At 46.7% G+C, this 71650-nt stretch overlaps 1 protein-coding gene across 3 annotated transcripts; it reads left to right on the top strand.

Moving 5' to 3' along the window:
* Positions 1–16858: 16858 nt before the first annotated feature.
* Positions 16859–70495, top strand: TTC12 (tetratricopeptide repeat domain 12). 3 transcript variants are annotated; one of them, XM_049613053.1, is made up of 22 exons: positions 16859–16926; positions 19121–19193; positions 27340–27503; positions 28043–28064; positions 28684–28761; positions 29781–29902; positions 41414–41473; positions 46470–46541; positions 50824–50884; positions 51322–51510; positions 52550–52619; positions 53449–53537; positions 55585–55753; positions 61172–61264; positions 62266–62326; positions 63120–63257; positions 63727–63825; positions 64278–64346; positions 66703–66804; positions 68053–68152; positions 69089–69314; positions 70327–70495. In XM_049613053.1, exons 2-22 carry the CDS (start codon positions 19136–19138, stop codon positions 70400–70402), a joined length of 2118 nt encoding a protein of 705 aa, XP_049469010.1. In that variant the 5' UTR covers positions 16859–16926; positions 19121–19135; the 3' UTR covers positions 70403–70495. The 3 variants fall into 3 exon arrangements, with proteins under 3 accessions (XP_049469010.1, XP_049469020.1, XP_049469028.1); XM_049613063.1 differs by having other exon boundaries at positions 70250–70333; XM_049613071.1 differs by lacking the exon at positions 63120–63257.
* Positions 70496–71650: the final 1155 nt, after the last annotated feature.

Below are 71650 nucleotides of genomic sequence, written 5' to 3'. Positions count from 1 at the left end.
AGGAGGATTAAATTAACATGCACAGATTCAGTCTGAGAGGGAAGTAGGTCTAACCAAGAACATGTAGCCTGGGTGATCTACGCCTCTACCATTAGCTTTCTTCCCTTCAACCAGGAAAGCCACAGTAATTCCAATGAGAGGGCACCTAGTGCTCAGATAGTTGTGTCTAAGTACTATTCCCCACTGAAATGAACTAGAGTCCTTAATGAAATGCTTGATTATAGATCTTTGGCAGGGAAACAGGAGAGTGAGCTGGAATATCTTGCTGTTCTAGAAAATAAGAAAATGTTCAAAGACTGATAGGGCTATGTTAAAAACAAATGTTTATTAAAGAATAAAATAATATCTGAATAAATGCAGACATTTGCCATGTTTCTGGAGTAAAGACTCAAAAAAAAAAAAAGAAGATGTGGTATATATATGCAGTGGAGTATTACTCAGCAATCAAAAAGAATGAGATCCTGCCGTTTGCAACTACGTGGATGGAACTAGAGGGTATTATGCGAAGCGAAATTTGTCAGAGAAAGACAATTATCATATGACTTCACTCATATGAGGACTTTAAGACAGAACAGATGAACACAAGGGAAGGGAAGCAAAAATAATATAAAACAGGGAGGGAGACAAAGCATAAGAGACTCTTAACTATGGAGAACAGAGGGTTACTGGAAGGGTTGTAGGAGGGGGGATGGGCTAAATGAGTAAGGGGCGTTAAGGAATCTACTCCTGGAATCATTGTTGTACTATATGCTAACTAACTTGGATGTAAATTTTAAAAATAAAATAAAATAAAACTACTTTTTTCTACTTAAAAAATACTTCTGATGTTGACATTAATAGTTGTATTTATTTTTAAAACAAGTTTATAGCACTATGACAGACACCATTCTAAGCACTTAACAAATACTTCCTCTGTTATCCTTATAATCTATGAGGTAGATTTTCATCTATTTTACACATGAAAAGACTAAAGCACAGAGAGGTTTCATAACTTGCCCAAAGTCACTCAGCCATTAAAAAACAGAGCCAGAATTTGAACCTGGTCATAAGGGATCCACAGCGAGGGACATGTGAGCTGACACTCGGCCCTGCCCTGGCTAGTTTAGGTTTCAGACCCCTGGTCACACACAAGAAGAAACACTGGCCGGTGGGGCGTGTCCAGGGCTGGAGGGGGAAGGAACTGGCAGCCACTTCTGCAGAGAAGCATGGGGGGGGGGGGGAATGTGCTTCACTTGGGAACAAAACCCTGGGAACAGAGTGGGAGGGCACCGTGGGGCAGAATGCAGGAGACTTCCAGCGGCTGCCTTCACATGTCTGAGGGGTTGTCAACTAAGGACGGGAGTGGGCTTACCAAGTATTGCTCCGGAGGTCCTGACTAGACCCAGTGTTACAGAGAAACTGGCTGGACACACACATGAGGAAGACTATTGTCTCATTAGGGCCACTAAAAGTGGACAGTGGAGTCTTTAAGTAGAGGTGGACAGCCACCCCTCCAGCATGGGGACAGGGACACTGATGCATCAATGCATGGGTGATTTTGTTCAGATTCTAGATGCTTTGATAGCAACGACTCTGAGCACCCACCGGGGGCTGGAGCACTGACCACAGAGGGAGCAAATTGTGAATGTGACCATCGTCATCTTTGGAATTCACCTTCTGGGGACAGACAAGCATTTAACTATGTTCCAGATGGAACCAAGAAGCTGGAGCAGGGGCAGCAAACAGGGACGTGGGGCACAAGGAGGGGAAGGGCTCTAAAGGGAGAGGTGAGACTTCATAAGATGAATTTCACCTGCCATTTTACCTGAGCCTGCCCCCCACACCCCAGGAGACAATCCAAGCTCAAGCACCATCCAAGAACAAAAGATTGTGGCATTTTCATTTACTCACTTGTTTGGTATTTATTAAGGCTGAATCTTTATTGGGCACCGAATAAGCTTCTGTCACTGAGTTAGGTTGGGGGCGGGTACAGATAATGTCCCTATTGGGGCACACTGGAAAGATCACGAACTCCAGAGAGCAACATATCTTTCACTGGACTCGAGGCACTGGTACATACAAGCTGTGTGACCATGGGCAAAGTACTTAACCTCTCTAAGTATGCTCGCCTCATCTATAAAATGAGAATTCCTACCTCATGGAATTGTTTGAAATTTAAAAGAGGTCTCATACTCGGCATGGGATAAACACAGGGTTAGTCCTTACGTTTGTCAAGGTTCTTTGCTGCAGGCAACAGATTACGATTCTGATGGATTTAACCAGAACAAGATTTTACTAAAAAGATATTGGGTGGTTTAACACAGTCTTAGGACGTCTGGAGAACAAGGATTTAGACCAGGCTTCCAAAAGCAAAGCCTGTAACAGTCCTGTGAACGGGTTTGAGGAGAAAGCCAGCACTGCCCACTTTCCCCCAGCAGTGCCCACGTATGGGTCAGACACTTGACCTTCTCACTGCTACCACCTACCCACCTCACCCTCACCTCCAAAAGAAAGCCAATACCTCTGTCATTATCTTTGCCAGAAAGAAAAAGGGAGGGAGGGGCTTCTGGGCAGAACCTCTCTCCTCAGGTTGCTCTCATCTCCAGAGTGAAGTCTCACCTCTGTGAGTCTAGTCGGAGGGGCCTGGGTCTCACCTGTGTCCCGTAGGTAGCTGCAAAGAAACCTGGGGAATACCGTTCTCAGGCTTCCACATGACTCAGAAGGCTGGAACTTCCTCCAATAAAGCAAAGATGGTCCACAGATGATGGGCATCCAGAACGTGACACACGTCTCCTGGAGCCCCGCACCCAGGCTGTTCACCCAATACACACCCAGCCTCTTGCCAGTTTTGCAGACTTCTGGTGGACACGCTCCTGACTCACCCAAGCCTCCCTGCCCCCATCCCACAGCCCTGAAACCCCACTGAAATCCTCTGTATGCATCTATCCACATGTGACTCGCCCCCCACCATCATCTCCAGCACAAGGAAGCATCTCAGGCAGAAGGTGTGAGGAGGAGTGTGGACCCTGAGGCTCCCGGGGAAGCCCACGTGTGCAAGCTAGCCCAGTGAGGACCTGGCTGAGAAGAGCACAAAATGGGCTAAAGCTGCCACCAAGTGGCCATCCTGAGAACCACAGGAGGACCACACCTTCCCTCCGACCCAGCTGCCCCCAGACAGAAAGCTGAGGTCTCCGTGGGGTCTGAGAAAGGAAAGCTCCTCCTCCCCTCCGCTCCTGAATTGGGTTGTCTGAACTGCCCGGCTCCAAGAGAGATAATGATATCTAACGTTCGTTTGGTACCCTGCAGTGTAGAAAATGCTTTCATGCAGTAATGATAATTATACGACAATATTAATTATCGTTGTAGCAACTGTCATTAATCGAGGGCTTACTATGTGCCAGAAACTTCAAAACATCCACTCTTAATCCTCACAACAATGCTGCAGTGAACAAACAAATCTTCCTCTCTGCTCTCAATGGCACCTCAATATTTTGGGAGGGGGATTCCCCTTCTACTCCCAGGACAGGACTGTTATTGAAACTACCAGTAAAAAAGCAGTTCTACTCTCACTGAACCATGACAAGGGAAATCTTCAGGTGCCACCCTGAGGGGAAAGACTGCCTGAGCCCGAAACCAGCACACAAGAAGCAGAACAAATCTCAGCAGTATTGGAGCCTCCTGGATTCAGCTGTGCCTGAAAGAGTCTTTGGACTTGTCCATTCCATGACCCGATACATTTCCCTTTACTGAAGTCTATTTGTTGGGGGTGGGGGTGGGGGGAGGGTTTTTTTTTTTTCTTTACTCAAACTCAAAAGAATGTTATTAATTCTTATTTAATAAAATAAATTAGCACGTGGAAGCAGGGTATTATAAATAATGGATCCAAAAATAGGAATTGTCAAAGTCAAGGTGATGGGGGAGGGGACATTTATTCCACACCATGTGCCACTCCCTGTTCTATGTGCTGAGGACAGACAAGATCCAAGCTGTGCTGAGATAACTCTGTGGCAGGGAAGGCCCCAGGAAACAGATGAGACTGATAGCTAAAGCAGAGAATTAAAACAGCTCTGTGATGTGATAGAGTACGACAGTGGCCACTTCAGACTGAGCAGTACGGGAATTGCATGGTGGAAATGTGCACTGTCAACTTGGTTACACTGGGGACTGCGTTTCCCAGAACTCCCTTCTTTGTATGGTTCCAACTAGACTTGGCCCAAAGAAGAGGCTCTTGTGACGTTTGAAGGCAGAAGTGATGCCATTACTCTCTGAAGGACGTCGTGCTGTCACGGGCACTGATGGCCAGATGCCAAGGGCCTCGCTGAGTTCCAGTACATCTTCTCTCTTCTCCACTCAAGTTCAGCTGCCCATTAGCATCCTTCCAACCCCAGCCTCAGACCCACCACCACCTGGCTGGGGAATACGCAGAGGCGATGGGCTCCCACAGACCTCCCCATGAACATCTCCTTCACGGCTGCCCAGAAGTGGTGGCTCAGTGAGGGGGGGCAGGACCAGCAATGGAAAATGAACAGATTCAAGACCCGCTTTGGAGCTGGACTTGGTAAGACGTCCTGGTGGATGAGATACAGGGTTTGAAATAAAGAGAGCTTTTGCCTTCTCTTGCAAGAAGGTGGGTGTTTGGGATCATTTTCGGAGAGAGGAAGAAGTATATTTAGGGTTGGAAAACAAGAGTTCTATTCTGGACATTGTGGTAGACTAAAAAAAAAAAAAAAATACAGCCATAATACTCTATTGGATTGAAAAAAAAAATGGCCACAAAAATGTAGCCTCAACTCCTCCCGGTCATGATCATGAACTTACATAAAAGTTGTGAGTACAGGTGCAAAGAACTTTGTTTTTACTGAAATATTGGTTTCTGACCTGATGTCCCAATATCTGCAAGTATTTTACCATCTTGTACCATCAAGGTCATATCCTCCCCTACCTAAGCACAATCGCAGGCAAAACCAAGAAATTAACATTGATACAACACTATTACTTATTTTTTTTAATTTTTTTTTAACGTTTATTTATTTTTGAGACAGAGAGAGAGAGACAGAGCATGAATGGGGGAGGGTCAGAGAGAGGGAGACACAGAATCTGTAACAGGCTCCAGGCTCTGAGCTGTCAGCACAGAGCCCGTTGTGGGGCTTGAACCCACGGACCACGAGATCGTGACCTGAGCCGAAGTTGGACGCTCAACCCACTGAGCCACCCAGGCGCCCCTACAACACTATTATTTAATCTGAGGCCCTCATTCAAATTTCCCCAGTGGTTTCACTGATTATCTTTAAGGAAAAGAAAAACCATGTTTGTGTGTACACATCTCATTTAGTTTTGTGACCCTGATCTTTTTCAATCCGGAAGACCTATCCTTTATTGTCTATCACGACCCTCATATTTTCAAAGGGCACAGGCCATTTCTTTTGTAAGATGTCCCCTGATTTTGGTTTGTTTGAAATTTTCTCACAATTAACGTCAGACAATGCCTCTTTGATAGGGATATCACAGAGGTGGTAATGGGTTTTTCTCACTGCATCCTGGAAGGTAGCACTTCATTTCCAACCCCCTCCTCTCCCCACTCCCCGCATCTGACAATGTCCACTCTGATCCTTTAATTAAGGTGATGTCTGCCAAGCCTCTCCACTGTAAAGTTCCTCTTTTCCCCTTTGTAGTTAATCAGCATTTGTCCATTGTTGTAGTAAATATCATTAATTGAGGGCTTAGTATGTGGGGAGGTATTTAAATTTGTAAACATCCCACGTGAAGCGAACTTTCAATTGTGTCATTCTTTATTTATATCAATGTAAACTAACGGTTTGCTATTTTTTTTCCAGTGGATTGTTACTCTCATTATTTATCTTCACGCTCAAATTGTCCCTTGTCCCCATACTCAGTGAAAACCCATCCAAGCTGGGTTCTGTATCTTTTGTACATGACCCCAAGGTTTCTGAGGACCTCATTGCTTGTTGGCATGAGACATTCCAGAAACATCTTGTACCTTCTCCACCTCAGCAGTGGAAGCAGCTGAGAAGGGCGTGTTGCATTTAGTCTGTCTCCTTACACTTTTTAGTATGTGGCTGTTCTTCAGTCTTTCATTGTTCCCATGACCTTGACACTTGAAGAGGACTGATCAGATATTTTGGAGAATGTCCCTGAACCTGGGTTGTCTGATGTTTGCTTGTGGCTAGATCTGGGGTATGGATTTGACGGGGAAGAATGGCACAGAGGTGGAGAGCCCTTCTTATCACAGATTCACGACATCAACATGACTTCTCACTGGTCAGGTTGACCTTGGTCACTGGGTTAAGGAGGTGTCTGCAGATTTCTCAACCGTGGAGGCTCTTAGAAGTGAATCACTAAGTCCAATGAACACTCAAGGGGAGAGAAATTGACTTCTCCCTGGAGTGGTACCATGAATTTATTTGGAATTATTCTATAATGAAGATTTGTAGGACAGGAGTTTTAAACTTTATTTTTGCTATGACCCCACCAGAAAGTAGTCAAGTGAAGCCTATGGATCTCTTCTCAGAATAGCACTTTAAAATTTAATTTACTTATTTGGGGCACCTGGGTGGCTCATTCAGTTGAGCATCCCACTCTCGGTTTCTGCTCAGGTCATGATCTTGAGGTTCATGAGTTTTGAGTCCTACATCAGGCTATGGGCTGGCAGCCTGGATGGGATTCTCTCTCTCTCCCTCTCTCTCTCTCCCTGCCTCTCCCCTACTTGTACTGTCTCTGTCTTTCTCAAAATAAATACATAAACTTAAAAATTAAAATATGGGTGCCTGGGTGGCTCAGTTGGTGAAGCATCCAACTTTGTGAGTTCAAGTCCCCAAAGCTGGCTCTGTGCTGTCAGCTTTGGATCCTCTGTCTCCCTCTCCCTCTGCCCCTCTACAGCTTGCATGCTCTCTCTCTCTCTCTAAAAAATGGATAAACATTAAAAAACATTTATTTAAAAACACACTGAAAAAACATGATCATTTCAAAAATAAAATAAAATAAAATTTAATGTATTTATTTAAAGAAAACCTAGGATTACAAAGGAAAACGATATTAAAATACAATTAGCGAAAAACTTTATAAACAAATATGTGATGTGGTAATAAATGTGTTTGTTTATTAACACATCCAAACACAAGTTCTAGCAGCATGACTAGTAACTACCGTAATTTCCAAGTGTTGCTGAGCATAAATGCTATCACAGCTCCTGGTAACTCTACTGTGGTTTGTTGCCTGCACTCATGATGGGATAGAAGGGGTGCTTCTTCAGTGACAGTTTTATAAAAACAAAGGTATTTTTTTTTCCTAAACAAGTTCCAAAACCCCCTGAATTCTATCTACAGACCCCCTGGGAGAGTCCCTGGACCCTAGGATGACAAGGAACCATGACAGTAGAGATGTTCTGGGGAGGCCAAGGAGGCAGAAAGTGCCAGCACAGTGGTGAGAAGTAAAAAACATTTCACCCTCTCTAATGATGAGAGACCCACAAAACAACCCACTTATCACAGATTTTCTTATCAGGCCATTTATCATGTTCTATTTTTTTTTAAAGTAAGCTCTACACCCAACATGGGGCTCAAACTTATGACCCTGAGATCAAGAGTCTCATGCTCTACCCACTGAGCCGGCCAGGTGCCCCTATCATCATTTAGACTGAAAAAGAAATCAACCCTCAGTGCTGGTGAGGATGCTGTGAAACTGGCATTGCCATGCATCTCTGGTTGCAGGGCTAATGTGTACAAATTTGTGCAACCCACTGAGAAGCAATTCAAAAATACTAACAGCCATAAAAAGTCCAAACTCTTGACTGGGAAACCCACTTCTGAAAAGCCACCTTAAGAAATTAATCCTGGATTTGTAAAAAGTTACATTTAGAGAGGCTTCTGGCAGCAATATTTACATCAGCTAAATGAGATTAGCAGCAACTAAAGGTCTAAAATAGGGCAAGCAGGCGAGTGCAGCACAGGGCAGGGACCCGTGGGAAGCAATGGAGATATTAAATGAGCGTTACTGAAACAGTGCAGCGACATGGCTCAGACTTATGAGAGGCAAGAGATGTGTGGATGTTTGGATCCTCTCTGAGCCTCAGTTTTCTTGTTTATTAAAAGAGGAATAATTGGAGAACCTGAGTGCTCAGTCGGTTAAGCATACAACTCTTGATTTCAGATCAGGTCATGATCTCATGGTTTGTGGGCTCAAGTCCCACGTTGGGCTGTGCTGATAGTGCAGAGCCTGCTTGGGATCTTCTCTCTCGCTTTCTCTTTCTCTTCCTCTCTCTCTCTCTCTCAAAAAAAAAAAAAAAAAAAAAAGAGGGATAATAATACCATCTCCTAAGAGTGTTCTTTGGCTTCATGGCATGACATTTAAAGCCTCTAGCAAAGGGCCTGAGACATCATGGCTGCTCAGAATGTATTATCTATTATCATTATGATGACAATGTGCTACACAATAAAGTAAAATGTAAAATCATATATAAGCACAGTTACTTTATTGCAAAAAAAAAATGCAGGAAAAAAAAGCAGAGAGGAAATACATCAAAATGTTAACAGTGATATGGCACAAAAACAGACACTCAGATCAATGGAACAAAATAGGAAACCTAGAAATGGACCCACAAATGTATGTCCAACTCATCTTTGACAAAGCAAGAAAGAATATCCAATGGAATAAAGATAGTCTCTTCAACAAGTGGTGCTGGGAAAACGGGACAGTGACATGCAGAAGAATGAACTTGGACCACTTTCTTACACCATACACAAAAATAAACTCAAAATGGATGAAAGACCTAAATGTAAGACAGGAAGCCATCAAAATCCTAGAGGAGAAAGCAGGCAACAACCTCTTTGACCTTGGCCACAGCAACTTCTTACTCAACATGTCTCCAGAGGCAAGGGAAACAAAAGCAAAAATGAACTATTGGGATCTCATCAAAATAAAAAGCTTCTGTACAGTGAAGGAAACAATCAGCAAAACTAAAAGGCAACTGATGGAATAGGAGAAGATATTTGCAAACAACATATCAGATAAAGGGTTGGTATCCAAAATCTATAAAGAACTTATCCAACTCAACACCCAAAAACCAAATAATCCAGTGAAGAAATGGGCAAAAGACATGAATAGACACTTCTTCAAGGAAGCCATCCAGATGGCCAAGTGACACATGAAAACATGCTCAACATCACTCATCATCAGAGAAATATAAATCAAAACCACAAGGAGATACCCCCTCACACCTGTCAGAATGGCTAACATTAACATCTCAGGCAACAACAGATGTTGGCGAGGATGTGGAGAAAGAGGATCTCTTTGGCACTGCTGGTGGGAATGCAAACTGGTGCAGCCACTCTGGAGAATGGTATGGAGGTTCCTCAAAATATTAAAAATAGGGGTGCCTGGGTGGCTCAGTCAGTCGAGCGTCTGACTTCGGCTCAGGTCATGATCTCGCGGCTTGTGAGTTCGAGCCCCGTGTAGGTCTCTGTGCTAACAGCTCAGAGCCTGGAGCCTGCTTCGGATTCTGTGTCTCCCTCTCTCTCTGCCCCACCCCACTCATACTCTGTCTCTATCTCCTTCAAAAATAAATAAAATTAACATTTAAAAAAATGTAAAAAATTGAAAATAGAACTACCCTACGACCCAGCAATTGCACTACTAAGTATTTATCCAAGGGATATAGATGTTCTGTTTCAAAGGGGCACATGCACCCCAATGTTTATAGCAGCAGTACCAACAATAGCCAAAGTATGGAAAGAGCCCAAATGTCCATCGATGGATGAATGGATAAAGAAGATGTGGTGTATATATACAATGGAGTATTACTCGGCAATCAAAAAGAATGAAATCTTGCCATTTGCAAATATGTGGATGGAACGAGAGGGTATTCTGCTAAGCGAAATTAGTCAGAGAAAGACAATTATCATGACTTCACTCATATGAGGACTTTAATACAGAACAGATGAACACAAGGGAAGGGAAGCAAAAATAATATAAAAACAGGGAGGGGGACAAAACATAAGAGACTCTTAAATATGGAGAACAAACAGAGGGTTACCAGAAGGGTTGTAGGAGGGGGGATGGGCTAAATGGGTAAGGGGCACTAAGGAATCTACTCCTGAAATCATTGTTGCACTATATGCTAACTAATTTGGATGTAAATTGAAAAAATAAAATTAGAAAAAATAAATTACAAAAAATGTTAACAGTGATAGTGTCAGGGTAAAGAGGTCAGGTATAATTTTCTGTTTTTCTCTACTTTCTAAGTTTCTAGGATAAGCTTTTAATGTACTATTTACCTGTTTTTTTATGTTTATTTATTTTGAGAGAGAGAGGGAGAGAGAGAGAGAGAGAAAGAGAATGAATGAATGAATGAATATCTCAAGCAGGCTCTGCACTGTCAGCACAGAGCCCAATGCAGGGCTCAGTCTCACTAACCATGAGATCATGATCTAAGCTGAAACCAAAAGTCAGACGCTTAACTGACTGAACCACTCAGGCACCTCAGTATTTCCCAGTTAATACAAAAAGAAGCAAAGGCATGTACTAGAAATACATAATCCTGCCCCTTCATAACCATCGAGATGGAGCCCGTATCAGGACGGTAAGTAACTCTGGAGTCCTGTATTTCTCTGTTGTCCGCTTGTCCCCAAAACCTTGGAGGCAAAGGAAACCCTGGTGCACAAAGCTGATGTATCTTTATAATTTCTGGGTGTTGCAAATCAGCCCTAAACGAAAGTGCCCCCAAGTAAATGATGAAGAAATGCTGGACATTCACTAGAGCCCAGATCGTTGCCATAATTTAATTCACTACCTAGGCAGCAGCCGCATCAATAGAAGGAGCCTAGCCAAGCCCATGACACGTAGTAGGTGCTGCACAAACTTTAAATAAATGAACGAATGCGGGCTTCTGTGGCTGCTTTCCTGACTTTTCCTGGGCTCCATGGTTGTCCCCGCACAGCCAGTTTGCCCACATGGTGGCAGTGCTGCTCCACACCAGGCAGAGACAAGAGGATCCGGTTTCCACCTGCTGCTCAATGCCTGAGTCTCCTTCCACGTTCAAGCAGAGGCATCTGAGACCCACAGAAAGGCTTTAAGGGAGGACACTGTTGGAGTCACCCTGTCCTTAATGGAGGAGGCGACATGGTCCTCTGGCTGTAGGAGAGATGCACCCCTCACCTTCAGAGGGTTGGACCAGCCTGTAAAGCAGACAGAGCACCCTGTAGGGAGGTGGATATGCCCAGGAGGCAGACTTAGGGCTCTGGGCTCCCAGGAGGAAGCTGAAGACATTGCTCTCCGGGAAGGGCGCCACTTTGGAGGCAGGGTGGCGACATGGGTAGGATGAGCTGGAGGAACACTCAGACCAGGGTACCCATCCTGGCTTCTGCTCTGGCAAGTCCTGTAACCTCCCTGACTGCATTTTACCTGTGGAATAGGAATAAGGCTGCTGAGCTCATAAGGCTGCTGAGAGTTTTAAGTCCGCTAATGCCTGTAAAGGATTGAGTGCGACTCCTGGCCCCAAGTGAGTCAGCGAGGCCAGTTACTGTCATCACCGTGGTTTTTGTTGTTACTGCTGTCAGTAACTGTGGTGTCATTATTTACACGTGGACATCCCAAGGAAGACTCTTTTCCTCTGTAGACATCCAGACTAAATCTGTGACTAGATCTTGAAATCATTTCTTCATCTATAACCAGGCGGGAACTGAAAGAGAAAAGGGTGCATCCAAGACGCCAATGGTTTAGCTTCTCTGTTCTTTTTAATGAAAGGACATATGTTTGGGGGGAAATAGCAAATGTGACTCATGAATTTCCCTTAAGGAGGGAAGACACAGGGCTGAATTCTTTTAGCTCCCTTCCCTGAGAAATTCTAAAGCCAAAGTTTCCAAAAGAATTGTGGGCCTGGCATCTACATGAAGGGTTTTGACCAATGGGACATCTTCACAGTGTGGCTCCTGGCTCATGTTGTCAGCACTCTTCACTTTCAGCAGGAAAAGGCAGGATCCCTGTATTCTGCATGCGGCTGTCCTCGGGTGAAAACCAATTTTTTAAATCTCTCCTAAGTGTATAAAGTATGATTGGTGAGAAAAAGCAAAGAGCTGGAATCATTTACACAAAAGGGAAAGCAGAGAGAAGAGACAGCTTATAATAATCTCCAAGTCTCCAATATACTGCACAGTGGAAGGTGGCCAAATGTTCTCCAACTTTTATGAGGACATAAAGAAAAAGTGAAATTTGTATATACCACACAGGGGGGTTAGGTTGAGTGGAAGTGGCAGTTGTATGATTCATAAAGTATCCCTAAGAGGAATAAATTTGAGATACCAGGCACACACGTTTTAAACGTCTGTTTTCCTCTGTGTATTTGAACATGTACGAACATGCAAACATTGATACTTAAAACGTAAGTCACAATGATCATAATCTATGTGCACTCATGGGCACGGTCCCTAGATTTTGTCACTGTAGCAAATGACCGACAGCAGTCTGAGTTGTCATATTAGACATGAAAGGCTGTGTTATGTTGCCTAACAAACAAGTCCAAAATCCTTGTGAATTAAAGCAAGGAAGGTCTATTGCTACGTGTCCATCAAAGGTAGAAGGGCATCTCTGGTCCATGTCCCCTCACTCAGGGACTCAAGCAGATACAGCCTTCACTACCTGGTTGCTGGGGCAGAGGACAGGCTGGCTCTGTATGGTGAGTCACACACAGGCTCTTAAAGGCTTCTGCCCTCTTCACTTCTTCCCACATGGCACTGAACAAGCAAATCACCTGGTCGCAGAGAAGTGAGATTCTACTATATGCCTGGGAGAAGGAATATTGGAATCTTTGCAGACAGTCCAGTGACTACCCAAGGCTTACTAGGACCTTTGACATTTTATTTTTTTTTTTTTTATTTTATTTTAGGGGGGAAGGGAGAGCATGAGCAGGGGAGAAGGGGCAGAGGGAGAGACAGAGGCAGAGAGAGAGGGAATCTTTTTAAATTTTTTTTAATTTTTTAATGTTTATTCATTTTTTGAGAGGCAGAGAGAGACGGAGCATGAGCAGGGGACGGGTGGAGAGAGAAGGAGACACAGAATCAGAAGCAGGCTCCAGGCTCTGAACCGACAGCACAGAGCCCAATGTGGGGCTCGAACTCACAAACTGTGAGATCATGACCTGATGGAAGTCGGACATTTAACCGACTGAGCCACCCAGGCGCCCCAGAGAGAGAGGGAATCTTAAGAAGGTGCCAAGCTCAAGGCGAAGCCTGATGTGGGGCTGGATCCCACAACCCTGGGATCATGACCTGAGCCGAAATCAAGATTGGATGCTCAACCGCCCCCGAGGACCTCTAACATTTTAAAGTGATCAATCTGTCAAGTAGATTTACCCTAAAACATATTTTGTGACTATAACAACGTTTGTCCTCCAGGATGGACCTTCCTGAGAAGCCTGACGCAGAGAAACTGTAAACATCCATATTCCTTTCCCATGTAGAATGACTTAGACTGGAGCCTTCCTCCATGAAGAGCAAGAAATCAACTCACTCAGCAGATCTAAATTTAGCTCCATCTAAGGACCAGGCACTGGGAATACTAAGACAAACTAAAACAAAATTCCTACCCCCAAGAGATTCACAGTCTAGTCACTCTGTTGAATCAGAGGGCCAGGGCATGGAGCGAGGTCTCGGCTGGAGAGAGACCCAGGTAGGAGCCATCAAGATGGAAATGACTTCTAAAGATGCCACAAGTGTGCGTGGCTGCTGAGTATCCTTACACCTATCCTGACCTAGGAGCAAACACATCTGCCCTCTCCTTGGCGTCCCTCCTGCCCAGGTATCTTGTCCCACTCTTGTCTGCTCTCTTGCTTTCCTCCCATTCTTCCTACGGCTTCCCTCCTTGACACTCTGTGCCATAACGCATTCCTCTGGCTCATTTCTCACCACTCTTGCCTTAAACTTTTCGGTTTTCTCACCCGTGGAGCAATGCTTCCTGCCTCTGAATGTTTGTTCGTCCTGTCGGCTCTGCCTGGAGCACTGTACACATGCTCAGCTTCCACATAACTCTGTAAACCCCTATTCCTGTGGGGCCCTGCCTCCATTTCCTCTCCTTCCTCCTTCCTCCTTCCGTAAGCACTAGTCCTTCACCACCTCTACCACACTGCCTGGTAATAATCTGTTTGTGTATCTATCTTCCTCACTGGACTGTGAATTCATTGAGGGCAGGGGCTGTGTCCCTGACTTACAGTATGGTGTCTGGTTAAAGCAAACATCCCAGCAATGTTTGTTGATATTTCTGTGGCAGAGAATTAGGATGGGATGATCAGTAAAAGACATTCAAGCATAAAAGTATCCTGTATTAGCAATAGAATACTACTTGGCAATGAGAAAGAATGAAATCCTGCCATCTGCAACAACATGGATGGAACTGGAGGGTATTGTGCTAAGTGAAATAAGTCAGAGAAAGACAGACACCATATGTTTTCACTCATGTGGATCTTGAGAAACTTAACAGAAGACTGGGGGGAAGGGAAGGGGAAAAACAGTTACAAACAGAGAGGGAGGGAGGCAAACCTTAAGAGACTGTTGAATGCAGAGAACAAACTGAGGGTTGATTGCGGCGGGGGGGGGGGCAGGGGGGAGGGGAAAATGGTTGATGAGCATTGAGGGGGGCATTTGCTGGGATGAGCACTGGGTGTTGCATGTAAGCGGTGAATCACGGGAATCTAACCCTGAAGCCAAGAGCACACTGTATACGCTGTATTTTAGCTAACTTGACAATAAATTATATTTTTTAAAAACGTACACTGTATTAGAATAGTATTCTGAGTGAGTATGCGTGTATGGAGGGGTGTAAAATGGAAATATGACTTCAAGGGGAAAAAAATAACTTGTAACTATAAAAACTATAAATAACTTCGAGCATAAAGAAAACATCATTCATGCACTACTCAGTGTGGCCTACACTTCACAAAGAGGCATCACTGAAGAATCTCACGCCCCAGTCCTGCCGAATCTGAATCTGCAACTTGGCAAAATCCCCAGGTAATTCTTAGGCATAGTCCAGGTTCTGAAGCACTGGTCTAATGCATACTAATCACAAGAGTAGTAATAAGAATTAATAGCATTTACTGAGTCTTGATAATCCTCCATGTTTTGTCTAGACGCTCTACCTGTATTAACTCGTGTACCTCTCACAGCAATCCTGTAAGATCAATACTATTTAACATCCTCGTTTTTACAGAGGAGGAAACTAAGAGATGAAGTAACTTGTCAAGGTCACACAACTAGTAACGGTAAGAAGAGAAAAAGATTTCCAGTACCTAGCTCACTAAAGGTGCACAGGAAGGGCTTAATATTTTAATAAATGCTGCAAAGTGGAGAGCTGAGATCTGGACCCGGGCTGACGGGTTCTAGAGCCCCTGAGCACACAGCGCATGATAAATAGCTATGAAGTGCACCAGGGGGGCTCTCTCTCCCCAGCACCTGGCACACTGCAGACCACCCACAATCGACACAGGAATGTGTGAACGAATGGTAGTGTGGTACACTGGGTTGTGGGAAGGCCCCTCTTGGAGTCCAGGACAGGAGTTTGGTGAACAGTAGTAGAATGAGAAGTAAGCGATTTGGAGTTAAAACTGTCAGCCTCAAAGCGACAAGAAGGAGCCTGAGGTTGGAGACTATGCCTGTGTGTACTCAAGAACTCACAAGCCTGAGGGGAAAATGGGACAACGCTAACAGTGATGACCTGTCACGGGTTCCTGTCTCCACAAATTCGCACACGCTCCAAGGTCACTGTAAAGTAACCCAGGTCTTTCTGAGAATGTCCAGGGTGTGGCCTCACAGCAGCCCCACTCTCCCAGACACCTCTGCTGTGCTACCTCTCATGAGGCAGCTCAGTCCCTGGGAACAGCTGCTGTGACTATACTGCTGGGTCCCCCAGGTCCCATGGCCTCCTGCTGCAGCTGATGTACTAAGGACTCTGCTAAAGCGGCCCCCAGGCTGCAGCGAAGAGGTCAATGCCCCAGCCCCTGTGTGCTCTACTCCATTACAAGGGATTCTCAAGCAGGACTGATGTGTACCAACACCTTGTGCAGATTTCAGTCAAACAGCCCCATGGAGAACACAGGACTCAGCAGACTGTGCTCAGCCAATGTTGGATCTAACTGGCCATGACTGGACCCCCTCCCCTTCTGGTAAATTCTATCCCCAGGGGCTCCTCAGCCAGCAAACAGGTTTCTGAAATGCACCCACAAATTTGCCAAGGCATCCCAAGGGTTTCTGAGCTTAAACTCAAGATGGAACTTTCCCCAAAACTGGCTTTTCTCCCCTTGCCCCTTTAACCCAGCACCATAATACTGAAGTTTTGTTTCAAAAAACAGATTGGAATCTCTTTAAAACTGTGTGCATTTATTCAAAGTGTGAATGTGTCTCATTCAGCTCCAAATCCTAGGATTCCCTGGATAATAACTAACACGTATTCCTACTGACTAGATGCCTGGCACTTTAACCATAAACCTTGGGAGAACGTGCCATTTCTCCAGTTTATAGACGAGAAAAGATCAGAAGATTACAGAGCTCTCTGAAGGTCTCACATCTAGCAATAAGCCCAGATTTCACCCAAGTTTGCCTCTCCCAAGTACATTGGAGATTGTCCCCTTTTTGGGCCAGGGATAGTAAGATGATCAGAGAGATGCCCCTTCCTTAGAAGAAAAAGGGACGAACACCTGGCCCTGATTCAGAGACCTGCTTCCAGCCCCTGACCGGGTACGCATCCTGGACCCAGGGCCCCCAGCCCGGCCACGAACTGGCAGCGCGCTGGCTCCGGAACCAGAGCGCTGAGGCCTCGCCCGCACCAAGAGTCTAGGCACGCCCCCGGCCGCTGGGCACGCCCCCGACACTGGCCACGCCCCCCGTCCCTGGTCAGTCACAGCCCGCCAACAGCCGCCATTTCCTGTCCGGCCCCTGGGCGTGTCAGGTCAGTGCCGTGGGGTGTCTCGGGGTCTTTCTTGGGATGTGGTCCTGATCTGGCCGTCAGCGCCGAGCAGAGGACACTGGTGTGGGCCTCAGCAGATGGGACGGTGACCCCCCGCGGGCTGGGACTTCGGCTTTGGGAACTGGGGCCGGTGGACGCTGTGGAGCGGTTGCCCGGCAACGGTGCCGTCGGCCCCGCCCCTCCGGCCCCGCCCCGGCTCGTCGCTGGGGTCCCGCGTGCGTGCCCTCCCCCGGCCACGGGCCCCCCGAGAGTTCGCGTCCGACCCTGGTTGCGCCTGCCCGGAGAAGTGCTGAGCCTTCCTTCTAACCCGGCAACCTTCGGCAAGTTAACTCGCTTCACTAGGCCTCAGTTCTGGAAGGAACTGGAAGGAACCCTAGCGCTCGTCTAGTTAAGCCACATGTCCCACCTCCCCCGTTTTATAGATAAGGGCGCCTCGCATTTACCAGCATTTACCACTCATCGTGTGCCTGGCTCTTTCAGTGAACCCCCAGGGTAGCCCTCTCGGTTCCTATTACCGTTTCCATAGAATGAGTTAGGCTCAGAGAGGTTGGTGAATTTAGCTGAGGTCACACAGCTTATAACCGGTGGGGTCTCAAGAGGTCAAATCACTCCCAGCTTGTTTGTGTATCAGAGTTCAAATTTGCAGTAACTGGAGCGTTACAGGTCTGCACTACTGCTAAACCTAATCGTAAGTCAGAATCTCTCGGCGAGTGTTTAAAAGTATCCATTCCCCGGCGCCCAGGCAAGGTTACTGACTCTGGCGCCAAGGCTGAGGACTGTGTATACTTAACACATTTTTTGGACGACTTTTATGGCCTTTGGGTGAGCTTTGGGAACCACTGGCTACAACGTGAGGCCTTTTTACTCACAAACGACTGAGAGAGAAGTAATAAACCCAAAGTACCTGGACAGGAACAGAGATGCTGGTGCATGCACAGTGCCATCGAGTTCTCATCCCTTCAGCCAATTTTTAGCTTCTCTTCACACCTAGGAAACAAGACAGAGGCTTATATTTTGTTTTAATTTCTTTTCTTTTTTAATTTTTTTTTTTTACATTTATTCATTTTTGAGAGAGAAAGATAGAGCACAAGCGGGGGAGGGGCAGAGAGAGAGGGAGGCGCAGAAACCGAGGCAGGCTCCAGACTCCCAGCTGTCAGCACAGAGCCCTATGCGGGGCTCGAACTCACAAACCATGAGATCATGACCTGAGCCGAAGTCGGAAGCTTAACCCACTGAACCACCCAGGCACCCCTGTTTTAATTTCTTTTTAATGTTTATTTATTTATTTTTTTTAGAGAGAGACAGAGTGTGAGTTGGGGAGGGGCAGAGAGAGAGGGAGACACGGAATCCGAATCAGGCTCCAGGCTCTGAGCTGTCAGCACAGAGCCCCACACCAGGCTGGAGCTCAGGAACCCTGAGATCATGACCTGAGCCGAAGTTAGCCGCTTAACCGAGCTTAACCGACTGAGCCACCCCAGCGCCCCTGTTTTAATTTCTTTTTAATGTTTTGTTTTTGAAGAGAGAGACAGAGTATGAGTGGGGGAGGGGTGGAGAGAGAGGGAGACAAAGAATCCCAAGCAGGCTCCAGGCTCTGAACTATCAGCACAGAGTCCCATGCCAGGCTCGAACTCAGGAACCGTGAGTTGAGCTGAGCCGAAGTCAGCCGCTTAACCCACTGAGCCACCCAGGCTCCCCCTAGAGGCTTATATTTTAAGCAAGTTTGGACATTTAAATGCACATTCTCCCGTTCCTGGTTACCAGTCACACAGCTAGGTCCAAGCTTCTGGCTGGGCGGGCCTGTCACGACCAAAGTCCAGTGTTACTTTCCTCCATTCCTGGCAGCCCCTCCCCTCCTGGTCTCCTTTATACCCAGTCCCTGAATCACAGCAGTGGATGTCGGGCTTGGAGGAACATTTTGCAGAGCAGTTTTCCCAGAGGAGGGAGGGCTGACAGCTTTCCAGAAGCATCACCACAAATAATGAGTATCACTTGCTTGGCCTTCCCAGCAATCAGAGTGAAATAGATCACCTGCCGTTATTCATGACGTTATTTATGAACACAAACCCATCTTAAAAATAACCACTTGGCTCTTAGTTTTAGAAGGCTAATAAGCCTGAAAAATCCTGTTTAGCGTTTTATTACTATTAATTCTCATCACTTCCACTGCCTCCCTCAGGGATTCTGGTTGACGATGGCGGACGATCACGAGAAAGACTTGCAGAAATTTCTTAAAAATGTGGATGAAATCAGTAAGTACCAGTAAATCATAAACAAATTAATTCTGCGTTAGTAAGGTGGGGTGACTGAAGAGAAGTGACCACCCGAAGTTAGTTCCTGGGTTGCCTGATAGGTTTATGACTCTAAGAGAAAATATAACTGGAATTAAACAGAAAAGGTATTAAGAAGCAAGTAATATTAGAGCCTGGGGTAGTATTTTGAGGCTGTTCATTGGTATCAGAGAAGCCATTAACATTCTGATGGGAACTGAGGGGGACAAGTCTCCTCCATATTCGGTCCCCTTCCACGTAGACTTCACGTCAAAGGAGCCCTAGCTGTTCCCTTCGAGATCGCTCAGGAACCTCAGTGATCAGTCTCCTCTTGCTTTAGGGCAGAGCCATTTCTGATTTTGAGCTGCAGAAGCAAAATCAAGTGGCTCTCCCCCTGGGTCCATCTGATTACATGAATGGCTTTTGGTTGTCCTATCCCCATCTCTCTGCCTCTAGGCAAGAAGACAGAAGACCCCTTCCCCAGCTCAGATAGGTGGGATCTCAAAGGACAGACTCTGATCCCACAAAGCACATTCACTAGATTCCAAAGTAGTTTGTTCCTATTCTTCAAGCTTCAGGGAGCTTGTTTGATGATGGAAACAAGCAAACCAACAACCCAACAAATCTTGCATATCAAACAGAAATAGGTTGAAATTGCTCCTTCTAGCAGCCTGTATGGGTCCAAAGCAGGCTCCTTCTAGCAGCCTGTATGGGTCCAAAACCATTAAAACGGTTTTAAAAATAGTCTGGGTCACTTGATAAAAGATAACATCCCTGGGCCTCTCCTCTGCCCATCCCTAAATGCTGTTCTGCTGAGTTCTGGCCTGGGCCCACTTGCTGCTCACTTTGCTCTTCAGGGGGTCTGGTCCAAGCACAGGGTTTTCCCAACAACCCGTTTACTCACGACCCCCACATCTCCATTGCCACCCGGCCTTCTTTGCCGAGGCTCGGGCTCTGTGCCACTCGTCACGGCCACAGTACCCCACGAACACGGCAGACTTAATGCATCCAAAGTGCAGTTGCTTGTTGCCCTACCCTTCTATCCTCCTCCCAAATAATACCGCTTCTCCTCCCTTCCCCTTCATTCTAGTCTCTGTTGGCACAACCATCCAGAAGTTTACCAGTCACATTGGACTCCTGCCATCTCACCCTCCATTCGATCAGCCATCAAGTTTAGCTTTCTTCTCCAACTCCTTCCTCCCCACCCCCTGCTTTGTCCTGGTTCTCTGACCCAGACTGTTTCAACAACCCCCTGATTGTTGTTCCTGCCTCCAGGCTTACGCTCCCCACAGAGTAATGTATCTAAAAATGCAAATCTGACCCAGACACTTCTCTGCTTGGATTCTCTCCGCAGCCACAATAAACTTCAAGCTCTCATCAGGGACTTAAGCCCTCCCGTGACCTTGTCCTTACTGCTTGCCTCTCCTTACCTCACACTTCTATTTCCTCTGCACACACCCTGGTGGTTCATGCTCTGCATGTTGCCTTTGACATTCCCTCTGCCTCCCTCCCCATCTGTCTTTACCGGCTCGCTTTCATTCACGCTCAGAGTTCTTGCAGGTACCATTTATACCAGTACTAGCCGACAGAACTTTCGGTGGTGATGGAAATGTCCTCTAATCCGCACTGTCCACTATGGTAGCCAGTAACTGCATGCAGTTGTCGAGCATGTGAAATGTGGTTAGTGCTATCCGGTAACTGAATTTCCAATTTTATTTCATTTGTAGTTACTTTACATTTGTAGAGCCACCTGTGTAGATTCTATGCATTCATTTCCTGGGCTCTTGCTATGTACTGAGCTTTGCTAGGCACCAGAGAGACCGGTAATAATAAATAAGACTTCCCTTCCTTCGGGATATCTAGAGTCCAGTGGGGAGAACAGATACTACACAAGCCATCTGGAATGTGATGTATGATACAAAGGGAGATTTGAGATTTGCAAAGTACAAGAGACTGTAACTCAGTTTACAAATTGTATCAGTCTGGTTGGGCTGCTGTAACAAAACACCGACTGAATGGCTTAAGCAGTAGAAATTTACTTCCCACAGTTCTGGAGACTGGAAGTCCAAGACTAAGGTGTCGTCAGTTTTCGTTTTTCCTGAGGCCTCTCTCTCTGGCTTGGAGATGGCCTCCTTCTCGCCGCATCCTCACATGGTCATTTTTCTGTGTGTGTGTGTGTGTGTGCGTCCCTGACGTCTCTTCCTCTTCTTATGAGGGCACCAGTCCTGTTGTTCAGTGCTCCATCCTCTTGACCTCATTTAACCTTTTTTTAAAAGTTTATTTATTTATTTTGAGCGAGACAGAGACAGAGCGAGTGGGGAAGGGGCAGAGAGAGACAGAGAGAGAGGATCCCAAGCAGGTTCCACACTGCCAGCACAGAGCCCACCTGCCACGGGGCTCGAACCCATGAAGCCACGAGATCATGACCTGAGCTGAAACCAAGAGTCGGATGTTTAACCGACTGAGCCACCCAAGCGCCCCCTCATTCAACCTTAATTCCACCTTTAAAGGCTCTCTGCCAGTACAGTCACATGGCGGCGGGGGGGGGGGGGGGGGGGGGGGGGGGAGCGGGGTTGGGCATCAGCATAGGAATGGGGTGGGGGCCACACTTCCATACAGGAGTTTTATAAGGCTTCCCTAAAGCATGGGATTTAAGCAGAAATCTGAAGTGTGAGTAGGACTCGGGCACTGGAGAGAAGGTGAGGGAATATTCTCAATGGGGAGAACATAAGTAGAAAAGCTGGGAGTTAAGAAAGAACAAGGTGCTCCTAAGAAACTAAAGGCATAAACAGCTGCATGTGGCTGGAGAGATCACGGAGACAAGGCTCCCATGTGAGTCAAGAAAGGCCGGATCAGGGAAGACCTTGGAAGCCACAATATGGAATTCGCGTTTACCCCGAGAGCAGTGGGAATCCTTTGGAGGGCTGACTCAGGAACGTGATCAGATTTGCACCGTAGAGAAGTCGCTCTGGCCACAGCTTGGATGTGGACATGAGGACACGAGGGGACAGAAGAATGGATGCTGGGAGACCAATCAGGAGGGTGTCACGGCGCCAGGGAAGGGAGTCAGGTTGGGTGTAGAGCTGGAGCAGCAGGACTGGGCACAAGCAGATGGATTTGAGATGTATTTAGGATTTAGGATTTACTCGATGACCTTTAGAGTTTGATGGCTGTGAGACAGAGGGAGAATGAAGACTCAAGAGTGAGCCCTCAGTCAGTTGAGCATCCGACTCCTGATTTCTGCTCAGGCCACAATCTCACAATTCGTTGCATCAAGCCCTGCATCAGGCTGTGCGCTCCCATGGGATTCTCTGTCTCTCAGTCTCTGCCCCTCCCTCGTGCACTCACTGTCTGTCTGTCTCTCTCTCTCTCTCTGTCAAAATACATTAAAAAAAAATGGGGCCCGAAAGTTTTGGGTTGAATGCCCAGTGGGTGGTTCAGCCATCTGCTAAGATAGAGGGCATTTGGAGGAAGAAGAGCCTCAGGGGAATGAGGATGGGCAGCCCAAGATCGGTGAGACACGACAGCGAAGATGTTCAGAGGGCAGTTGGCTGTGCGAGTGTCAGCCTAGGAGAGAACAGAGCTGGGGACGTCAGTTTAGGGGGCACTTGGCATTAATGTTACTTATAACCGTGGGAGAGAACAGGAATACCTCGGGACAGGCTAGAGAAAAAGAGAAGAAGGCTCAGGCGGAGCCTTGAGGATGATCACAGTTTCCAAGGCAGGTAGGACAGGGAGAGCAGGAGCAAGCAAGGGAGACTGAACAGCGATGGCCAAACAGGTAGGAAGGCAACGACCATTCTGTTCTCTGCACTTGAGAGTCTGGTTTTTTTGTCTCTGTTTTTTCTTTGTTTGTACATTCGTTTTGTTTCTTAAATTCCACGTGAGTGAAATCATGTGGTGTTTGTCTGTCTCTTGACTGACTTATTTCATTTGGCATCACACTCTCCAGCTCCACCCGTGACATTGTAAACGGCAAGGTTTCATTCTTTTTTATGGCTGTGATATTCCATACCTGGCTGTTGTAAATAATGCTGTAATAAACACAGGACTGCATGTAGCTTTTCAAAGTAGCGTTTCTGTTTTCTTTAGGTAAGTAGCTAGTAGTGAAATTACTGGATCATATGGCAATTATTGCTATTAATTTTTTTAATGTTTATTTTCTAGAGAGAGAGAGAGAGAGAGAGCGCGAGCGCACACGTGCGAGCAGGGGAGGGGCAGAGAGAGAGACACACACAAAATCCCAAGCAGGCTCCTGTCAGCACAGAGCCTGATGCAGGGCTCGAACCCACAAACGGTGAAATATGACTTGAGTCAAAGTCGGAGGCTTAACTGACTGAGCCACCCAGGTGTCCCACTGCTGTTAATTTTTTGAAGAACCTCCAAACTGTTTTCCACCATGGCTACACGAGTTTGCTTTCCCATCAACAGTGCACAAGGGTTCCCTTGATGGGAGGCAGTTTTTTAAAGTCCATGAGAGGAAGACAGGATGACTTGGCTGGATGTGATAGTGTGATTTATTTTTTTATTTATTTTTTTAATGTTTATTCATTTTTTGAGAGAGACAGAGAGACAGAGAGACAGAGCATTAGTTGGGGAGGGGCAGAGAGAGAGGGAGACACAGAATATGAAGTAGGCTCCAGGCTCTGAGTTGTCAGCACAGAGCCCAATGCAAGGCTCACACTCATGAACTGCGAGATCATATCCGGAGCTAAAGTTGGCCTCTTAACCAACTGAGCCACCCAGGCGCCCTGATACTGTGACTTATAATAAGAAATACATGTTTGTTCATTGTCCCTGTGCTGGGCACAGAACTCCTAAAACCCTTGGCACTCCTAGGTGATAAGACAGACAAAGACATCCTCATATGCATGACAAACCCTTTTCAGTCACACCTGAGTTTATGTTAATGAGTGACTTTTGGAACCTAAGGATGGCAGCTGGTTGCCAGGGGAACCAACCTGGTACTAAAGTTTCAACCCTCTCAGAAGGGGAGAGGGGCTGGCGGCGGCCAATGATTTTTAATTGATCAGGCCTATGTAATGATGCCTCCATAAAAACTCAAAAGGACCTTTTGAGCTTCCAGGGAGCTTCCAGGTTGATGAACACATGGACGTGTTGGGAGAGGGGTGCGCTCAGAGAGTCTTCTACACCCCCTTCCCACACACCATGGCCTATGAATCTCTTCCGTCTGGCTCTTCTGAGTTACATCCTTTTATGACAGACTGGTAATCTAGTAAATAAAATGTTTCTCTAAGTTCTGTGAGCCACTCTAGCCAATTAATCAAACCAGAGGAAGAAGAGGTCGTGGGACCCTCTGATCTATAGATGTTCGGGCAGAAGCACAGGTGACCATCTGGGAGGTGGGGAGGGGGCAGTCTTATAGGACCGGACCCCTAAGCTGTGGGATCTGACACTATCCCAGGTAGGCAATGTTAGAATTAAACTGAATTGTAGGGACACCCAGCCGGTGTCAGAATTGCATGGTGGTGTGGGGAAAAGCACACGTTGGAATTGGGGTCAGAATCCTACTAGGCCAGCAGTAGGATTTCCAAGCATCATTGACAGGGCAGTTGAGTTAGGACCAGTTCTCCCTGGTGTCCATCGCTTTCTCTCTCAATACTCTGCATCCGTAAGAAAGGCCCAGAGAAGTGGGGAGTTGGATTTGGAGTTGGGAGTTTTGTCTGGCAGGTGTGGTGGAAGGGCAAGGGACGTCAGCATGTGGGCAGGATGGTGGCCTAGTGATGGACCACGGGCTCTAAGCTGAGTGGGTGGTAAAGTGAAGACCAGGAAGGATGGCTTTAAGGGTTGTTTTGTCATCTCAGTGCTTTCTAAATTTACCTGTTTGTCTCCCACACAAGATGGGAAACTTCAAAAGTTAACATCTTTTTTATTCATCATTATCGAGGGCATTCTGCATAATATCTGACTCATAATAAGCTCTCCATAAATTGTCACTGAATTAAATAAGGACCTTAAAACTGTAATTTGAAGGCCACGGTAAAATTCTCCTGCAGCTTCTTCCAGGCAAAACAAATCCTGATCTTAATTTTTTCTCAATGGTTCTAATGGCTCTAATTTTTGCTTTCCATTCAGAACCTTCTTTAAGAAATGGGAAGAGAGAGGCGCCTGGGTGTCTCAGGAGTTTAAGCATCTCACTTCGGCTCAGGTCATGATCTCGCAGCTTGTGAGTTCGAGCCCTGTGTTGGGCCCTGTGTTGGAGCTGACAGCTCCGAGCCTGGAGCCTGCTTCAGATTCTGTGTCTCCCTCTCTCTCTGCCCCTCCCCCTCTCATGCTCTGTCTCTCTCTCAAAAATAAATAAACATTAAAAAAAATTTTTTTAAGTGGGGTGCCTGTGTGGCTCATTCAGTTGGGAGTCCGACTTCAGCTCAGGTCATGATCTCACAGTCTCAGTTCAAGCCCCGCATCGGGCTTTGTGTTGACAGTTCAGAGCCTAGAGCCTGCTTCAGATTCTGTGTCCCCCTTTTTCTCTGCCCCTTCTCTCCTCATGCTCTGTCTCTCTCTGTCTCTGAAAAATAAATAAACCTTAAAATTAAAAAAAAAAATTTAAAAAAGAAATGGGAAGAGATAATCTAAGGAATGGGAAAAGCTATTTGCAAACCATGTATTTGATAAGGGGTTGATATCCAAAATATATAAAGAACTCAAACAACTCAATAGCAAAAACCAAAACATACCAGCTTACCCAATTAAAAAATGGGCAAAGGACCCAAATAGACGTTTCTCCAAAGAAATATTTGAAAAGCCAACAGGCACATGAATAGATGTTCAACATCACTAGTCACTAGGGACATGCAAATTAAAACCACACTGAGATACCACCACATGCCCTTCAGAGTCACCATTATCAAAAAGACAAGAGACAACAGATGCTGGCAAGGTTGTGGAGAAAAGGGAGCCCTTGCAGAGTTGGTAGGAATGTAAACTGGCATAGCCACTGTGGAAAACAGTATGGAGGTTCCTCAAAAAATTAAAACCAGAAATACCATATGATCCAGTAACTCCACTTTGGGGAATATATCTGAGGGAAATGAAAACACTAACTGGAAAAGGATATCTGCACCCCCATGTTCAAAGCAGCATCACTTACATGGAAACAGCCTAAGTGTCCATCGGTGAATGAGTGGATAATGAAGTTGTGCTATGTATAAACAAGGGAATGATATTCAGCCATAAAAAATGAGGAAATCCTACCATTCATGACAACATGGGTGGACCTTGAAGCATAGTGCTAAGTGAAATAAGTCAGAGAAGACAAGTACTCTGTGATCTCACTTATATGTGGGATCTAAAAAAAAAAAAAAAAAAAGAACAAGAAGAAAAGAAAAAACTCACAGAGGTCAGACTTGTGGCTAACCAGAGATTGAGGGTGGGGGAGGGGGAGTTGGAGGAAGGGGGTCAAAAGCACAAACGTCCAGATGTAAGATCAGTAGGTGTCAGGCGTGTGATGTACAACAAAATGACTATAGCTAACACCACTGTAGGATAGACGGGAAAGTTAGCAAGAGAGCAAATCCTAAGAGTTCTCATCACAAGGAGAGAATTTTTTCCTTTTTTTTTTTTTATCCCATCTATAAGAAAAGATGGATATTAATGGAACCAATTCTAATCATTTAACAATATAATAAATCCAGCCATCATGCAATACGCCTAAAACTTATACAGTGATGTATGTCCATTACTTCTCAATAAAACTGGAGGGAAAACAAAGAAATGGGGAGATGTTGGTCAAAGGGTACAAACTTCCAGTTATAAAATGAGTAGGTGCAGGGTTCTAATGTACAACATGGTAACTATAGTTAGTCACTGCATTTTATACTTGAGAGTCGCTAAGAGAGTTGATCTTAAATGTTCCCAGCGCACGTGAAAATTGTAATTGCATAAGGAGATGGCTGTGTTAACCTTATTGTGGGATCACTTCACAACGTGGATCAAATCATCACACTGTGAACCTTAAACTTACACAGTGTTGTACGTCAATAATATGCCAATAAAGCTGGAGAAACAAAAATTCTTCCCCATGACTGCTACCCCATCCTTCCTAGTGAATGGAGTCTTTTCTTTTGAAGACCTCATTTGAATGATTCACATCTGATTTCTCCTGCAGCCAGTTTAATTCAGGAGATGAATTCTGATGACCCGGTTGTACAACAGAGAGCTGTCCTAGAGACAGAAAAGAGACTGCTGTTTACAGAGGAAGTCCAAGAGGAGGATGGATGCCGGACCACGCTGAACAAGACCATGATCAGTCCTCCACAAGCTTCTCCTGAGGTTTCTTTTTCTATTTTGGAGTTAGATAAGCAGATACAGAGAAGAGGTCTGCACTGAAGCAGAAAAGTGGTAGTTTAATCTCAAACTGCCTAGTGAGGCTAAAGTGGTCTTTTGCTTTTTAGATTCACTAGATTTATTTTCCACAAGGAAATACAAACTCTGATTTTTTTTTCTTTGTCGTTCTGAGTTATCTTTAAAATAATAGGTTTATTTTAATGAAAATTTGGTCTCTCTACCTCCTGAGCTTGAGACCATATCTAAGCTGTACTGTTAAGGTAATATATCCTGTCTCATATTTCCAACTCACACAGCCACAGCCGGGGTCCCTTGACCTGCTCACCCTGTAACAACCATATGCATAATCAGAACTGATTTAAAGCAAGCCTTCAGAATTCGGGGCCCTTCAGTATTGGCGGTTAAAGGAAATAACCCTACCACCCCACTTGTGACGGATCTGCATTCTTGGTGTATATTCACATAAATCAGAGAGTAGTTTTTGAAATTTGTTTCTTTGTTTTTATGATAACCCGTGCCTGCAGAATACAGATGAAATAAACTCAGGTAAGGACAGCATCTCTCTTCCTATTTGTTTAGGATCAGTGTTTATCAACTGTAGCTTCCAGACCCTTAAATTATAGCCTCTGGGCTTACAAACAACCCATGAACAAAAACCTACTGATCAGCCACTTCTCTTACTAGTGGTCAGAGGAAACAGTGCTCACAGGTTTTTCTGTAATTTCTCCTGGACAGTCTTTTATAAACTGAATTCAGTTATTCTGTATCAGCCAATTTTTTGTTAGCTGCTGAAGGGATCCAGGTAGCTTCTCTGTTGCTCAGCTCAGAAACTCATTATGCTAAATGGAACGAAAAGTCTACCTTTAAAGAAAAACTCTTTTCAAAGGCATAATTCAAATTTGAAGCACAGACATAGCCATCATGTATAATAATATACCACACAGATTACCATTTAATGTCAAATTAAGAAAATGTCATTTTAGTTGCCTCAGAATCTGTGTGTGCGCTCGTGTGCGTGCGTGCACAGGAGTGTGTGCCTACATATATATGCATGAGGTGTGTGTCTCTAAAGCTTTTAAAGAAGCTTTCTTCTGAATTTGAGCTAAAGAACTGATTATGATATCTGGATTTTTCTCTCTAATATTTGAAATTACTCTGCTGTCAGAAGCCTTCTTGGCATCCGTGGAGTTGGATGCAAAGGAACGTGCCAGGAGAAGAAGGGAGAACAAAGTCTTAGCAGATGGTAACTGTCTGTCTTCACTTCCCAAGAGCTGGGATGATTTGTGCCCGAAAGATCATGAGTCTGTCTGCTGATACTTGAGTTCAGCGAGATTCCCGGCTGGGGGTTCATAATGGTCTCGAGGCAGTGGAGCCTGGCCAGGCAGAAGCCAGCGCTGTCTGCTCCCTGTGCCTGCTGCAGCAGACAGGGAAGAGGGCAGAGCCCTCCATCAGGCTCCACAGCCAGACCTCTTTCTAAAGCACAGGGACGGACCTGGCAGACCAGCGCTCAGCAGTCAGTAGGGAGGGTGGAAGTGACGTGCGCAGGCTGGCCTGAGGCACAGAGGGAGAGTGAAAAAGAAGGATCAGACAGTAAAATGTAGATGTGAGAAGGGAGAGGAGAAATGGAGAGAGAGACGGGGTTGTGTGTGTGTTGGAGGGACACACGCATTTGGCCCTTTTGTGTCTCCCAGCGGCATGTGCTGTGCTCCACGTCTGCTGGAAAATGACTTATTTGGCCCTCTTTGTGAGACACTGAATGTCAGACTTGGCCTTTGTGGCAAACTTGGAGAGGTTCTGAGTTTTGAGGCAGAAACATTTTTTTTCTTAAACACTTTTTTTTTAAGTTTATCTTGAGAGAGCGAGCGAGAGCAGGGGAGGGGCAGAGAAAGAGAGAGGGGGAGAGAGCAGCTGGCTCTCTGCTGCCAGCGTAGATCCTGACGCAGGGCTCGAACTCACAAACCATGAGATTATGACATGAGCTGGAATTGAGTCGGACGTTTAACCGACTGAGCCATCCACATGCCCCAGAAACATTTATTTTTCGGAGAAGCTACTGAGGAGACTTGGGGATAGGTTTGGAGGGGGAAAAAAATCCTTAAAGAGGCCGATCCCAAAACATCTGTAGAGAAACAGGCAGCAGATGTCCTCTGGGTTGATGGAAGCTATGACCTTCAAAGCTGGGTTCCAAAGCCAGGGGAATAAAGTCTGAGAGAATTATCCCGTGTGTGGGGAGAGCTCACCTGTATGACTTTTATTCTCCAGCCCTAAAACAGAAGGGGAACGAAGCGTTTGCCAGAGGTGACTATGAAGCGGCCATCCTGTGCTACAGTGAGGGTTTGCAGAAGCTGAGGGATATGAAGGTGCTGTATACCAACCGAGCCCAGGTCAGTGAGCCAGCAGTGTGTCAGTGGTGCCTTCTCAGGGGACGGTGGCCACCGAGTTTGTGAAACCGAACATGAGACCAGATGTCACCAGCGGTGCACTGTCAGCGCTCACCAGCTGGCTCTGGTTGGGGTGTGGGGGCAACCGCTTTGCATGGAGCATTTGCCACCTTCCACGGTGTCTGTGCTCTCACCGCGGTCCACCTTCCAGCTGCCGTCTTGAAGGGGTGGAAGGGTGACTTGGGAAGAGCTACACCCAGCTTTACACACATCACCGATGGTAAAACGGGTGAATGAAACGGCCTATGAGCATTGGATTCTGGCGTCACTGGGTTTGTCCAACCCCCTCTGGCTGGTAGCCTGAACTCCTCAGGCTCCCTTCCTTACTTCATCAGCTCCCGTTTGATTAAGATTATTCTATGACTGGGATCAACTGGATAGCTAGCTGATGGGCCTAGACCCAGTTTTGCAAAAATTTTGAGTTTCTGAACTCCCTAAAACCTCAGTTTTGTATCATATGAGCTCAGTTTTGTGGTACACCAGGTAAAAGGCATCACCCAGACGTTTACTACCTACTACCGAGTAAAGGGACAAGGTTGATAGGTCTCAAACAGAAATGTCCCCTGTGGCCTATCTTTGAAAGGCACTTGAGCTTGTGTGAGGCAGAGCTCTGTGTTAGGCCTGAAAAGGTGGCGGACTTGTGGGCACGATGACCCACTGGTCAGGAGATGTCAGCAGGACCGGTGTGAGGTGCACTAGCCACCGTGTCATTGACAAGAGGAACAGGACGCGGCAGAGCCCTCATCAGCTCCAATTTCTGTAACTCAGGATCAGGAGTGTCCTGCTGTGGTAGGTTGAGAGGAACAGTGAAAGCAAGAAACAGGACGTTTGGAGGCCAAAAAGTCTGGGAAGTGATGGTGATTTCCTGAGAAATAAATCCAAGCACCCAGGCACACCGTCCCCTCAGTAGCTCAGCGGTTTGAGGGTTGAGGTGTAACTTACCTAGCCCCATCTGGGAAAAAAATTGATATAAGGGAGTGAACTGGTAAAGAGAATGGCCAGAGACTGATTTACCGGTGTGCATTCTACCACCCTAACAAGATTATAAACTTTTCCATCAACCTCCCCGCCCCCACCCAGTGCTTTTCTTATAATAGATGTTTAATAAACCCTTGCTAAGTTACATAACACTGGAAGCACAATAAGTCTATTTAACGGAATTACGTTTCTGTTGACGCTTTGGAAGAAGGATTCAAATGCAAGCAATTAATTTAATAATTACAATTCCTTTTTACTTATCACCAGATTTGGTCTCCAAAACATTTACCTACTGATGCTTTTGCAGTCTTGTTACTTTGAAGTTATTTGAAAGCAGTAAAATTGAATTGCTTTTAAAATGTTATGTAATTCAGACTTTAATTCAGATGGTCTGTACCCCAATCCACCTAAATTAGTTACGTTTTTACTGTACTCAAGTCTAAGCAGCACATTGATTAGTTCTGAAGAATCACATTAAGAATGAATGTGGATAAAAATAAATAAATGTAATGAAAAGCTTTGGGGAAGTAATTCCTCCCATCTTTCCCAAAGAGAAAACTTATTCAGAGATGAAGAAATGCAGAGTGCGCTGCTTGGTTTTAACAATCACCGAATCACTGAATCTCGGTTGGGGGTGGGGGGGGAGGAACAAAGGTGGTGGAATAGCACGGAAGGTTTCTTGTGTATCACCTCCATGAAATACAGCCAGACCAACACTAAACCACCTGCACACCTAGAAAACTGATCTGAGGATTAACACGACAGTCTGCACAACCTGAACCACAGGGTTCAGCAGGTATGCAGCGCAAAGAGGTGAGCTGGGGGAGACAGAAGCCACGGAGGGCAGGGAGCTGTTTTTGTGTGTGGAGAGAGGACGGAGACAGGGGAGAGAGTGTAGGAAAAGCACCCTCCCCAAAAGCAGCTGGAGAGAAAGTGGAAAAGTGGAAACAGCCGCAGGGATTGAACTAAAAAGGGAGAAAGGAGAAAGGAGAGGGTTTAAATTCCGTTAAGACTCTATAAACAAGGAACGCAGTTTCAAGTCTGAAACTCTGCAGCTCCATACCTGGTGGTGCTCTGGTGGAAAGGGCGAATCCACAGGCGCAGAGTGGAGTCCGGGGGTCTTTGGGACACATGGGCAGAGGCGGTTCCCCTGCTGGAAGGACTCCCCACAGACAGAGGTCCCAGTGGGCCTGGGAGAACCACCACATTCGCTGGTGCTGGAACGAGGTCATTAAGGGTGAAGCCTGGTGCCAGGTGTGTGTTGTGGTTTTCCGTAATCCCGGAAACGCTGCTGCTACACGATCTCGGGAACTTTTTCTGGGGGGGGGGCTGGCACCCGGCAGCAGTCTCTGAGCACTGGCAGCAGCATGGTCCTGCAAATGTTTCTGGGTGTGGCCGGCACCTGGCCATTGCTCTGTGAGACCCTTCAGCAGAGGGGCAGAACGGGTCAAAGCCGCAGTCCTTCAGAGGTGAGAGGTCAGGAAAAACAGCTGCCTTTGAGACAAGACTCAGGAGGGAGGTGCCACCTGGCAACCTGACGGTCACGGACAGTGTAAAAGCAGGGAGTGAAAGGAAGCCGGAAACAAAGGACGGGTGGGCAATTGCTGACCGGGCAGAGTTCCCATTCTAGGGACTGGGTGGTTGGGTGACTCCATTTTCATCGGTCCCGCGCATGCACGTACACACTTACAAGCTCCATAACAATCCACCCCAGTAAGCTAAGCAGCGCCATCTAGTGGAGAACGGAGCGATTACACTAAACCCTGCCCAGCTGGGCCAACCTCGCTCTTTGGGAACCCAAGTCTCTCCACCTGCTTAGTTTATGGAGTATAAAACACTTCATACTTTGACTTCTAGGGGAAAGCGAAGTAATTTCATTCGTACTTCAGTCTGTTCCCTGGTCCATCTATTCAGTTTTCTTTTTTTTTTTCTCTTTTTCATTTCTTTTCTTTTTCTTGAATACAGAAAGATAAAATATTTATTTTTAGTTTCAATTTTTATTAAATATATTTTTCTTAATTTTTTTCAACTGTGTTTTTTACTGTTGTGTAAATTTTTTCAAATTCTGTTTAACTTCCATCATTTCATTGTGTTCTATTTCAATGTATTCATTTTTTTCAAATTTTCAAACTATTTCCTTTTTTTTTCCTTCTTTTTTGCTCTAATCTGTCAAGCCCCTTTCAACACCCAGACCAAAACACTCCTCGGATATAGCATCATTTATATGATATGTGTGTGTGTGTATTGTTTTTAATTTTTTACTTTTAATATTTTTTTAATTTTAATTTTTTTACCTCATTAATTCCCTTTATCCCTTCAAAATGACAAAATGAAGAAATTCACCCCAAAAGAAAGAGCAGGAAGAAACAACAGCCAGGGACTTAACCAACACAGATAACAAGCAAGATGTCCAACCAGAATTTAGAATCATGATAATAAGAATACTACCCTGAGTCAAAAATAGATTAGAATCCCTTTCTGCAAGGATAAAAGAAGTAACACCTAGTCAGGATGAAATAAAAAAAGCTATAACTGAGCTGCAATCCCAAATGGATTCCACAGCAGCAAGGATGAATAAGGCAGAGCAGAGACAAAGCAATATAGAGGACAAACTTATGGAGAATAATGAAGCAGAAAAAAAGAGGGAGACTAAGGCAAAAGAGCACAATTTAAGAATTAGAGAAATCATTGATTTATTAAAAAGGAACAACATCAGAATCATAGAGGTCCCAGAAGATGAAGAGAGAGAAAAAAGAGTAGAAGGGTTATGTGAGCAAATCATAGCAGAAAACTTTCCTAACCTGGGGAAAGACACAGACATCAAAATCCAGGAAGCACAGAGGACTCCCATAAGATTCAACAAACACTGACCATCAACAAGGCATATCGTAGTCAAATTACCAAAATACTCAGGCAAGGAAAGAATCATGAAAGCAGCAAGGGAAGAAGAGTCCTTAAGCTACAAGGGAAGACAGATCAGGTTGACAGCAGACCTATGCACAGAAACTTGGCAGGCCAGAAAGGAGTGGCAGGATATATTCAATGTGCTGAATTAGAAAAATGCAGCATGAATTCGTTATCCAGCAAGGCTGTGATTCAAAATAGAAGGAGAGATTAAAAGTTTCCCAGACAAACAAAAATTAAAGGAGTTCGTGACCACTAAACCAGCCCTGCAAGAAATTTTAAGGGGGACTCTCTGAGGGGAGAAAAGATGAATAAATATCAAAAGCAAGAAACACTCGAAAGGACCAGAGAACACCACCAGAAACTCCAACTCTACAAGCAACATAATGGCAATAAACTCATATCTTTCAGTCCTCATTCTAAACGTCAGTGCACTAAATGTTCCAATCAAAAGATATAAGGTAACAGAATGGATAAGAAAACAAGATCCATCTAATATACTGTTTACAAGAGACCCACTTTAGACATAAAGACACCTTCACATAATAGTAAGGGGATGGAAAACCATCTATCATGCTAATGGTTGACAAAAGAAAGCCGGAGTAGCCATACTTAAATCTGACAATCTAAACTTTAAAGACTCGTTACACTCTTTAACAAGAGATGAAAAAGGGCATTATATCATAATTAAGGGGTCTATCCTCCAAGAAGACTTAACAATTGTAAACATTTATGCTCCAAATGTGAAAGAACCCAAATATAAAAATCAATTAATCACAAACATAAACTCATTGATAATAATACCATAAGATTAGGGGACTTCAACACCCCACTTACAACAATGCACAGATCATCTAATTGGAAAATCAACAAGGAAACAATGGCTTTGAATGACACACTGGACCAGATGGACTTAACACATGTATTCAGAACCTTTCATCCTAAAGCAACAGAATATACATTCTTCTCCAGTGCACATGGAATGGTCTCCAGAATAGACCACATACTGGGACACAAATCAGCCCTCAACAAGTACTAAAAGATCGACATCATACTGTGCATATTTTCAGACCACAATGCTATGAAACTCGAATCAACCACAAGAAAAAATTGGAAAGGTAACAAATACTTGGAGACTAAAGAGCATCCTACTAAAGAATGAATGGGCTAACCAAGAAATTAAAGAGGAAATTTAAGAGTACATGGAAGGCAATGAAAATGATAACACCACAGCCCAAAACCTGTGGGATGAAGCAAAGGCACTTATAAGAGAAAAGTATATAGCATTCCCGGCATTCCTAAAGAAGGAAGAAAGGTCTCACATACACAACCTTACCTTATACCTTAAAGAGCTGGAAAAAGAACAGCAACTAAAACACAAAACCACCAGAAGCCAGGAAATAATAAAGATCAGGGCAGAAATTAATGCTATCGAAAACAACAACAACAACAACAAAAAAAAAAAAAAAAAAAAAAAACAGTAGAACAGATCAATGAAACCAGAAGCTGTTTCTTTGAAAGAATTAACAAAATTGATAAACCACTAGCCAGTTTGACCAAAAAGAAAAAGGAAAGGAGCCAAATAAAATCAAAAATGAAAGAGGAGAGATCACAACCAACAGAGCAGAAATAAAAACAATAAGAGAATATTTTGAGCAATTATATGTCAATAAAATGAGCAATCTGGAAGAAAGGGACGAATTCCTAGAAACATATACACTACCAAAACTGAAACAGGAAGAAATAGAAACTTTGAACAGATCCATAACCAGTAAAGAAATTGAATTAGTAATAAAAAAAAAATCTCCCCAAAAACAAGAGTCCAGGGCCAGATGGCTTTCCAGGGGAATTCAACTAAACACTTAAGGAAGAGTTAACATCTATTCTCTTGAAGCTGTTCCCAAAAAAATAGAAATGGAAAGAAAACTTCCAAACTCTGAATGAAGCCAGCATTACCTTGATTCCAAAACTAAAGACCCCACTAAACAGGAGAACTATAGACTACTTTCCCTGATGAACATAGATGCAAAAATCCTCAACAAGATATTAGCCAACTGAATCCAACAGTACATTAAAAAAATTATTCACCACGACCAAGTGAGATTTATACCTGGGATGCAGGGCTGGTTCAATACCACAAAACAATCAATGTGATTCATCACATCAATAAAAGAAAGGACAAGAACCACATGATTCTCTCAATAGATGCAGAGAATGCATTTGACAAAATACAACATCCTGTCTTGATAAAAACCCACAAGAAAGTAGGGATAGAAGGATCATACCTCAAGATCATAAAAGCTGTATATGAAAGACCCAACACTAATATCATCCTCAATGGGGAAAAACTGAGAGCTTTCCCCCTAAGGTCAGGAACAAGATAGGGATGTCCACTCTCACCAGTGTTATTTAACATAGTATTGGAAGTCTTAGCCTCAGCAATCAGACAACACAAAGAAATAAAAGACATCCAAATCAGCCAGGAGGAGGTCAAATTTTCACTCTTTGCAGATGACATGATACGCTATATGGAAAACTGAAAATATTCCACCAAAAAACTGCTAGAACTGATCCATGAATTCAGCAAAGTGGCAGGATATAAAATCAATGCACAGAAATCGGTTGCATTCCTATACACCAACAATGAAACAACAGAAAGAGAAATCAAGGAATTGATCCCACTTACAATTGCACCAAAACCCATAAAATACCTAGGAATAAATCTAACCAAAGAGGTGAAAAATCTACACACTGAAAACTATGAAAAGCTTATGAAAGAAATTGAGGAAGACAAAAAAAATGGAAAAATATTCCAAGTTCCTGGATAGGAAGAACAAATATTGTTAAAATGTCAATACTATCCAAAGCAATCTACATATTCAATGCAAACCCTATCAAAATAACACCAGCATTCTTCATAGAGCTAGAACAAACAATCCTAAATTTTGTATGGAATCAGAAAAGACCTCAAATAGCCAAAGCAATCTTGAAAAAGAAAACCAAAGCAGGAGGCCTCACAATCCCAGACTTCAAGCTATATTACAAAGCTGTAATCATCAAGATAGTATGGTACTGGCACAAAAACAGACACTCAGATCAATAGAACAGAATAGAGAACCAGAAATGGACCCATAAACGTATGGCCAACTAATCTTGGACAAAGCAGGAAAGAATATCCAATGGAATAAAGATAGTCCCTTCAGCACGTGGTGCTGGGAAAATGGGACAGCGACATGCAGAAAAATGAACATGGACCACTTTCTTACACCATACACAAAAATAAACTCAAAATGGATGAAAGACCTAAATGTAAGACAGGAAGCCATCAAAATCCTAGAGGAGAAAGCAGGCAACAACCTCTTTGACCTTGGCCACAGCAACTTCTTACTCAACATGTTTCCAGAGGCAAGGGAAACAAAAGCAAAAATGAAATATTGGGGTCTCATCAAAATAAAAAGCTTCTGTACAGTGAAGGAAACAATCAGCAAAACTAAAAGGCAACTGATGGAATAGGAGAAGATATTTGCAAACAACATATCAGATAAAGGGTTGGTATCCAAAATCTATAAAGAACTTATAAAACTCTTTTTAAATTTTTTTTTTCAACGTTTTTTTTTATTTTTTTTTGGGACAGAGAGAGACAGAGCATGAACGGGGGAGGAGCAGAGAGAGAGGGAGACACAGAATCGGAAACAGGCTCCAGGCTCCGAGCCATCAGCCCAGAGCCCGACGCGGGGCTCGAACTCACGGACCGCGAGATCGTGACCTGGCTGAAGTCGGACGCTTAACCGACTGCGCCACCCAGGCGCCCCTATAAAACTCAACACCAAAAAAAACAGATAATCCAGTGAAGAAATGGGCAAAAGACATGAATAGACACTTCTCCAAGGAAGCCATCCAGATGGCCAAGTGACACATGAAAACATGCTCAACATCACTCATCATCGGGGAAATATAAATCAAAACCACAAGGAGATACCCCCTCACACCTGTCAGAATGGCTAACATTAACAATTCAGGCAACAACAGATGTTGGCCAGGATGCAGAGAAAGAGGATTTCTTTGGCACTGCTGGTGGGAATGCAAACTGGTGCAGCCACTCTCGAAAACAGTATGGAGGTTTCTCAAAAAATTGAAAATAGAACTACCCTATGACCCAGCAATTGCACTACTAGATATTTATCCAAGGGATACAGGTATGCTGTTTTGAAGGGGCACATGCACCCCAATGTTTATAGCAGCACTATCAACAATAGACAAAGTATGGAAAGAGCCCAAATGTCCATCAATGGATGAATGGATAAAAAAGATGTTATATATATATATACATACACACACACACACACACACACACACACACAGTGGAGTATTACTCAGCAATCAAAAAGAATGAAATCTTGCCATTTGCAACTACATGGATGGAACCAGAGGGTATTATGCTAAGCAAAATTGGCCAAAGACAAATATCATATGACTTCACTCATATGAGGACTTTTAGACACAGAACAGGTGAACCTAAAGGAAGGGAAGCAAAAATAATATAAAAACAGGGAGGGGGCCAAAACATAAGAGACTCTTAACTATGGAGAACAAACAGAGGGTTACTGGAGGGGCTGTGGGTGGGGGTTGGGCTAAATTGGTAAGGGACATTAAGGAATCTACTCCTGAAATCATTGTTGCACCATGTGCTAACTAACTTGGATGTAAATTAAAAAGTAAAATAAGAACTGTGAAAAAAAAAAGAATCACCAAATCACCATTGGCTATTTTTAAAATGCCTCCCGTTTGCATGCAGTGTTAGAAACACTTAATAAGACCCTGTGAATTGAGTGTTGATGTTTGCTAGAGAGAAAACATACCCTTTCATTGCTCTGTGTTTCTCCTGGAGCTAATGTTATGATCAATAGGTTGCTGGCATAATTTAGATCAATCAGGAGTTTAATTGCCATTTGGGAAAGTAGTTCTTTTTAAGAAGTGGAAAAGCAAAAGAGAAGAGGGAATTTATAGGGTGTTGAATCCAAGCCTTAAAAAAAAAAAAAAGAAGGAAAAGGAAAAGTCTGTGTAGAGAAATTGTTGAAGCCGGTGTATGCATTTTCAGAGTCTGTATGTCTCCTGACTAACAATGTCACGGATTTGTGACTACCTTTGTCTAAAAGGATGCTAGTTTCCTCCTCACATCATCTGACTTTCAAATGAAACCCCAAACCCTGGGGGAAAGAATGGTGCTCTGTGGAACAGACAGTTCAAAGAGTCATCATCTTCAATTAGTCCAGAGCCTGAGTTAATGAAAGCACTGCTCAGCAGCTTCCTTTCTATGGGAGCAAATCGCTGCACTGCTGAACTTCATTAGCCAGCTCTTGCCTGCTCCCTCCTTGCTTGGGATGAGTTATAACACTGGCCCCATAATTGGCTTGACCATGTAAATATCTGCTCAGAGTTATCAATAACAATGTCACGGTGCCCAGTACAGTTTTGATCAGGGGCAGAAGTATACATGTATGGGCTCTAGCTTGGGTGACTTATGGGACCCTGGGGAACCCCTTATTCTCCAAGTGCCTGGTTTTCCTTTTTCACACCAGAGTGATCATTGCTGCTTCCTGGGAGCTTTCCAAGAGAAGAGTGCTTAAAGTCTGTTTAGTTCAACTTAATAAGAATTTATTGAGTACCTATTGTGTCCAGAATTAATTCAGAAGGTATGGTAGCCATCACACTTGCTGTTGAGCAGCGCTTTGTTAGTTTATATGTCACTGGTTCTCTGAAACTATAAATGAACTGAATTCAGTTTCGATTGAGTGGATCCCAGGATTCTGAGTCAATTCTTGATTTTCAAGATTGTCCCCAATTCTGAGTCTGGGGTGGGGGGAGGGGGTAGGAGGGAATCCCAGAAAAGGCTCCCAGGGCATTTGGCACTGGTGGATTGTAGTGATGGTCTGACTCTTAAATGTCAGCCCATTTTCTAGATCCCTTCCTTCTTGCTGTGCTTATGAGGAAAGAAGGAGAAATTTTTCTTCGTCTTTTTTGTAGTACCAGCTTTATTGAGATATAATTGGCGTAACATGCAATTCACCCATTTAAAGTACACGAATCAGTGGTTTTTAGTGTATTCACAGAGTTGTGCAACCACCACTGTAAGCAATCTTACAACATTGTCATGATCGCAAAAAGAAACCCCATACCCTTTAAGTAGCCCTCCATGCTCCTGTGCACCCCTACCCCTGCCTCAGTGCTCCCATGCACCCAGCCCCAGCACTCCCGTGCACCCTTACCCCCCGCCCCAGTGTTCCCCTGCACCCCCACCGCTCCCATGCACCCCTGCCCCCAGCCCCAGTGCTCCCATGCACCCCTACCCCCACCTCAGTGCTCCCCTGCACCCTCACTGCTCCCATGCACCCCTGCCCCCAGCCCCAGCCCTCCCGTGCACCTCTACCCACAGCCCTAGGCAACCACGAGTCGACTTTCTGTCTCCATACATCTGCCTCCTCTGTACATTTCATTCTAATAGAGTCATGCATATTTTTTCCTTTTGTGTCTGGCTTCTCTCCTATAACATGTTTTCAAAGCTCATCCATGTTGTAATATGTACTGATGCTTCATTCCTTTTTATTGCCAAATAATATTCCACTGTATGGATGGACCACGTTTTAGTTATCCATTCATCAGTTGATGGACATTTGAGTTGTTTCTGCTTTTTGGGTATTATCAACAATGCTGCTGTGAACATCTGTGCACAAGTTTTTATGTGCCTGTGTTTACAGTCCCTTTGGGTATACATACACCCAGGAGTGGCTGGATCATATGGTAATTCTGTGTTTAACCCTTTGAAGAACTAACTGCCAGACTGTCTACCAAAGTGGCTACCCCACTTTACATTCCCACCAGCAGTGTGTGAGGGTTCTGATTTTTCTGCATTCTCACCAACACTTATTATTACCTCTTTGATTCGCTCTACCATTTGGTTTCCTTCTGGAGCATCCACAGTAGGGTAGACTCTAGAAGTCAGCTCTTACTTCATAGATGTGTTTAGTGTGCTACGTACTTTCTTTTGCCTTTCCAGATCCTCTTCCTCCCTGCCTTCTGTACCCTGGGGGGACTGACCTCTGTGGACTGGCCCCCTGACTTCCCAGCTTTCTAGCTTGCATGGGTTCAGCCAGTGAGATCAGAAGGAAGGAGGAAATGAGAGTGGGGTATTTATTCTCCCACCTGTAGCCCTACTAAAGGCCTCAGCTCCCACCAGGCAGTGCCGTCCACAAAGCTGTCCTCTCCCATCTGTCCATGGCTCGTCCTTCTGCCCCCTCACCCTAGCAGCGGTAACGGCTGTCCATTGTTGCTAGACTTGGGGTTCTGTAACGTTCCTGTTGGTTTCCCTGAGCCTTGCCCTCAGCTTGTAAGTAGTCCTTCTGTTAAAGTCACCTCGTGTGTGTGCCCTCCGTTTTCTGCTGGAGCCCTGGCTGACATGGGGAGGGGCTGGTTCCCTGTCATCACCCTTCTGTTGTTGGACTGCTCTTTCTGTGTCAACTGAAGACCGCTTGCTGAAGAATTATGTATCAACAGCAGCTGTTTGTGTCATTACAGGCTTATATAAAACTCGGGGACTTCCAGAAAGCAGTAGTGGATTGTGAGTGGGCTCTGAAGGTAAGAAGATGGGTCCTTTTCCACATGATGGAGCCTGGCCTGCCAGGCAGGGCATCTCGGTCCTGAAGGGAATGGAGGGGAGCGGCCAGAGTTTCATGGCGGGCCATGAGCTCTGCAGTCAGAGCCTCAATTTCCTCATCTATAAAATGGAATAAACAGAATTGTTGTAAGGGTCACGGTAATGCATATGGAGCACCCAGCTCGTAGTAAGTACTCCAGAGAGGCTGCTGTTAATGCTGGTTTTTCAAGGTTTATTTTGCAAGGGCTCATTCTTTTCTGCTGTATTAGCAGCAGCTCTGCTTCATGTGGCAGTGGTAACGCCTCTTTCTGTTTCTAGAACCAACCATGGGAACTCGTTTGTGCAGTGTTGTTCTTCCTCATCAGTCTGTGCTTTTCCTCTAGCTCCAGTAATTTGGCATATTTGCAGAGGAATGATCAGCACGTAGAATTCCTGCTGTTCAGCCTGGATACTAGTCAGGGCTCAGGCAGATCACATACTTCTGTGCAGGATACTTCCTCCCAAATCTGCCAAAATAGCTCATTTAAGGTGAGGAGAGAGAAGGACTGTCGGTGGAAATAGTACAAGAGTTTTTAAAAGAGAAATGTCATGATCACTTCTTAGGGACATTATTTCAGATGACTAAATATTTAAATAAGTCTTAATCCCGTTCAGCTGAGTCGCTGTGTTGTAGGGGCTTTAACTGAAGAACCAAAACGAGCATTTCTCTCTTCACGGAGGGGCTGCTGACAGAGGAACATGAGCACCACCCCCCCCCCCACCACCACAGGGTCTAGAGGCAGAGAGCAGGACTTTTCTTGTTAGATACATGTTTTATCATAAAAATCTTGCAAATTTGGTGTGGCATTCCATGAAATTTATCTCTTTGTCTTAATATCCCCATAGTATCTTCGGTAACTTACAATCACGTAAAACTGAAGTGCCAGGAGAACATGCCAGGTTTATCTTCTGGCCCAGATTCCTCCAGTTCAGCCCACTGAACCCCAGGGCAGTGAGCGTGGCCCAAAGCTAGAGCATGTTTTGACAGCAGCATATTGGCCACACCTCCTTCCTTATGTTTTATTGACAAGGTAAGCAAGGGAAACTGGGGAGAGTTAGAAACTCACCTTGACGAATGATGGTTTATAAAGTACAAGGGCTCCTCCGGAACTGACAGGTGGGTGCATGATTCCCCTTTCCCTTAGAAGATCCGGCGTATTGGCAAATCCTGTCCCATTGCACCGTTATGGTCTTGAGGTTACAAGAGCTGCCCAGAGCTGATGACCTCAGGTTCTTCACAGCTTAGGACCAGCCTAGGTCCCCAACCTGTCTTGTCACTTTATGTGACCATAATTTCTTTTCTGCCCCCATTCCATAAGAGAAGAGAGAGGCAAGGATGTTTTCCTCAATTATTCCAATAATCACAGCAAAAGCCCCCGTTTATTGCTTCTCGGCCTTTTGGCTAAGATCAAGTGTTAAAGCCCCCGTTTGCGGCGTGCTGGCCATGAGCCTCACAACCTTCTCTTCTCTTCTGTTCAATACCACCGTCATCCTTATTTTTCTGGCAAGGAAACCAAGCCTTGAAGGTGAATGAAGTAACCTGTGCCGAACTGCATAGCTAATGTTAGTCTCGCTGTAAGCCAGTGTCTGAATCCTGTACTTTGTACAGCTTCTCTACTGGACCTGAGAAACCCTACAGTCCCTGGGGGTGGATCTTGCTCCCTTCCATGGGAGAAGCAAGATCTCCCAGTGGGGCTCCCAGGAGTATCTGTTCTGATCTGAAAAGGACCAAAGAGGTAGTGACACCATCAGCATGCTGATTCAGGGTAACATGCTGGCCGGTTCCCAAATGTTAAATGAAGCACAGTGTAATTAATGGTGAAACCAAGGCAAAGCGGGCCCAGCAAAGCTGACATTAAAAAACTCTGACATTCAGCAGCCAGTCTTGTGAAATGCCCAGCGAGGCTCCCAGTTGAAGAGGCTGTGTAAACACTTGGAGGGCTGGGGGGAAATGTATGAGGAGCTCTAAAAACTAACAGTGTCAGTTCTGTGTCAAAGTGGTGAATTAAAAGTTTCTCTCTTTAAAAGTAGTATATCAATAACGCATGTCATTGCCATCCCATTATTAATGGTGTTAGTAACTTTCATGCTCATTTAAGATTGTTGACACTTTTGAATTGGTAGAGACAAGCTCACATGAGGATATTTCAAGACTCCTGTTCCTCATCAGGGAAGATGAGGCAGTGAAGCTGGTTCCAGTCAGAGTCATTTCTTTCTTGGTGGAATACTTTCTGCATGATAAAATCCATCATCCTCTGAAAACTGGACTCCTTTTTTTAAAAATCTTTTTTAATGTTTATTTTTGACAGAGAGAGGGAGTGTGTGAACAGGAGAGGGGCAGAGAGAGAGGGAGACACAGAATCCAAAGCAGGTTCCAGGCTCTGAGCTGTCAGCAGAGCCTGATATGGGGGCTCGAACCCACGGACCGTGAGATCATGACGTGAGCCCAAGTCGGACGCTTAACTGGCTGAACCACCCACGTGTCCCAAAACAGGACTCCTTTTAAGGGGATCTGGGACTCACCTGAAAAAATCCTGGTGAATGTTGACACATGATCAGAGGAGAAGGACCCATCAGAGAGGACTTCTGTTAGCAGCCAGGGCGGGCAGAGTCATGACCACGCCCCATCTCTGGGACACACAGAGACACACAGGGTGGCAAGGACAGGGCTCTGAGGCTCCGGGTTTATTTTGCCCCCTGCTGTAACCCTGCAGCCAAGGGACAGTGAACATTTGGCTTTCATGGGCTGCGGCACTGGCACTTTCTTTCCCCCTCACCATTCCTTTCCTGCCCCCTCAACCTCTTCCTTTGTGGATTCTCCAGGCTTCACTCCTGGGCTCCCTGCCCTCCCTCTGCAGCTTCCCCCTCAAAGCTCTTGTCTCTCCTGGGTCCACCCGGCCCGGAGACCTTGTTCCCCATCTCCACCTCCGAGGACCGCAGGGCGCAGGTCTCCGTGATTGTCTTCGCATCACTGGAAAGATGATGCGTCTAGGAACAAACTCATCATCTTCCCCCAGCCTTCCTCACTACCAGCCCCGACTTCCCCTTCTGTTAATGGCATGTGCTGCCTTCCAGACATCTGAACCCCAAACTCGTTACTTGACATCCTCCTCTTCTTTGTCATCTGTCTGTGACAGAGCTCTGGCGTCTGCACTCTCTCTGCTGCTCCACCAGGGCAGATGCGGCCCCTCATTCTGCATGACTGTCTTGGTTTCCTCACTTGACCCCTGCCTTTCCCGCCTCTGGTCAGTTCTGTGCACCACCTCTAGACTATCCTGTATGCCCCCGCTGCTCACTCACCCCTTCCAGCCACACCCTCCCTGCCCTGCCCCTGCCCTTTGTCCTGGATGGAAGCTCCCTGCCCCCTCCCACCTCCCGACCTTGCTCAGCCCATTCTCCCTCCCTCCTTCTCTCCACCTCTCCACATCCTTTGAGACCCACCTCAGATCCCTCGTTCGCACACTCTTTGTTAGACCAGGCCTCTTTGGAGTGGGTTTCCCTCTCCTCACCTGCTGGGGCACTTTTCTCAAGGTGATTTGGTGTCCTTTGAAGCCTTTGGGGCAGAGTCAGATGGCCAGATTTTAAATCCCAGCTCATCCACTTAGTATCTATGTGACCTTGAACCTCTACACCCCCTAGTTTCCTCTTCTGTAAAATGGGGATAGTAACTGCATCAACTTCGTAGACTTGTTATAAGGATTATACGAGACAAGTCCTATGAGCTGCACGGTTAGGACTGAACAAGAATGCACTATTACTTACCGCTGCCATTCACTCAGCGCGTCAGCAAATGATGTTCATGAAAATCAGCTATAAAGCCCTCTCCAAGTATGACCGTGTCACCTCTTCTATGACCACTTAGCTTTTCTTCAAACGTCCCTTCTGCCCTGAAATGGACAGCAGCTGCTGTGGTAACAGTTGTGGCAACAGCTGCTGATGCCGTACCACCTGGTGCTGCACTGAGTGCCATGTGCGTCTCCTCCCCATGACAACCTGCGAGCGAGACACTGTCACTGTCTGCACTTTCCACATGAGGAGAATGAGCATCACAGAAGTTAGGTAGCCTGGCCAACACCCCACTTCTGCTGAGAGGCGGGCCAGGCGTTCACCCAGGACTTTTTAGACTCCTGAGCTGGCACGCGTCACCTCTTTAAATCTAGACCCTTGGAGGGCATCCCTGGAACAATGCCTCGCATGGAAAAGGGTTTGATTAACTGGATGCTAGAAGTTACAGTTGACATCTTTGTGCCCAATCAGTCCCTCTGAAGTTGTAATCATTAGGGGCAGGCAGGTGTAGGGCCCCTGTGCAGATGCCGTGGTCTCCCGTAAGTTTCGATCCTGATCGTGCCTTTTGAAGGAGGCATCCCTCCTGATCTTAAGTGATAAGAATAGAAGTTCCCAGGATGTGTGGTGTGATTTATTGCCAGACCCGCTAAGATGTAACCATAACCTCAGCTGTTGACCCGGGGTTGGTGTCTCTCTCTTCTGTTAAACCAGTGGTCCTTAAGCTTGGCTGCATGTTTACAGCACCTAGAGAGCTTAAAAAAACTGTCGATGCCTGAGCCCTACCCTGGAGTATAATTTAATTGGTATGGGCTTCAGCCTGGCCTTCCAGATTTTGATTAGCATCCCAGGCGATTCTAATGTTTAGGCAAGGTTGAGAGCTCTCCTAAACCAAGGGTTTCTGGTTTGTCTCCTGATTGAGTCTCATTACGTGGAAATGAAAACTGGCAAGTATCATTAATTAATTTGATGGAGAGCTTACTTGTACATGCAGCATGCACCAATTAGTTTAGTCACAAATGCACAGAAAAGTTTTAATTGTCAACCATGGTAGCTGTGCTGACACCCGAAGTACTGCCTTAACTCTATTAGCCAGGCGATGAGGGGAGTGGCTAATGACTTCAAACATCTGATCAGTCATTCTCTTTTATGCAGTGTGATGAAAAATGCACAAAAGCATATTTCCATATGGGAAAGGCCCATCTGGCCCTGAAGAACTACAATGTGGTAAGTTCTTAGAGGAGTAGAAGTGGCTTGTTTGATCCCAGAGCAATGCTCCAGATTGTCTCAGAGAAGGACTACGTTCCTCCAAGCCGATTAGATATTAATCTGCCTTTTACAGTATTTTCCAAGGAACATCTTACCATATGTTGAGTTGGGAAGGACGTTGAGTGGCATCCCCACCTTCTCTGGGAATCCCTTCTGCAGTATCTTTTACCAGTGTTCCGTCAGCCCCAGGAGGAGCATCTCTGGAGAGAAAAATATAAGCCAACAAATGAAAAGAAAACTCACTTGTAATCTCTTCACTCAAAAGTAACCATGCGGATATATAGGCAGACTAAGATATAATATGTTGTGAATAGCAGCTTTATTGAGATATAATTCACATACCAGACAGTTCATCTGTGGACGATATACAATTCAGTGGGTTTTCATGTATTCACAGAGATGTGCAACCATCACCACACTCAACTTTAGAACATTTTTGTCACCTCCCCAAAAGCACTCTAGCCATTAGTAGCACTCTCCTTCCCCCCACCCTAACCTCAACCCATGGCAGTCACTAATCTACTTCTGTCTGTATACATTTGCCTAGGCTTTTCATATAAATAGAATTATGCAAGAGATAGTCTTTTGTGACTGGCCTCTTTCACTTAACATGATGTTTTCAAGGTTCACCCATGTTGTAGCACCTATCAGGACTTCGTTCCTTTTAGTGCTGAATAATATTCCATTGTATCAATAGGCTACATTTTATGTATCCATTCATCAGTTGATGAACATTTGGGTTATTTTCCCTTAGGACCATTATATGAACATCCACGTACAAGTTTTTGTGTGGGCATGTGTGTATGGTCCTGTTGAGTACATTCTATCCAGGAGTGGAACTGCTCAGTTACATAACTCTATGTTTAACCCTTGGAGGAACTACCAAAGTGTTTTCCAAAGTGGCTGCACCGTCTTACATGCCCACTGGCAGGACATGGTTTCCATTTCTCTACATCCTGTGCAATACTTCTCATTATCTCTTTTTGATTATAGTCATCCCAGTGGGTGTAAAACATAACTCGTTGTTGTTTTGATCTGCATTTCCTTGACAGCTAATGACGTTACGTCTCTTTTCACATGCTTGTTGGCCATTTGTATATCTCCTTTGGAGAAATGTCTCCAGATTCTTTGCCCATGTTTTATTAGGTTATTTGTATTTTTATATTAAATAAACAGTACCTTATATATTGTGGATACAAGTTCCTTATCAGATAAATGATTTTTCAGATATTTTCTTTCATTCTTTGTGTTGTCCTTTAACTTTCTTGGTTGTGTCCTTTGTAGCACAAAAAAATTTTTAATTTTGATGGGAGTCTAAATTATTTATTTTTTCCTTTGATTGCTTATACTTTTGGTGTAATATATAAGAAATCATTGCCTAATCCAAGATTTACTTCCATGTTTTCTTCTGTTTTATGACTTTAGCTCTGATTTTGAGTTAATTTTTAGATATGGTGTGAGGAAGGGACCTAATTTTATTCTTTTGCATGTGGATATCCAGTTATCCCAGCCCCATTTGTTAAAATGACTCTTCTGTCTCCTACTGAATGATTTTGGCACCCTTGTCAAAAATCAATTGATCATAAATGAATGGATTTATTTCTGAACTCTCCATTTTATTTCATTGATCTATGTCTGTTCTTATCTCTATGCCATATTGTCCTAATTCCTATAGCTTTAGTAGAATTTGAAATTGGGAAGTTTGAGTCTTCTAACTTTGCTCTGCCTTTTCAAGCTTGTTTAGTTATTCTAGGTCCCTTGAATTACCATACAAATTTTAGGATCAGCTTATCAATTTCTGCAAAGAAGCCAGATGGAATTTTGATGGAGATTACATTGAATCTGTAGATCAATTTGGGGAGTATTGCTATCTTAACAATATTAAGTTTTATGATCCATGAACGTGGGATGTCTTTCCACTTAGAAGATATTATGTTTTTAAAAAAGAAATTGACTTCTATTGTACATTTTAAGAATTCTTTGCTTTGTTGGATTTTAATCCTAAAAGTAATACAGGCTTATTCTAGTAAGGTCAAATAATAAAAAAGTGGATGAACAAAATGTTAATCCTCCCTTCTCCACCAAATTCTATTCACTCGTTCATTGAGTTAATTAATTCACTTAGCCAACATGTATACATGCTTTCTGTGTCTCTGGTACTGTCCTAGACAATAGGAATATAGTAGTGAACAAGACAAACTCCTTGACTAAATGGAACTTACATTCTTGGGATAGGCGGGGCCGGGAGACAGGAACCAAATAAATAGATGTGTAGTATGTTGGATGGTGATAAGTGTTATTGGGCAAACAAAATCAGGAAGCAATGAAGGTGAGATTGGTTTTATATGGAGTGGTCAGAGAAGGCCTCTCTGAAGGAAGGGAGGGAGTGAAGTGAGCAAGCCATGTGGATACATAATAGAGTAGTGGTCCAGTTAGCAGAATAGCTAGAGAAGAGTGATAGGAGATGAGGTCAGGCAGGTGAGGGGGGTATGGTAGGGGACTAATTCCCTATGCCTTCCAGGCTTTTGGAAGGATTTTGGCTTTTACTGTGAGTGAGGTGGGAGCCATTGGAGGGTTTTGAGGGAAGGAGTGAAATGATGCGACTCATGCTTTAAAGGATCGCTCTGCTGCATCGAGAATAGATCTTGGCCCAGTCAGAAAAGAACAGAGAACTAGTTAGAAGGCTAATGCAACAGACTTTCCAAGTGAGATGTAATGATGGCTTGTATCAGGTTGGTGTTGAGGGAGGTGGTAAGAAATGATGGGAATCTGGATATATACCAACAGTGAAGCCAAGAGCCATTGCTGGTAGCCTAGATCTAGGGTTAAAAAGAAGTTGGACACAGGTTCACTGTCCTAGTCCTTTTGGGCTGCCATATAGAAACTACCAGGGACCAGGAGGCTTAAACAACAAGCATTCATTTCTCACAGTTCTGAAGACTGGAGTGTCTAAATCAAGATACCAGTAGATTTGGTGTCTGGTGAGGCCTGCTTCCTAGTTGACAGACAGCCAGAAGGGTTAAGAGAGTGCTCTGGGGTCTTTTGATAAGGGCACAAATGTCATTCATGAGGGCTCCACCCCGATGACCTAATCACCTCCCAAAGGCCCCACCTCCAAGTGCATCACATTGGGGGTTCAGTTTCAACATATGAATTTTGGGGAGACACAAGCACTCAGTCTATAGCAGTTACCATGTTTGATGTGTATACTTCTGTCCTGCAACACTATTCTCTGTTTTAATGTGATGTTTTTTTCTTCAGTTCCTTTCTTCATCCTAATCTTCTAGATGAGCCTTGAGCTTTCAAGATGTCTCAGAACCATTTTTTTTTTTAGCTTTTTTCTCAATGACTAGGCCGTTCTTGATAACCCTGAGGACAGTACTGCTCTAAACCCAGTAACATGCCCCACGAACTACAATCTGTCTTTTCTCCAGAAACTTCCTAGAAATTTCTTCACTGAGAGCCCCTCACTCAAGTTTTCTTGCGACCCTTATATGGCCAGTGAGTGGACCCCTTCCTGGCTGTCTTTGCAGCCCTGTTAATTTAAATAGGTACTTCTCGGGGCGCCTGGGTGGCTCAGTCGGTTAAGCGTCCGACTTCAGCTCAGGTCACGATCTCGCGGTCCGTGAGTTCAAGCCCCGCGTCGGGCTCTGTGCTGACAGCTCAGAGCCTGGAGCCTGCTTCCGATTCTGTGTCTCCCTCTCTCTCTGCCCCTCCCCCGTTCATGCTCTGTCTCTCTCTGTCTCAAAAATAAATAAACGTTAAATAAATAAATAAATAAATAAATAGGTACTTCTCTTTTCCTATTCCCAAAAGTTTCTGTCAACAGTGTCTAGCTTCATTTATTTCCTTCCTTGTGGGCATATCTGACAAGTAGCCTCCCGTTCTCTCTCAGTGCAAATATCATATCTAAATTTTGCAATTACCTTATGATTAATCCTATTCCAACCAGACATAATCCATGAGAATTTAGGACTAGCTATTTTTCCATCACAGGCTGTATCTGACAATACTACTTTTTAAAAATAAACTCTGAAATAATACCTCTTGTCCCACAGAACCAGAGAAGCCTAAACAAAATGTCACACGCATGTTGTGTTCCCCATGCCTACCTCCTACGCTGGGAGCAAGAGGAGGCTGGGAAGAAATAATGAAGCCAAGCCTTGTGGTACCCAGTGTCTTTCTTAATAATCACCTTTACCCCTGACCACTCTTCAAGGTCGTGTTTCTTTTTTTCCAGTCTAGAGAGTGTTATCAGAAGATCTTAGAAATAAACCCCCAGCTGCAGACCCAAGTGAAAGGTGAGAATGTTCCTGCTGGTGTCCTTAGTTTGAATTCCACTTTTGCTTTGTGCTCTGGCCCTAAGGTGCCTTCCACTCCTTCTCTGCTCTTGGCCTCAAAGCCACATCAAACCCTCACTGTTAGCAGGCTACCCCCTTCTCTTTCCTCTGTTCTCCCACTCAGACCTTTGCCTTCCTCCTTTCTACAACCATTGCCCCTTAGAAACCTTCTAGACAAGGCAGTAATGTTGTCCTTGAATCCCCAAGATGGTTTAAGATTCTGGGTATAGACTGTCCACCCTTCCTAAAATTTTCCTTCCTGAAACCAGGTAAGAATGATTTTAATGCTTCATCATCTCAACCTCCCGTCCTCAAAAACGCTGCTCTTTGCGTGGTGATGTTGATGGTTAGAGTTTTATTTGGTTTCTTTCCTTTTGTTTTCCTTCTTGTTTTGCTAGAATACCTCAATCAAGTAAATCTCCGGGAGAAAGCAGATCTTCAAGAGAAGGAAGCCCACGAATTGCTGGATTCGGGAAAGAACACGGCAGTGACAGTCAAGAATGTCCTGCAGACTCTCTGCAAGCCTGATCAGACCCCCTTGTTCTATGCAGGAGGGATTGAAATCCTGACTGAAATGATAAAGGATTGTAAGCCGGAGACGCATATGGCCTCGTGGCTATAGTTGGTGTAAAGGGGCAGTTGAGAGGTCAGCCCTGACGAGGCAAAGAATCTCTGTGTCCCTTCCTTCCACAGATACTCAAGACGTACTGTGATGTGGGGACTAAACAGGGGGTGCAGGAAATATACCCCCGCCCCAGCTCCATCCTCCCCCAGAGCCTGCATGTGCTCAGCACATATGCAGTAAACACCCTCCACGCAATACAGCACAGAACACACACACGCACCGCATCTGTTTATATCACATACACACACTCCACACATACTCCCCCCTCCACACATCATACACATACCTGCACACCTGCTGCATATCCCACGCGTACCCCACGTACACCCCGAACACCGTATACTGCCCTCACAAATCTCTCAAACGTCGAGGAATGGAAGACCCGATTCTGTAGGATAAACTCTAAGGTTCATTCCGTTATGTTTAATGGCTGCCTGGGACACGTAGTTTCAGAGCAAACATGAGCTCTCCTGCTAACGAGAGCCGTGCTGTTCTCCTTCACCAGTTCTTGCCATCGGGGCTTACGCCACTTTTTCACTCAGTGACAGGATGCCGTTTGCACAACGAGGCAGGATCTCTGACCTCCCTTTAGCATATGATGGAAGACACTCAAATACTCCCTGCAGTAGTTTCTTGGAGGTTTTAGGTTCTCTAGAGCCTAGACAGAGCTTCAAAATAAATATTCAAGAGAGGTGAATATGCTAGTTCGTCCCAGAGGTTAAGCAGCTCCTGGAGACTCTCTAAAGATTATAAAATGACTAGTTGTCAGATAACCCACGAGGCCACGCAGGCTCGGCTCCCCTTCTCTGAACAGGATGTCCCTTCTACTGGGGCAACAAGTGGCTGATGACAGCCATAGGTTTCAGAAAGGAAAGGTATTTGTTTCCGCCCAAACCGTTAATTTGGTGAGCTTGACATTCCATGTTGGGTTTCTCACTGTCCGCTAGACCTCAGCTAGACAGTTCAGGAGTCTGACCCGGTTTTTTATGAATTTGTTCCAGGCCCAGAACAGACTTTATTCAGAACACACAACGGATTCAGTGTCATCAGCGAGAATGAGGTCATAAGAAGGTAGGGGTGTTTGTAAAGTCAGCCAGCAGTAGAGCGAGGAAGGACAACCAGTTTCCCCCAAAACCCCTGCCCGCACAGGCAGTGGCTTCACCGGGTGGCCTGACCATTTAGTCAGTGTTGGGGGCCCCTGGGAGAGAGCGGTGCTGCTCCACGGGCACCCGTTGGGCCTTGTGCCTCGGGTGGTTTGAGTTACACCACAAGCAACGACCGCAGAGAGAGAAGGGGTCCGCAAAACTTCCCGGGTCCCTCCAGGCACTGCAGAGCCCGAGAAGTGACCATCTTTTCCTGGTTTCCCACCAATTGCTATTTGTTCTCTTTTGGAATTTGCTGATCGCCTCAAGAAGTGAGACCAGCTGGGTCCTGGCTGATCCCATTTCTAATTTTTATCTGAAAAGAGATCCATATGGAAGGAAGTGGATTGCTAAATGTTATTTTATTTTTATTTTATTTCCTATTTTGATGGTTTGGGTGCAGCCCCCCAGGCTAAGGAGGACACTGCTATGGGCTGGACTCACTGGCACACGTTTGCATGTGTGAGGAAGCCCATGGACCCTCAGTGGCCTGCTGGCCCACTACAGTTCACCGGTCACCGTGCAGCCATTGCCCATGGCCGCGGCTCACCAGCCTCCCTCTGTGCAGCCCCGACTCCTAGGCCTGCATGACTGTCCTGGAGCTCTCTGCCCTCCAGTCCTGGTGACCTGTGGCTCTGGGCTATAACATGACTTTCTTAAACCCACATTGGAGAAGTCTGGAGGTGAAATAAAACCAACTACAAAGAAGATCAGTACTGCTTTCCAGTTTTAATATTGCCATCCTTTGTCTGTTCTAGGTGCTTCTCCACGGCAGGGAAAGATGCAGTGGAAGAGACGGTCTGTGTGTCCGTCCTCAGACTCTGGCAGGCAGTGTGTGCTGGGAATGGTAAGCCAGGGTGGTCACTGCTCATCACTGTTAGCGTACTGTTGATGCGGGAGCACCGTGCTCGGGCGTGATCCTGGCCGGTCCCGAGGGAGCTGATGTCCAGACCTTCCCCCAGAAAGAGCATATCGATCAGAGGCGAGGCCTGCGTTAGAGTCATGTCTCTGCCACCCTTACTACTGCCTTGACGGTGGACACAGTCACTGTCAGCATACTGAGAGGTCTTACCCCTCTGCCCTTTGCAGACTCATGACCTCAGCTCCTGCTCCACAGGCACCCCTTGGGCTTTGTGCCTCGGGTGGGGACGGAGAAGTTCCTTTCCTGTCCACCTAAAACTACGGTTCCTTTTGGCTGACCATGGTACCCATTTCAGCATCCTGAGATTTTCGGTTGTCCCTGCTAGCATCTTGTGACACTGATTCGTGTGATAATGAGACAGTAAAATGCTGCAGGGCTTTTATTTACCATATTAACATTTATTTACCTTTTTACATATCAGCATCTTCTGGGGTTCATGAAGTTTCTGCACAATCTCTCTTACCCCTTTGTAATGTAGTGAATGTAAAAAAAATTTTTTAAGTATTTCCCTCATGTTAAAAAAGTGGTGTTTCCATAGGGAAAGGTCCAACCTTGGACAGAAAACACTGAAAATGGGAATAGTGATGCCTGGGTCTCCTTTTTGCAAGGCTTCTGTGGGAAGCCAGCAGAAGAGTTTGTGGGTGCAATTTGCAGACCATGACACGCTGAATATGGGAAAATAGGATTTTTTCCATTGATTTAGTAGAGCCAGGGAATCATCGGAAGTTGCAGAAGACTAGAGAATCCGGGGGACTCTTTCCTGAAGGGAATTATGCTCAGACTAATACCATTATCAAGGTGCCTTGCCGCTCCTTGGGATCCTGCACTTGCCTGGGGGGTGGGGGGCGATCTCACATTCCCCCACCACAGGAGGGTGAGAGAGGCAGGGCTTGGTGGCCGTGCGTTTACTCAGGGAAAACCAGAGATAGCCCGGATCCCTCCCTGCAGCCCTGATTTCCTCAGCACGCACCTACTTGGGTTTCTGTGAACCTTGGGGGTCACATTTTTCTTTGACATCAGAAGAAATATTGTCAGACACCGCCTGTGATATAAACGCTCTATCAGAGCCGTGAAATCTTGGTGTACCCAACTCAGTAAATACAAAGAAGACTTTAGAAAGGACAAGGGGGTGCTTACAAAGTTAAGGACAGAGACGCATGTCTGTGATAGACTGTTGAGTGGGAGACAGAAGCCAATTACAGGATAGGATGGGTCATTCTCTTATGTTATTCACAGCTCCTTTAAGGAGTGAGGTCACCTGGAGGGGTCCCAAGTTGAGGGAACCCACCTTTTCAGCTTTTGGATTGTTTGCAGTGAGCTGCTTTTCCGGTATGAGAAAAAATATATAAACTGCACAAACTCTGCTCTCTTTCTTGGTGAAGTCTCCACTCCAGCCTGTCCCTCTGCTTCCTCTCAAATTCATGCACCTGGCTAGAAAATGAACCAGGTGAAAGGGGGCAGATCCGTGCCAGCACTCTGGAAGTCACTTACATCTCTATTAATCAATGTCCTCACATGATACCCCAGTTTTCTAGAAAGAACCGGTGGTTCCTCTGGCCACCATATGAAAATTGACTCTCTAAAGTTAGCCACAGGTAAGCTGATTCTTGTCCCTTTCCTCACATCCCAAATCCCGCACACCAAGGAGCCTGTGACCGAACGTGCGTGCCAGGCCCTGTTCCGAGCGCCATCACGGACTCACTCACTGAACCCTCCTAACACCTCGGCCATGTTGGCTGTCTTCCCCATTTCTCTGATGAGGAAACTGAGGAGCGCGGGAGTTGATGACTCAGCCTCAATCGTTTCCCTGGCCATCGGGACCCGGCGGCCTGGCTCTAGAGCTCAGGCTCTAACACTTTATTACTCTGCCTCTCAAATGAGGGCAGAAGAGCTGGTTTGCCCGTTGGGATGGTGGCAAATGACTGGTTTGACCGCTGTCGCGTGCCTGAGATGCCCGTCCCCTGTCTTGCAGAGGAGAACCAGCACCTGCTGCTGCTGCGCCCCGAGATGGGCGGCCTGCTGCCCTCCCTGCTGACCTCCCGGGTTCTGAGCCTCCGGAAGCAGAGCCTGGCCCTGCTGCTGCAGCTCGCCAGGACGGACCACGGACGGAGCCTTGTCGTCGGCCACCTTGACCTGACCCGGTAGGGCTCTGCTGGCAGGGTCTTCTCTGCGGCTTCTCACACGGTCACCTGCCACGTTAAGGCTTGCCCGTCCCCCTTCCCACGCCATCCGACACGGGACGACCTCCCGTCTGAACTTAGCACCCGTGGGCAGTGGCACCCCTCTGACCCGCCTCTGTCTCACAGATTCTAGAGATGGCGGAGATGGTGGCCCCCCATCCGGACTGGGCGTCCAGCCCTAGGACAGGCCGTGGGCTCCTGCCCCCTCGGCCTCAGTGCTCCTTCTACCCTCTTTTTGCCTGTACTTCTTCCATTCCTCTTTGTGGTAACTGATTTTGCATGTTCTTCAAGCCCTTCTGGAGCAAGGTAGAGCATAAAGAAATCAGACATGTCTCGAATACTCTTGCACATAAGTCTGTCCAAGGCGTCCGGCTGTAGAAACAGCATGTGCCTCTCCCTTACTACACCTGATAAAAGAAACAACTGAACCCCAGTGATTCTGTCCGGTGCTTTTCAGTCGAAATATTAGTTTTTCCATGCAAAATTCTCATTTTCTCCATGAAAAGAGTTGCACGTTGGCAATTTCATGTCGTTCAACCCAGTAGAAGCAGGAGCCGTGACGACAGCTTGCTCTATTCGTGTTTCACACACCGTCTAAAAATGAGTTGGCTTCCGATTCTTCTATCATTACCTCACCTTCTCTCTTCTCAGCCTGGGAGGTTGGCGAGATCAGTGTTATGACACCATTTCACAAATGGGGCAGGGGCGCTGCCTCAGAGAAGCAGGGAATCTCACCCCGCCACGTCTCTGCAGGCCCGCCCTCTCTCCGATCCCCGACCAAGCTGAGGCCTCCGGGGCCCCACCCCGTGTGGGGAGGACGTCCTCTGTGCTCAGGACCGGGTGGTTATTGAGCCCCTCCCCATCTCAGCCCAGGGGCAGCCCCCATGGCTCACAGGCAAAGGCAACCCCCCTGAAGCTCAGCCCACACAAGCAGATGGATCATTCGAGTTAAGTCCTCAAAAGCACGTTTCACATTTCACATGACTGCAGTCATTTCCCCAGTACCTTCCTCATGGTTTTTCATTTGGTTTTGGTCTGAGTAAATGTAGCTGAGTTGTCATAAGCCACCCCCTCCCAGCTGTCTCTGAATTGCTTGAATTGTAATTTGAATTTTTCCATTGTTTTGGAGAGTGGCGTTTATGAGCATCTCACACAGTACGGCCTAGTCCCCAGGCTGTCGAAGACACCTCAGCTTCTTACCTTCTGCCCACTATTAAACCAGAAAGAGATGGAATGTGTTCTCTGAAATGAAGGGAGATGGTTCGGCGCAGGACAAGGAGGCACCCAGGTCCCATGACCCTCACGGGCACACATACCACATTCCTCTTCACGTGCTTTTCCCTAAATGAGAAGTTGGAGCGACAAATGTGCTCTGACAGGAACCGAGCGAGGGCTAGTATCACTTTGTGGAAAGCACTGGGGTTTTCAGTTCAGCAGTCATGACCCCAGAGCCTCTGCTCGTCTCCTATTCATGTGGCCCAGGAAAGCTGCTTAGCCTTCCCGCACTCCGGTGTCTCAATCTGTATCACAGGCTAACGATGAAGCTTAACAGAAGTGATACACGTATGCCAGTTACAGTTTTCTCTGCAGCATTTTACACAGCACTTGGCCAGGAGACGCTGGTCTCGTTTACCTCACGTAAGAAAAAAGACTAAAGATGGCAACACCAGTTCAATGACTTAAAGATATCCGGGTCAAGGTCTCTGTCCTTCTCTTGACCTTTCCCTCATGGTCCCACGAGGGTGCTGCAGCTCCAAGTATCACATCCCTTGTTGAGACAGGTTAACAGCAGCTAGGATCTGTCCCATTTATCAAGAGAAGCTACTCCTTATTTCTGTTGGATCAGGATTGTGTCCCATGCCACTCCTGTGGGGAAAGTGGTTCCAGGAGACTCAGGTAGGATAGAAGGGGAGAGCAGCGTATCTGTGGGATTAGCCACCAAACGGCATCTGCCACAGTAAAGAAAGGAACTGGTGGGGTGCCTGGGTGGCTCCGTTGGTTAAGCGTCCAGCTTCAGCTCAGGTCATCATCTTGCGGTTCGTGGGTTTGAGCCCCAGGTCAGGCTCTGTGCTGACAGCTCAGAGTCTGGAGCCTGCTTTGGATTCTGTGTCTCCCTCTCTCTCTCTACCCCTCCCCTGCTCGAACTCTGTCTCAAAAATAAACTGAAAGAAAGAAAGAAAGAAAGAAAGAAAGAAAGAAAGAAAGAAAGAAAGAAGGAAGGAAGGAAGGAAGGAACTGGAGTCATACCTGACACATGGTGTGGACTCAATAACTTTTAAAAGCATTTTCATTTCCTCTCTTCAGGGTCTATTTGCTCAGGGTCCTAAACTGAGGTGAACATGCATTTGTTGGTTCACCAGAGCATTTTCTGACCTGGGGTCCACTATAGGGACAACTGTCTGTCAGCAGAGCAGAAAATCTGCCATCCAAAAAGGAGACAGGAGGGAGGAGAAAGGACCGCTATGTCCTTACTGGATAATGACTCCAGTTAGGATGTGTGTCTTGTCACATGGAGAGGAAGTCTCGTTGTTCATGTCTCTCGAGACAAACACCAAGGTGAGCCAAGACTGCCGGCTCCACTTCTGTGCATTTCAGCGTCATTTTGTCCACCCTCAAGACTGAGGAAAACAGAGTTAAACTGATGAGTGAAGACTCTGAACTAACTGTAAAATCCATAATTTCTGACAGCAGGAACACTAGAACACTGTTCTAAGGAAGTTGGGGATTTGCAGAAGCTTGGAGTTACCTGGGACCACAGAAACAGTCCAGTCCAGCCCCATCCAGTGCCGCTGTCCCCTTTGCGGTACCCCACTATGGTCTGTGTGTGATGCCCTCCAGGGAAGACTCCAGCATTGTCATTGTATTCTTCTCCATGTGATTAGGACGGGCGCTAGAGCAACTAGTAGACTGGGAAACTTGCCCCAGCCAATTAGAGGATGCAGATCTCACCTCCCAGGGCAGCCCATCCTGTTCCGGGCTAGTTCTGACTGATGGAAAGCTATCTCCTTGCACTGGACACAAACTGCCTGCCCCATTCCACACTCCTTACAGGGAGGCCTTGGTCCAGTCTATTGGAGGCCTCCGGACCGCTTCAATTCTCCCACTTTCCAGTGTTTGCGGCATCTGAAGACACTGATCTTTTCCAGGTTAAGCATCCTGGTTTCCTTGACCATTCTTCAGATTATTTGACTTCCAGACCCCTCCTGGAATGAGCTGCTGAACAATCCAGTGGGATAGATGTGGGTGGCTGGAGTCCACTCCTAAACCCCAATCCCCAACCTGATGGTCCCTTTTCTGCCTCTATTGTTGGCTGCCCCGTGGCACTGGGTCCTGTGGATTGCTGCACTCTTCGTGAAACTCCAGCACGTGGCTGGCCACCCCTCGTGGCCCTCCTTCTGCCCCCAGGCTCTTCCTTCCTGGTTTCCTTGGCAAGCTCCCCTTATGCGGTCACCCTTGCAAATCAGGGATCCTACTCTTGGCCCTCTTCTCATTCGTGGCCTCAATTATCACATACAAGTCCCTCTCTTGAGTGCCAGAAGACCCTCCTCTGCTGCCGGACATCTTCCATGTCAACACCACAGGCATCACTAGGTTAAATCACAAGTGGTTCTTCAAAGCAGACCCTCTGCCTGAATTTCCTATCTTCATAGGTGGCACTTCCATCCACCCAGTCGCTTAAGCCAGACTCCTGAGGGCCCCTCTGGGTGGGAAGATGGTATATCGTCACTTCTCCCTCTTCCGCATCCCGGGATCCTTCCTTAGGGCTCTCTTCTGGCATCTGTGAGCACCCCTTCTAGGCCTTCACGAGGGCCTCTCTCTTCCCAACTGTGTGTCTCGCCCTGCCCCTGCCTCAGCGAATCCCCCCATCTTTACTGTCTGGACCATTCCAGTTCTCCCCCCGTTGGATCCCCTGTCTCCTGTACAGTGGGCTCCAGTCCGGCCTCCGCCATTCCACCAAAGGGATTTGCCTCCTATGCACATCTGTTCTGTTATGTGCCTACTTAAAACTCCAGAATGACTCTCTACGGCCTATAGCATTAATTGTCCAACACGGCGAAACACAGTGCTCGGGAACTCCCTGTACACTTCACTAAGACGCAGCCTCTGCTAAAGACCGAGAGGCCCACGAAGCTGCCTCCCCCACCATACACCAGCACACTCGGCAAAACCTAGGCCCGCGGGTGAAGCACAAATTGCCAGCAGGCCACAGAAGGCGCAGCACCCCACCTTGCCGCTCGCTGTCCTGTCCTCGTGCCGTAAGCAGCAGCTATGAGGAACTGCTGGCGTCCCCATGTGTGCCCCTGCCGTTTTGTGCCTCACCGTCCTTGTGAATGCCGTGTGCTCTGCTTGTGATGCTCTGCCCCTGCCCCCGTGTGCCTGACATGGAGCTGAGACGTTGTCTTATTTCCTTGCTGCGGCCCCAGAACCCACCACACCTCCTGGCACTTTGTCATCAGTAAGTGATGTCGCTTGAACGAACAAACACAAGTGAACACTGTACTTTCGGGGGACAGCCGACATGCCCTCTGCTCTCTGAAGCCTTTATCTCCGTCCTCCCACACCACACGCCAGGTAGACACTGTGCCCACTTTACATGCATCTGTTTCTAACATACCACCTAACACGTGTGTCACTGTAGGGGACCAGGCGCCCAGCACTGTATCCCTGCACTGAGCCCAGCACCGAGCACACAGTAGGTGGTTAGTGCCGGTTGGCTGGACAGATGACTCCTAGCGGTGGCAGCTAGGCCGTTAGGACAGCCACAGATTGCATTAGCTTTTTTTTGGCAGCTGTAGCACACTGTTTGTTCATCCTGGGTTTGCGATCGGCTAAATGCCCTTGAATCTTTCATATGAGCCAGGTCTGAACCAGGTCTCCCAGGTCTATTGCTCATACAGAATTTGCAGCTCTAAAGGGAGGGCTTTGAATTTAACCCTATTCAATATCATCCGACATATTCAGCAGCCCGTCAAAATCTTGTTGAAACCTTACTCCATCCCCCACCTCGTTAGGGGGCCCTCCCTCCCACTTGAGTTGGCAGCAGATTAGGAAGCATGCCACCTAGATGTCACTTATGGTGATTGAACTTGGCAGAGGTGCCAGAGATTCCGTCCCAGTTGGCATCTGATAGTCAGTGAACTTTGGTTAAAACTGTTCAACCCTCTGGGAGTTTAAGTGGCAGAGTCATCCCCATAGGAAAGTGTCTGTCTCTCTGGGGTGGGCAGGGAGCTGGGCTGCTCAGGAGGACGTAGTGAGGCCACCTTTCAGCTTATGTGACCCAGACGCAGACTCCTTTCTGGCCTTTTTGTGAGGTCTCCTTGTTGGGGATGCTGTCAGCTGGAGGACAGCCCGCTCTGAGGTTGTTCTGGATTTTTGCAGATTGTTGGAAGCCCTGGTGTCCTTTCTTGATTTCTCAGATAAGAAGGCCAACTCTGCTATGGGACTGCTCACAGACTTGGCTCTGGAAGAAAGGTAATTTTTATTTCCAGAAACTGACATTTCCTTTTCAACATTTGTAAAACTGTCTGATCTTTAAAAATATGCAGTATGCAGGCAGGTTTGGCCAACTGAGCATCATAAGATTCACTGAGTAGAAGGGCCGCTGCCTTCCAAGCAGGGGGCTGTGGCTGGCCCTTCCAGTCCCCCCTGCCTGCAGGGGGACCCCCGTCCTTGATGGGTCTGGAAGCAGTAACAGACTTAAAAAACGGTACCTCTCACGGTTTACAAAGCTACTGTCAGTTGGAGAAGCTTCCTTCCCTTCATCAGTGCCCACTCAGAACTGCCCAGCAAATGTGTGTTGAATGAGTCTGAGAATAGAAAGCAACCTGCCCTTGGGTTCTCAGTGGCATTATGGGTAATCCCCCCTTCCCTCCACTTAGCTGCTGGGGAAGACAGCAGAGGTCTTCAATTTTCATAATTCTTGGGGGTTTAAGTGCATCTTTGGTCTGTTTTTAAATCTCACAAACTTAAGGGTGTCTTGCTTAGCATGGTCCTATGATGAGAAAGAGCTGTCTGTGCCCGCAGACAGGCCATGGCATGGGCTGGGAATGTGTCAAAGCCGCTCTAGTAGGAGCAGATGTGTGTGTATCTGGGCCCTCCTCACCGCTGCGCAATAAACATGCTTGCTCTGTGTTTCCTGTTTGCATGGCACACAGAACCAGGGGAGGGCCGGGCTGGTGGTGAGTGAGCTTGGCAGAAATCGAGGGATTCCAGCAACTTCCGCACTAAAAGAGTTACCACGTGAGGTCTGCTGTTTAACGTCAAAGGCAATTCTCCAGACTTAGAAAAATTAAAGCCACATTACATACCCAGTGACATTTTTTTGTTGTTGTTGTTCAGAATAAATCATCCATGCACACTGCACATCACACGGTTCCTGAGCCTGTGATACTCTGCTCCCTTACCCAAGACACCGTATTTCTGTTATAGTTTGTGCAGTGTAGAACTAAATCGTGGGGATGTTTTCTCCACAGATTCCAAGTCTGGTTCCAGGCCAACCTTCCAGGTGTGCTCCCGGCACTCACAGGTGTTCTGGTGAGCAAGCCCGCATTTTTCGCACCTGTGACAGACATTCGCAGACGCGTGAGCAGAGCCGTTTAAACACAGTTTACGCTCCAGAACTCCTGTTGTCTCTCGGGTTGATTAATCATTTCTTCACAGCTGGAATTGACACAATTCTGTTATTACAACAAGTGCAGTTGGGACAGGTGGGGAGGGCCTATGGATGGGGCTCGAGTGCCGGGGAAAAGAGGATGGGTGTGGACTGTGTCTTAGGTGGAGGCAGAGAGAGGGTGTCAGCTCCGGTCGGTCAGTCCCCTTCTGACCCCAAGGCTCGTCGTAAGTACCACGGGCAGCCGTGTCCTTGAGTGGTGGTCATCCCCAGCGGGAAGGCAAGTAGTGATTTGAGCTGATGAAGCAGGACATAGCAAGGTGGGGTCCTCCTAGGACAGCATGCTATGACTGGACCCTGTGCCATGGGAGTCATCAAAGTCTCAGGGGACCTGAGAACTTGCCCACATGCCCGTATTCCACGCACATGGAAATGGAAGCTCTGAGAAGGGACGAGACTCGCCCAAGCCCTCCCAGCGGGTTGGTGGAGTCACTGAGATGAAGCCCCAGGCCTCCCCATCCCAGGCTAGGGTGCTTTTGGGTCCACTGCCTGTGTGCCTCCCTCCATGCTGGTGCCAGGTGGCCCCATTGGTGCCCCTGGGTGACATTCTGCAGTCTGCTTCCCAGGCGTTTTGCTGAGTGAGGGATGCCCCTACAGATTGCTCTGGCATCGTTTGCCTGCTCTCTGCAGACTTTCCTTCTCTTGGCTCGTTCTTAGAGGAGAGAACCTACAATAACCAACACGTCAGCTCTTTGCCAGTGTATTGCCCTCGTGGGAAACCTTAGTGCTGAGGCTGCCGTCCGAAGACAGATGTGTGCCTCTGAAGAGTTCGGGGATGCCTGTCTGGGCCTCATGGTACTGTGACTCTTCCGTTCAGAATGTAGTCCTTTACCTGCTTTGGGAGCAGTGGCTTCTTCTTGATTAGCCGGCTTTTCCAAAAATTCTTTTTGAGGGTGCTGGAGCCAGTGGCTTACCCCTTCCACAACCATAGATTTTATGGGTGGCCGGCCTTAAAGAGCCCTCCATCCACCCTGGAGAGTTTGGAGGACTTTCCGGTGGAGTTGGCTTGACTGCCCACTCCCCAGTTTAAACATAGGACCGGGCCGAGCCACAGTCTCATGGCTCAGGCACCAGAGATTCCTTGCAAGTCTTCTCCACTAACACTAATTCACGGAACTGGTCTCTGATCTTCCACCATCTCCTAGGGTCACAACACTGACAGTTCAGGGCACGTGAGTAACTAAGATCACTGCCAAAGGGATGAGGTGGCTGTGAAAAGCTGCAGGGCAGAAAGGTCACTGATCCCTTTGCTTTGTTTCCCAAGGCCAGGTGTGAAGAGGCTGTGGACCTGTTCAGAGACGTCCTGTACACGCTCCTGGGACTTGTGATGAACTTGTGTCTTCAGTCCCCCTTCATCTGTGAGGTACGGCAGTCTTTCCTCCCTGCCGGGAGCCCCGGCACAACCCAAGCCCAAGCCTGTGCATTGATAGAACTGCTCTGGCTTTCAGAGAGAGAGTAGAAGCAGGGGACTCACACCCTGGTGGCGGGAATGGGGAGAGCAGGACGGGCGCTATGTCACTCTGCTCCAGAAAGTGGACTGAGTGTCCAGGATGTGCTGAGCACAGTGCTAGGTTCTGCCTTTCCAAAGTCAAGTAAAATGTGCTCCCCGCCCTCAAGGCATTGCCCTGTAGTTAGGGAGATGAGACAGTTGTGGGAAGAAGCAAGAGCGATGGAAGAAGGGGTCGTGAGGGAAATACGGACAGAGTGTGGCCATGCTGAAGAGGGAGAGGCCAGTGCTGTTGGCTCAGAAGGAGCTCCATGGAGGATTCAGATTAACAGGCCATTCAGACCTCCTCCTCTCTCCTGTCGTGGCAGGTTTGGGCTGTGGAGGTGAGCAGAAGGTGCATGTTTCTACTCAACAGCCAGGATGGAGGGATCCTGACAGTAAGTGTCTCCCCGGGAGATCCAGAAACAGCTTCCTTTGTTGTTCCAGGGGAGTCGGTGACCCTCCAACCCAGTGCCCATCTGTGGACCCCCAAGAGTCCATGGACCCAAGTCAGGAATCTCTTTTCTGTATGGTTTGCAACTTAACAACTTCCACAGTTTAATTATTGGATTTGTCCTATTCCAAGATATCCTGGTGCAAATTGTACAGGTGATGAGATTTCATTTACAATCTTTTTCCGTAGTCAAGAAAGCCAGGCCTGTATTTTGAAGCCCATGATCCCAGAGGCTGTTTATGCACAATGGTTTTAGCCCCCTTGGACATGCATGCTGGGGTGGCTTTCTTATTTGTGCTTCTGACATTTGGACAAGAAAGCTGAGAAAGACCTGTGGTCAACACAGAGCATCGGGGGGACATCAGTATGATCCACAGACCATTTGCTGTCATCCAAGGATGTGTTGTTTACTCACAGAAGTAATCACCCCAACTTCTCCACCTATTAGGTCAGGGCACTAGTGCTCAGAGAAACACCTGGGGCACATCCAGCAGGTGTGGGAAACCAGTCCTCCAAGGGAGCACATACTGGAGACTGGGTCCAGGATCACAATAAAGGTTCTGAACAGATGCAACAAACCCTGTGTGGGACTAGTATGCCTGCAACTTCCCCAAAGTCAATTCAGACAGGACAGGGTGGAGGGTTTTCATGTGGACTCCTGGAGTGCATGGCAGGTCTTCAGGGTCCCTGGAACCCCCTGAAATTGTATAGACGGTTTTGGGGGCACATGCATTTTCATGGCAAAGGCATCATGCCTTTCATCAGATCCTCAAAATAAAGACCCATCACCCCAAAAGTGGCAAGCATCACTATTGTCAGGTGCTTGGGTTTTCCAGAATGGTTTTGACCAGAGCTAGTGAGCTAACCTTTTAAGGACTCTCCTGGCCAGATGTTTCTAGGACTCTCTGCCTGTGCCTCAGTCAGGTGCTGACCGACCGGCTTGTTGGACAGAGCAGCAGTGTCACCAGGGCCATCTGGTCCCTTGGTAGTGGGCTCTCCCCTCTGTCTTGGGCCTAACAAGAGATCTGTAGTGTCAGCTGTGGCAACATTCTGGCACCTGTAGGGAGCAGATGAGGGAAATAAGACTGATCATATGGTAATACCCATATTTATCCCTTCTCTGTAGGGAAACCTCATTAAAATCAGACTGAAAACATTAGGGAAGGAAAAAAACCTAGAAATCCACACTGACAAAATGAACAGGCAAGAGATCATCAGTCAGTTTTTAAATAATTTTAACCCGTTTCTGGAAGATAAAGAACACCTACAAACGTCATAGCTAGTGAGTCAGGGCTGAAGGAACCTCAGTGCAGAGAACAGATACAGAGGACACAGATTTGCCTTGTAGGACCCTGGAGAGGCTCGAGACTCCAGAACACCAGGTGCTACAGAGGCTACAAGTAAGAGATGGGGGACCACGTGTGGCAGTCAGGTGTCTATACCTCTGGTGGAAAATCAGAGCTTTTTTTCTCTAAGGGAATTGACAGACAAGAGAAAAATGTTTTGCTTTCTAGTGTCTGGGAGTGCTACCTCTGCACGTGTCAGTCGACAGACTCCCAATAAACACAGCACACCGGAATATATTTTTATTGCTCTTTCATAAGTGTGCCCATAAATGGGCAGCTAAGGGTCACGGGACATTTCAGGGAAGCCACACACAGAAATAGAAAAACCAAGTGAAACAGAAAAACATGAACCCAGAAGAAATAGAGATGATATAGGAAACAAAAGAAAAAGTGACGATCGTTTGTGTCCTCCGAAAGATTCAAGATAACATATCTATAACACCTAGCTAGCTCTTTGATAAAAACAACAGCTAGCTCTTTGATAAAAAGCAAAGTGGAACTAGAAAATCATAAATGGCGTCCGCCAGAAAGCAGAACAGGCAGACAGAGATTCAGACAAGATGAAGGACAAGCTAAGAGAGAGACCCTGAGGATCAATCCAAGAAGTCTGCCGTCTAGTAAAGACCCTGCTACTCCCGGAGCACTGCAGGGTGTCGGGGCAGGACTTTCTGTGCCAGAGCTGACCTGCTCGGTTCCATGTAGAGCTGAAATGAACGGGGCCCCTGCATGCCAGGGGCCCTGTTTCCAGCCCTTGAGTCACCTGTCCTGTACCTGTATAATGAACACTGCTTCCTGCCTATTCCTTGGCCACTACATATTTGTAAAACCGAGGTGCGTGTTTTGCTCCCCACACTAATGATTGTTTTCGCCTCACTAAACTACTTGCTGACTTTTAAAGGTCATCAGAATTTATGAACAGAACGATTAATGATCTTCACTTTCCGCTTCACCCAGAGAGCCGCTGGCATCCTCAGCCGCACCCTGTCTTCCTCTCGGAAGATTATTGAGGAGGCCCTCAGAGCAGGAGTGGTGAAGAAGATGATTAAGTTCCTAAAGGTAGAGCAACTTACTGGGTTACAACCACTTGCATTTCCAGGAGCGGCACAGGTTATCTGAGCGAAAGAATTAAGGAGGGTTTTGTTCCATTCAGGGGCTGCCATTTCACCCCTGCCCTCTGTGAAACTTCTTGAATGAGGATTCCTTCCACCTGTCACCCAAGACAGTGCTCTGAACGTCACCGTAAGATTGCTGAACAAATCCGTAAATTGTTCATTAGAAGCATCCATAACAATTGGTGACCACTCGAGCCTCACTTAAAATATACAGGCTCTGTCCCCAAAAAAGATGGTTGGTGTGGCTTTCCACAAGGTCCCATGGGCCCCTTGTTTGGCTCGTGTTCTGCTGGCCATGCTTTCCCCGGCTGTCTGGAGAATGTTGGCTGTAGCTCCGCTTATGAGGGAGGGAGGGGGCAGCGTTGCTCTGGGACAAAATGGTGCTTCCATGATCTGAGTCAGCGCAGCAGCTGAAGTAGACCCACCGGAAGGACCAGGTGAATAAGGACCCCACGGGAGGCCTTCTCATAAAACCCCAGGCTGAGCAGGGCCAGGAGGCATGCTCTGTCGGGGGGCCGCTGCTGAGGCAGGGGCAACATTGAGGGGTAGAAGGTTGGGTCAGCGTTATTAAGCTGCCACATGGACAATGACCATCATTCACCCCATGCAAGTCTTGCACCCCACCGGAAACTGCTGATCACGTGCACACACGTGTGCACTGTGCATGTATATATGCACGTGTGCCTCTTGAAGATCCTGCATTGGGTGATTTTGAGGATTATGAGTTGACAGTTGTCACCTCTTAAAATGATCTAGATTTGTGATGTTCTCCATGCAGGCCTGTCAGCCTGACAGCCTTAGCAAGTCATTCCCCATTCTCCAGTGGTGAGGTGACACGGTGAAAGGCGGCGGCGGAGGGGGGGGGGCCCTTCCTCCCTCTTTGGTACATCTGCCAGTCAACAGCACCATGCCTTCCTCAGCCACTCACTCATAAAACCTTCTCCAGGCAATTACCCAGGTGCACATGACAGGCCCGCATTCCTGTCGGGCTGTGGGCTGTGCTGCTGGGGACGGGAATGACACCAGCCTGGCAGGGCCCAGTCCTGCTCACCGGGAAGCACCCGCCATTCTCGGGGGAACTCTGTTTTAGAAGTTTAGGAAGCCGCTCACACAGGCACAGCTGCTCGCTGGTTTGTGGCCAAGAACAATCAGAGGAGTGACTTTATTTTTCCAATTTCATTCTGAAACCCAGACGGGAGGCCAGACCGCATCACGATATGCCGTGAAGATACTAGCTATCTGCACTAATAGCCAACATGAAGCACGAGAAGAAGTGATAAGACTGGATCAAAGTAAGTGATAGTTTCCCTAGGCAAGAGCCTACATCCCAGAGGTTAATCCTGCCTCACAGCTGCCCAGGGAGCAGGGGCGAGGCGTGGGGAGAGGCATTGCAGAGCCCTGTTAACCTCTCTCTAGACTTCTGCACTGTTTACTAAGATTATCTGTTTCACCCTGTTCTGGAAGCATTTAATTAGCCTTCAGCTGCACACAGGTAGCACACCCATGCTGGAGACCCCGCTGTGAAGCAACTCAAAGATGACAGGGTCGAGGCCAGGAGCCACTGCCTCTCTCCTAGTAAACTGGAATGGTTTCTTTGGGGTTTTTTATTAATTTTTTTAACATTTATTTATTTTTAAGAGAGAGACAGAGCATGAGTGGGCTCATGCAGAGCATCTGCTTCGGCTGATCTAACGCGAATTCTCTCCCTTCACGGACCTTTAGTGAGCAGGGAAGGTAGCAGAGTCGGAGGCAGCCTTAGTCTAGTAACTAAACATGGCTGCGGTCATGTACAGCGGGTGTTCCCAGCAAGGCAGCCTGCGAATGTTCTTCACACGTTCTCTGGCGTGGAAGAAGGAGCCCTTCTTTTGCATCCTGCTCCTTGCCCTGTAGCCACAGGGAGCAGGCCCGGGGCCCCCTACTCGGGGCCCTCAGGTGGAGTGCAGGGGCTTAGAACGGGGACTTTAGGGAAGACAGACCTGTGTGACACATAACATTCAGCCACACAACGACTATGCCACGCTGGGCACTGCCCTGGGCACCCGAGAAACATCAGAGACGCATCCAGGAGCCGAGGAGGTCCATAGTACTCAGCAAATACTTGCCGAGTGACCAAGTGACATGTCAGAGCTTTGGGGAGGCTCAGTGTCACTGACACTCCAGGTGCTCCTCCTGTCCCTTGCTGTTTGAGGTTCAGAGGGACAGATGCTGGTTCTCTCCCCTCCCTCTAGAGTTTGGCATTCTGCTGAGGCTGCTCAGCTCAGAGGATGAGATTGTGGTGGCCAACGCTGCCCTCTGCCTGGGGAACTGCATGGAGGTGCCCCGTGCCGCGTCTTCCCTGCTGAAGACGGACATTGTGCAGGTGCTGCTAAGGCACGCAGGTGGCGATGCCCAGAAGACAGCCGTGCAGCTGAACTCAGGGATCGCCCTGGGGAAGCTGTGCACGGCCGAGCCCAGGTATGCACCCGCTCCAAGCCGGGGTGGCCCGCGTCAGTTACATCCTGGAAGACGCAGGGCCAGCAGAGGTACCATGCGGTGGCCATGTGGTGGCTGGGCCTCCGTGCCACCCAGAACTCCGTGGAGAGCCCCGGGAGTCCTGGTGCTTCCTGTGCACACAGGAGTTAGGCCCAGTAGCTACATCCCTGAGAGACCTGGGCTCTCAGGCTCCAGTGAGAGAGGGGGAAGATGCTTCTCTGACAGACATCTGTCCTGTCCACTCACTGCCATCATCTTCCCTCCATTCCATTCTCTCCTTCTCTTCTAGCTTCTTGCCCATCTGTCCACGCATCCCTCCTCCTTCACTTTTTTGCCCGTTGCCTGAGCATGTGGGAGAATGCCCAGTGAGGGCCACATTCCCGTGCTGGAGGAAACTGAAGCAAGAATAGCATGTTTAAGACAAGCCAGGGCAAGAGATCTCTGCTCTCACTGTGTGCATTGCTTCCCTTTTAGCTCAGGCTTATGTTTTGCTCTGGCTGGGTTCTGATGTGCTGAAACCCCTAGTTATCATGCATGTCTGAGGGATGGAGTCCCGGCATAGGAGGGGGGTGCCTTCCATGGACAGGGAGCAGAGCTGGCTCCTTCTCTTCCAGACTAAGCCCTCTGATTCCTCCCCAGAGAGTGAAAGGGTTGACTGGGATCACATCTGAGGCCCCTTCAAGTTCTGTCTGATTTTTAGACGGAAGGCACAGATAAAATCTTTCTTCTACAGAAAGCAAGTCACGTTAGCTAGGTTGAGCTCAAAGTGGCAACCTACTGGGGAGTCCCCGAGAGCAAGGCCCCGTCGGATCAGCCTGTCCTATTTACTGTGCTTTTTGTACCTCCCTGAGCACCTTACATGCTTTGATTGCCAGGGCTCCCAGGGCAACAGCTACTTCCCCTTTCTGCCTCACCAGCCAGCTTCTACCTGAGAGGGGGTGGCTCCAGGCACCATGGCATTGATGTCCTGAACTTGGTGTTCTGATTATGGCAGATTTGTCGCTCAGCTGAGAGAGCTGCACGGGATAGAGATTCTCAACTCCACCATGAAGTACGTGGCTGATTCTTAAGATATGTGGCGTCTGTGCACATTTTCAGCATCACGGGACTGTGTGCTAGGGGTGGTTCCTGTGCTAATAAAGACTGTCTGAATGGCCACTCCAGAGCTGGGCATTGTTTTCAGACGTTTGGCTTCTGGTTCTCACTGGTAATGGCAGAGTGGGCGTCAGGCCGGCCGTGGTGTTGGAAACCACTCAGCATCCATCACACTTTCCTCCTCCTGTCCCTTCCTGCCCTGCAGGGCCTGGACGCCAGCAAACAAAAAGCCACATTTCCCAGATCCCCTTGTAAGCAATGTTTCTAGACAGGAACCAGACTCTTCCCGCCCCTTTGGCTGTTTCTGCTGGTAACATCCAAGAAACATCAAGTTTTTCGACAGCGGGATCTCAGTGTCCGAACTCCAGCTCCAGAGTGCCCAGGGACAGTGGCAGCGGCAGTGGCAGCTTCTTCGGGCCTGGCCTGCCACTGTGCCATGTACTCTTGAATTCAGGGGGTTGAGTAGTAGGGGTAAGCTCCTGAGGCAGGGAGTTCTCTGTGATCCAGGGAATCGTTCCTGGAGGCGCCGCCTGGTGTCTTAGTCCGGCCCATCTAAGGGTGTTCTCAGCACCCTGTTCCTTGTGTCAGATGGTTTTCTGCTTCAAGTGCCAAAGCAGGGGCATCTGTTTCTGCCCTGAACTCGCATAAACATCGACATATTTGTTCCCTGAGCCCACTCTGCACTCTCGCCCCATCCCCAAAATGCACTGTATCCTTACAGCGGCCACCTCTGGACCCCAAGTCCCTAAGTGAAGAGTCTAGTGAGTGACACGACTCTTTGGCATCTCAGCACAGTCACATGACCATCTCAGGGTAGAGAGCAGGCCCCTCATGATATAGTGAACGCCGAGAGTCTCAGACTGGAGTTCCCAAAACTTACGGTCCTACCCCGCTTCCTGGCAGGTGCATGACTCTGGACAAGTCGCTTAACCTGTCTGAGCTTTGCAGCTTCTGGAAAAGCCAGACTAATAGCTGTCCAACCTATCACCCATGTTGCCGTCAAGCCTAAATGAAGTTTGGGAGCTAAGGGCACTTTGGGAATTACAAAGTGCTGCACAAATAGATTACCAGGGTGGACCTTGAGGTTGAGGGGACTGACTGTGGCATCAGCTAGATTAAATGTGAGGGCCCCAAGCCAGGGTAAAGCCCATGTCCCTTAAGGAATCAGAGCTGGACATTTTCCAGGCCATATAGGAAAGGAAATCCTCCCCCTCCTCAGAGTA

This window comes from Panthera uncia, chromosome D1 (assembly GCF_023721935.1).
Source record: "Panthera uncia isolate 11264 chromosome D1, Puncia_PCG_1.0, whole genome shotgun sequence".
Classification (NCBI taxonomy): domain Eukaryota; kingdom Metazoa; phylum Chordata; class Mammalia; order Carnivora; family Felidae; genus Panthera; species Panthera uncia.
This window is presented reverse-complemented; position numbering and strand designations above follow the sequence as displayed.

Bases quoted from the DNA above. Each gene is read 5' to 3' on its own strand.
- TTC12 (XM_049613053.1), top strand. From the start codon at position 19,136: ATGGCGGACGATCACGAGAAAGACTTGCAGAAATTTCTTAAAAATGTG. The intron at 52,620-53,448 runs GTAGGGGTGTTT...TGTCTGTTCTAG, and splicing joins GAGAATGAGGTCATAAGAAG to GTGCTTCTCCACGGCAGGGA. The intron at 53,538-55,584 runs GTAAGCCAGGGT...CCTGTCTTGCAG, and splicing joins GGCAGTGTGTGCTGGGAATG to AGGAGAACCAGCACCTGCTG.